General features: G+C 35.6%; 3 protein-coding genes and 1 long non-coding RNA gene across 8 annotated transcripts; 1 reads left to right on the top strand and 3 right to left on the bottom strand.

The window, feature by feature from the left end:
• The first annotated feature begins 41860 nt into the window (after positions 1–41860).
• LOC108459574 (LOB domain-containing protein 36-like) lies at positions 41861–43787 on the top strand. 2 transcript variants are annotated; one of them, XM_053022068.1, is made up of 3 exons: positions 41861–41951; positions 42143–42333; positions 42600–43787. In XM_053022068.1, the coding sequence occupies exon 3, from the start codon at positions 42624–42626 to the stop codon at positions 43545–43547; it is 924 nt and encodes a 307-aa protein (XP_052878028.1). In that variant the 5' UTR covers positions 41861–41951; positions 42143–42333; positions 42600–42623; the 3' UTR covers positions 43548–43787. The 2 variants fall into 2 exon arrangements, with proteins under 2 accessions (XP_052878028.1, XP_017614453.1); XM_017758964.2 differs by having other exon boundaries at positions 41899–42333.
• Positions 43788–45173: 1386 nt separating this feature from the next.
• Positions 45174–49804, bottom strand: LOC108457896 (uncharacterized). Its single transcript, XM_017757097.2, has 10 exons — positions 49690–49804; positions 49497–49582; positions 49290–49391; positions 49038–49083; positions 48819–48894; positions 47846–48209; positions 47326–47575; positions 46757–46999; positions 46514–46633; positions 45174–46117 (listed from the first exon to the last, which is right to left on the bottom strand). The coding sequence occupies exons 2-10, from the start codon at positions 49566–49568 to the stop codon at positions 45669–45671; spliced, it is 1722 nt and encodes a 573-aa protein (XP_017612586.1). The 5' UTR covers positions 49569–49582; positions 49690–49804; the 3' UTR covers positions 45174–45668.
• A 9314-nt stretch (positions 49805–59118) lies between these two features.
• On the bottom strand, positions 59119–63806 carry LOC108457915 (protein TRI1-like). 4 transcript variants are annotated; one of them, XM_017757124.2, is made up of 8 exons: positions 63662–63806; positions 63217–63557; positions 61298–61412; positions 61015–61189; positions 60625–60672; positions 60306–60353; positions 59642–59805; positions 59119–59482 (listed from the first exon to the last, which is right to left on the bottom strand). In XM_017757124.2, the coding sequence occupies exons 2-8, from the start codon at positions 63540–63542 to the stop codon at positions 59363–59365; spliced, it is 996 nt and encodes a 331-aa protein (XP_017612613.1). In that variant the 5' UTR covers positions 63543–63557; positions 63662–63806; the 3' UTR covers positions 59119–59362. The 4 variants fall into 4 exon arrangements, with proteins under 4 accessions (XP_017612613.1, XP_052877932.1, XP_052877931.1 ...); XM_053021972.1 differs by having other exon boundaries at positions 59119–59475; XM_053021971.1 differs by having other exon boundaries at positions 63217–63767.
• Positions 63807–64540: 734 nt separating this feature from the next.
• LOC128284234 (uncharacterized) lies at positions 64541–67345 on the bottom strand. The gene is made up of 2 exons (XR_008274612.1): positions 66810–67345; positions 64541–65036 (listed from the first exon to the last, which is right to left on the bottom strand). It is a non-coding gene; the product is annotated as an uncharacterized LOC128284234 (long non-coding RNA).
• Between the last annotated feature and the right edge of the window lie 4744 nt (positions 67346–72089).

The following is a 72089-nucleotide window of genomic DNA, read 5'->3' as shown; positions in this document are numbered from 1 at the left end:
ATCGTGCCATTACGACACATGTCAGATAATGTGCAGCCAAGCGGCCAGAATATAGGTGATGATCGCCGTATAGAATACTTCCTCATCATATACAAAACCCACCCCATAATCATATACAGAACCAGATACAGAATAACATACTAGACATGCTCAACATACTTATATACAAATATCAAAATAATCAGACATGCATTATCATACTCAGAACAAAATATCAGACTATCAGATCTACAATTTTAGGATTTAGTTAGCCCCTACCGACCTAGTGGTAGGCCCACTATTGATCAGAACGAGCTGTACAACCCTAGGGAAATTTTCAGAAGTATGGGCCCACATGCCCGTGTGGGCCCATACAGCCTGGCCCAAAAAACCACACGCCTGTGTGGACTTTTCGTGTGGGCCTACATGTCCAACTTGGCCTAGCCCGTGTGCCCACACGGCCATACTCTAGCCACCACAAGGCCATGTCTTGCGCATGGCCATGCCTTCGTCGACCACACAGCCGTGTCTCGTACACAGCCAGGCACATGCTTGTGTGACGTCGACAGTGGGGTTACTTGGCTTTCGTCGAAGCTCATTTTTCTACGTTCTGTGTACACACCTGGTAACATTTTGATGCTATCGCAAACACGAACCCTCCAAAACCTATAGATCGACACAACAAACCCCCAAAATCAGTCTAAAACCAAGGTTAATCCATAACCACAAAACCAACAAAAGTTTTAGTACGACCGCTCATCACTTACCTCCAAACTCCGCACGGTTCCAACTACAAACCAGCACAAGGATAGCCCCGCTCTATACAATTCTATGCTGCCAAAATAGAAAATATAAACCTCCAATCGGTAATTCGGAAATCAAAATTGCAATTCACTTTAAGCCACTCACCAACAATTGACAAAAATGGAAAACGAATTTTAGACAAGCAACAAACGAATGAAACAGATTCAAAGGAAGCAGTAATTAAGATCGAAAGAGCAAAAGGGAAAGAAAAGGAAAAACTGACGTCGGTTTCTTTCTGGAAAGAAGGGAAAATTTTAAAAAAATAAAAAATAAGAAAAACAAATATTAACTCCCCAAATCCTTCAAATCTCTCCCTACTAACCCACTAACAACTAACCTTCTTAGAAACCCAATTCCACCAAAACTCTCACTTTCAACTAAGTAAAAAAATCAGCCTTGCTTGCGCAGGGATTCAAACACAAGACTTCCAACTCACCAACTCCCTTACCACTCAAACTAGCAGGCTCATTCTGATATAAATTAACAGAAAATTATAAATATGCTCGCTCAACAAGGGTGAGGCTTGGATCTAAAAATAACCAAAATTTGCTAAAGGTAGGGCTTGAACTTGGAACCTCTCACACACACCCAAAACAGTTAACCACTGAAGCAAACATATATTTGTGTCAGATATTATAGAAGCAAAAACAAATTATTTAGGGCGTTACAACGACCAATTTGGAAAAGGGAGGAAATCAGAGGTAGTTAAATGGGTAATGGCCCAATTTTGAAAATTTTGGTGCCTATTTAACAACCCCTACATTTTCTTCTTCCCTTCCATTCTTTATCTTCTTAAAACAATTTCCAAACAAAAAATCAAAGTTTTTATTCTGAAATTAGTTCATCCTTTTTTATTCCTAAGCTCTCTAAACACAATATCTTTTTTCAATTTTGAAGAACACTATGTTTTCATCCTTAAAATCCTCAAGAGATCTTCACACGTTTTAGCTCGAATTAGCTTCATAGCTTGTCTATATTGCAAAATTTAGGTGAGATTCTAACTTTTATGATTAAACTAAGTGAGTTGTTATTTCAATTCGAGATTTAAATTATTTAATTAAGATCTCAATATATTACTTGATTTTAAGTTGATTTTTGGCTTGAAAATGGTAGATCTCATATTTCTTGGCTAAGCTTTGGTTTTAAATTGATTTCGATCTAATTAAAAGGTATTTTATCTTAATTTAACAAATCCTTAATGAATTTAAGCAAATTAAATCTTTTGCCCTTTTTAAATGATCACATAAGCTTAATTTTTTTGGAAAAATTAAATCAATGAATTTGCATAAAATTGATGGTTTAGATTTGTAATTAGATGATATTTAGGATGTATGAAGTCTAAATCTAAGCTTAGAAGTGAGATTTGAGTGGTTAAACACCTATTTCAATAGAACTGGTTAAATTTTCAAAATAGAGGTTAAAAGGCTTTGATCTAGGATTTTGGAATGATTTAATGGTGTTTGTTGATGTTAGTAATGCCTTTATAATGTGTTTGATATGTATGAAAAGTTTCAATTCATTTGGGAGTCTCTACAACCATGGACAAACGCAAATAGAAACTTACTTGAGCATGGAAGTTGAAGCGATGGTTGCTAAGGTGAGTGGTTTGATATACTACATTTAAACTCCAGTAAACAGGCTAAGGTAACATATGTGAATCCCTTGCTTAATTAGTATGCGAACCTTGGTTTCTCTTAGTGCAAACCATTGCAATTTTGTTGAGTGTTGGGTATGCATGTTGTGTGATTTTAATGGTACAAAATGCATGAACTTATAATATATATTCATGGGCTTTATTTTATATATAGAATATATGTTAATGGGTCTTGGTAATATACATATATATAAGCGAGTGGGTTGTATATATATTATATGCATGGGTTTTATAATATATTATATATAGGTTTATAGGTTTTGTTTTATCTAGTATATATAAATGTATATGAGACTTTTAATGTATGCTAAAATTTGACGTGACAAAGGTCACTAAATAGGTATGTATATAAATGTAATATATATTCGTATATAGTTATGTAATGCTTGCAAACGAATATAAAAATAAATATTATAATATGGATTTGTATACATATGAATTCTATTGATAATACAAATTTACGCGTGCACGAACCCGTAAGTGAACTATGAGTTTTATGATATTGTGAGCTTTAATTAGTGAAAAATTATATTATTGTGAAATACTAAGTGCAAGCTCAACTGTAGTGTGAGCCAATTATATTTTTGTAATGTGTTATATTGTGAACCATGTTAACTTGGTGAATTATATTATTATGGCGAATTGTGTTAATTTTTTGATTTGTATTAATATGACAAACTGTATTATTCTGCTAAATTGTGTATTGTGAGATTTTGAGTTGTATTATATGTAATCTAAGTTATTGTGTGCCCTATGTTAAATAAAATATGCGAACAATGATTTATGTAAGCTATGTCATGAATGATATGTGAACTGTGTTAAGCGTGCAATATATGTTGCATGAAAGTGATATTATTCCATGATTAATTGTATTTTTATTATGTTTTTGTTAAATATTCCATGATTAATTATGTGGTGTGATTGGTCGGTTGGTGTGTTTTGTGGTGGTTTAAACAGAGAGTCACTTCGGTGGCTAATGTGAAGTTCGAAATTCGGGTCAGATCGTCCCCGCCGAGTTTAGGGTGCCACATATTAAGTGCTTCCAATCACTACAAATATGTCGTGCTTGAGTTGTGATAGAGCCAATTTGAAACACCCTGAACCCGGCCCAGACGTTATGGCTGAATCTGATGTGCCACATTGAAGTTAAAAACCCATGTTTCGATTTAGTGCTTTAAAAACTGACTTTTTGTTAAGCTAACAAAGTGAATGGGAGCTGGGCACCGGTAGGAACTGTAATAGAGGAGGTGAGCCATGAAGGTCGCTAAGTACCAAGCTCTTCTAATGGATCCAATCCTAGACATGCCCACAACCATTGCCACACTTGGTTAAATCGAGTTGTAATTTATTTAAGTTGAAATCTTTGATAAATCGGATAATCGTGGCGTGGTGTTATTTTGAAAACAATTATCATTTTGAAAACACGCCCTAAGTCTAGCCCATTTATTAACAAATGATTAAAGTTATTAAAAATAAAATAATCCCGTAAAAATAATTAAAATGGCCTTATTACAACCCAAAACCAAACAATAATATTAATAAGATAAAACTTATAAAGAAATAAATCGGCTACTTATTGCAATTAAAAGAAACGAAACAGAGTGTGACCATCTCCGAGTCCTCGCAGCTCCAAACCATCTAAGCTTAGGGATTACCTTGCACAGTTAGAAACGGGTGAGTTTACGAAAACTCGCAGTGTAATCCCAATAACAAATAAACAAAGAAAACACAAGATCAAGACAACTGGTCAAAGCCCTATTTAGTCTTGACATACACTGGGCCGAAGCCTTTCGTTTAACAATTACTGGGCCAAAGTCTTTTCATAAATCATATCACTGGGCCAAAGCCTTTTCATAAATCATTTCACTGGGCCGAAGCCTTTACTGTAAACGGTATGGCCCATTGGCCCATTTCAATATCACATGTAATGTCAATGGATGTATGCAAGCCCATTTCAATATCACATGAAATACCAATGAATGTATGCAAGCCCATTTGGGGAGACTACTCAACCCACCATCCGCTACTCTCCACCCGTACCAACCAACACACCATGTGGGGAATAACTCAACCCACCCAACCAACACACCACTGGCAGCATAGCTGCTTTATCATATATCTAGAGGCCTAGCCTCTTTAATAACTGGGGCAAAGCCCTTTTGGGTAACCTAGGGCATAAGCCCTTTTCAATAAACTGGGGCATAAGCCCTTTTCGGTAAACTGGGGCATAAGCCCTTTTCAATAAACTGGGGCATAAGCCCTTTTCGGTAAATTAGGGCATAAGCCCTTTTGCACTTCCTCCATCCATATAAAAACCCAACCCAATGCAACATGTCATGTATGCAGAATGTCATGCCCATATTTGAATTAAACAATCACAGTCAAGTCATTCATATCACCAACATATATTCACAATCAAATCCACAACCACACAAATTAAGTCACCACTTGCCCACAAGGGCACAACACTCATTTTTCACATTATAAGGGTATTGTCGTAATTTTACCAAATATCAGGGTTTTCCATGTTCATTACAATTATTAATATTTTCGAGTGTTTAAACAATGATCTTTAACCTACTTTATCAAATTCGGGCTTTTGGGCCCAAAACCCCTAATGGGCCCTACGAATGCTGATTTAGCCTACTTAACCCAAATTTTACAACAATACTAAACGTGTTAACGTGCAACTTTTCCAAATTCCATTTTCTATCAATTCTACCCAAATGGGTCCGAAAGCCCATTGGGCCCAATTTCAGCCCATTGAGGCCCAACTTACCATCGTGCACAAAATTGAGTTCTTACCTGTTCCATTGATCCAAACACCGATCTTATCGTATTTATCGCATCTATACCCAAACGCAACATTACAAGTTCTCAAATACCCAGATTTTAGCATTTCGCTTCTCAAAAATATTAATCTAAGCTATTACGAGGGTTAGTACACACCATTACGGGTTGAAGTTGAAACGCTTCCAAAATCAATCGCCACGATAACCACCACCATCACTCAAACTTAACTAATCCAATATCAATATATGTAAATCCTAAGTACATCACCATACGGAACATAAGGGCATATTCGTCATTTTACCATACAGGGTATTACGGTCACTTTACCCTATAGGGGCTTTACGGTCACTTTACCCTACTGTGGGCTTTACTGTCTTTTTACCTAATAGGGTATTTTAGTTATTTCATCCTACAAGGGTGTTTTGGTAAATCTACAAACCAAGGGTATTTCAGTAATTTTGTAAACCAATGGTATTTCTATAATTTTTAGAAAGTCAAGGGTATTTCTGTAACTTTGTAAATTAGGGGTATTTTGGTAATTTTACGAATTGAGGGTATTTCGGTAATTTCACAAACCAAGGGTATTTTGGTAATTTTACAAACTAGGGGTATTTTGGTAATTTTACAAACCAAGGGTATTTTAGTAAGTTTGTAAATCGAGGGTAAAACAGTAATTCTATAAATCAAGGGTAAAAACAGTAATTCTATAAATCGAGGGTAAAACGGTAATTCTGTAAATCGAGGGTAAAACGGTAATTCTGTAAGTCAAGGGTAAAACGATAATTATGTAAATCGGGGGTAAAACGGTAATTATGTAAATCGGGGGTAAAACGATAATTCTGTAAATCGATGGTACTTTGGTAATTTTACAAGTCGATGGTATTTCAGTAATTTTACAAATCAAGGGTATTTCAGTATTTTTACAAACTAAGGGTATTTCGGTAATTTTAGTAAACTAAAGTATTCTAAACAGGGATAACAATACGAATGGGCCTAAAGCCTATTCCCGGCCCAAATGGGCCCACACGCTCATGTGGCCCTTTTAGCCCAAATCTAGCCACATATATGAGATTCACCTAGCCTAGTCTAATATTTACTACACAATCAAACAACTTATCCAATTGGGCTCGTAGGCCCATTGGGCCCACTGGCCCGAAGTAGCCATCCTACAGCTAGAGTAGTGAGAAATACACACCTGATAGGAGACTGGAGTTAATCCACACTCCGAGCACTCTTAGCCGACGTCCAACCCAACGAGCACGCCATACAGCGAAAGGGATCAGCCAAGAAAGGTACCTTTACTCTCCTCATGGTTCCCTCTATTTAAAGCCAGCTTTGTATCCACTCTTTTGTTAGCTTCCCAATGTGGGATCCCTCCAACATCAGAGTTTAAATTCAACACCAACTCTTGCCGCCCCCTGTTAGCAAAATAAATGCTCCTTGCTTGCCATGGGATTCGAACCCATGCCTCCCCTCAGATGCTCCACACGCTACTTGCCACTAAGCCACAAAGCTTTTTGTGTCATATTTTATCCCCAATTAATTATAAGGTCTAAAGGCCAAAGTCCAGGTTCCCTTAAAAAAAACAAAATAAATTGCAAGAGCCAAGACTTGAACCCAGACTCCCATACAACCTTAATGACGCCACAACCACTAGACTACATGCTTCCTTGTGTCATTTATTTACCACAATAATTTAAAAGGCCCTCATCCAAGCATCCAGGTTTTTTTCACTTAATACCAAAATTTTTGCTAAAGCCCAAGTTTGAACCCAAGATTTCTCCAACACTTCTCAAAGCCATTAACCACTAGCAAACATTTAATTGTTTCATTTCATTGCACAATTAAATACCTATATACAACCTCCTTACGGACCCCCACTCAAGGCCCAATACTTCTAGGCCCAAATTCGGGGTGTTACAATTCTACTCCCTTAAAGGAATTTCGTCCTCGAAATTTTCCACTCTCAGACTACACCACCACATTTCCACAAGACTCGATACTAATAATACTAACATACACCCAAAACATTTATCCATCGGAGCGGATAGATTTCACATGCAAACAATTTCTACATTTCCAGAACACACACCAAATAAATACTAAATCTAAATTCAAGCGTTACAGTTTACTCTTAACTAGTGAGTTTCAGTATAGTGCTACTATCTATAGTGGTTTCTCAATATAGCATTTCAATCTATAACAGTAAACAGAGTTAGAGAACTTACAGGTTTGGTGCCAGAGACTCGGTGTGCCACACCTCCTGTAACATCTTTTCAGAAACAAGTCAAGTTTCGTTGAGAGATTTCAAAACAAAATTTTAGAAAAACCCTTTTGAAACCCCAATTTCGGAAAAAGAAAAGAAAAAAAATAACAATAATTTTCTGCTACCCATACCACAGTCCAGTTTTGCAACCTGGCTCTGATACCATTAAATCTAACACCCCGAACCCGGCCCAGACGTTATGGCCGAATCTGATGTGCCACATTGAAGTTAAAAACCCATGTTTCGTTTTAGTACTTTAAAAATTGACTTTTGTTAAGCTAACAAAGTGTATGGGAGCTGGGCACCAGGTAGGAATCCGTAACAGAGGAGGTAAGCCATGAAGGCTGCTTAAGTACCAAGCTCTTCTAATGGATCCAATCCTAGACATGCCCACAACCATTGCCACACTTGGTTATATCGAGTTATAATTTATTTAAGTTGAAATCTTTGATAAATCGGATAATCGTGGCGTGGTGTTATTTTGAAAACAATTATCATTTTGAAAACACGTCCTAAGTCCAGCCTATTTATTAACAAACAGATTAAAGTTATTAAAAATAAAATAATCCCAGAAAAATAATTAAAATGGCCTTATTACAACCCAAAACCAATCAATAATATTAATAAGATAAAACTTATAAAGAAATAAATCGACTACTTATTGTAATTAAAAGAAACAGAAACAGTAGTGTGGCCATCTCCGAGTCCCTCGCAACTCCAAACCATCTAAGCTTAGGGATTACCTGCACAGTTAGAAACGGGGTGAGTTTAAGAAAACTCAGTGTAATCCCAATAACAAACAAACAAAGTGAAAACACAAGATCAAGACAATCTGGTCAAAGCCCTATTTAGTCTTGACATATACTGGGCCGAAGCCTTTCGTTTAATGATTACTAGGCCGAAGCCTTTTCATAAATCATATCACTGGGCCAAAGCCTTTTCATAAATCATTTCACTGGGCCGAAGCCTTTACTATAAACGGTATGGCCTATAGGCCCATTTCAATATCACATGTAATATCAATGGATGTATGCAAGCCCATTTCAATATCACATGAAATACCAATGAATGTATGCAAGCCCATTTGGGGAGACTACTCAACCCACCATCCGCTACTCTCCACCCGTACCAACCAACACACCATGTGGGGAATAACTCAACCCACCCAACCAACACACCATTGGCAGCATAGCTGCTTTATCATATATCTAGAGGCCTAGCCTCTTTAATAACTGGGGAAAAGCCCTTTTCGGTAACCTGGAGCATAAGCCCTTTTCAATAAACTGGGGCATAAGCCCTTTTTGGTAAACTGGGGCATAAGCCCTTTTCATGAACCGGGCATAAGCCCTTTTGAAACCGGGCATAAGCCCTTTTGCACTTCCTCCATCCATATAAAAACCCAACCCAATGCAACATGTCATGTATGCAGAATGTCATACCCATATTTGAATTAAACAATCACAGTCAAGTCATTCTTATCACCAATATATATTCACAATCAAATCCATCAACCACACAGTCCAAGTCAGTCACTTGCCCACAAGGGCACAACAGTCATTTTTCACATTATAAGGGTATTGTCGTAATTTTACCAAATATCAGGGTTTTCCATGTTCATTACAATTATTAATATTTTCGAGTGTTTAAACAATGATCTTTAACCCACTTTATCAAATTCGGGCTTTTGGGCCCAAAACCCCTAATGGGCCCTACGAATGCTGATTTAGCCTACTTAACCCAAATTTTACAACAATACTAACCTTGTTAACGTGTAACTTTTCCAAATTCCATTTTCTATCAATTCTACCCAAATGGGTCTGAAAGCCCATTGGGCCCAATTTCACCCATTGAGGCCCAACTTACCATCGTGCACAAAATTGAGTTCTTACTGCTCCATCGATCCAAACACCGATCTTATCGTATTTATCGATCTATACCCAAACGCAACATTACAAGTTCCCAAATACCGGTATTTTAGCATTTACTTCTCAAAGAAATATTAATCTAAGCTATTACGAGGTTAGTACACACATTACGGGTTGAAGTTGAAACGTTTCCAAAATCAATCGCCTCGATAACCACCACCGTCACTCAAACTTAACTAATCCAATATCAATATATGTAAATCCTAAGTACATCACCATACGGAACATAAGGGCATATTCGTCATTTTACCATACAGGGGTATTACGGTCACTTTACCCTATAGGGGCTTTACGGTCACTTTACCCTACAGGGGCTTTACGGTCTTTTTACCTAATAGGGGTATTTTAGTTATTTCATCCTACAAGGGTGTTTTGGTAAATCTACAAACCAAGGGTATTTCAGTAATTTTGTAAACCAATGGTATTTCTATAATTTTTAGAAAGTCAAGGGTATTTCTGTAACTTTGTAAATCAAGGGTATTTTGGTAACTTTACGAATTGAGGGTATTTCGGTAATTTCACAAACTAAGGGTATTTTAGTAATTTTGTAAATTGAGGGTAAAACAGTAATTCTGTAAATCAAGGGTAAAACAGTAATTCTATAAATCGAGGGTAAAACGATAATTCTGTAAATCGAGGGTAAAATGGTAATTCTGTAAATCAAGGGTAAAACGATAATTATGTAAATTCGGGGTTAAACGGTAATTATGTAAATCGGGGGTAAAACGGTAATTCTGTAAATCGGGGGTACTTTGGTAATTTTACAAGTCGAAGGTATTTCAGTAATTTTACAAATCGAGGGTATTTCAGTATTTTTACAAACTAAGGGTATTTCGGTAATTTTAGTAAACTAAAGTATTCTAAACAGGGATAACAATACGAATGGGCCTAAAGCCTATTCCCGGCCCAAATGGGCCCACACGCTCATGTGGCCCTTTTAGCCCAAATCTAGCCACATATATGAGATTCACCTAGCCTAGTCTAATATTTACTACACAATCAAACAACTTATCCAATTGGGCCCGTAGGCCCATTGGGCCCACTGGCCCGAAGTAGCCATCCTACAGCTAGAGTAGTGAGAAATACACACCTGATAGGAGACTGGAGTTAATCCATGCTCCGAGCACTCTTAGCTGACGTCCAACCCAACGAGCACGCCATACAGCGAAAGGGATCAGCCAAGAAAGGTACCTTTACTCTCCTCATGGTTCCCTCTATTTAAAGCCAGCTTTGTATCCACTCTTATGTTAGCTTCCGATGTGGGATCCTCCAACATCGAGTTTAAATTCAACACCAACTCTTGCCACCTCGTTAGCAAAATAAATGCTCCTTGCTTGCCATGGGATTCGAACCCATGCCTCCCCTCAGATGCTCCACACGCTACTTGCCACTAAGACACAAGGCTTTTTGTGTCATATTTTATCCCCAATTAATTATAAGGTCTAAAGGCCAAAGTCCAGGTTCCCTTAAAAAAAACAAAATAAATTGCAATAGCCAAGACTTGAATCCAGACTCCCATACAACCTTAATGACGCCACAACCACTAGACTACATGCTTCCTTGTGTCATTTATTTACCACAATAATTTACAAGGCCCTCACCAAGCATCCAGGTTTTTTTCACTTAATACCAAAATTTTTGCTAAAGCCCAAGTTTGAACCCAAGATTTCTCTAACACTTCTCAAAGCCATTAACCACTAAAGCAAACATTTAATTGTTTCATTTCATTGCACAATTAAATACCTATATACAACCTCCTTACGGACCCCCACTCAAGGCCCAATACTTCTAGGCCCAAATTCGGGGTGTTACACAATTGTTAATGTGGCATAATTTTCTATTGATGCTAATATTGAAGCATCTGTTGTATTGATGGAGCTTTTCCTTCACTACCTACGATGAGTATTTGTTGTTTTTCCCCCTGAATTATATGGTCACATTCATGGAATGAACTAATCAATTTTCCTTTAAAAAATAAATAATATTTTAATATTTTTTTATCATTTTTACTACAATGAAATTTTCACTTTAGGCTTTTTACTATTTTTTCTATCACTTTGTTCATTTTACTTTCGATCCATGTGTCACTTTAGCCTATTGACCATTTCTATTAAAAATCTCGCATGATTGTTTACGCCAATCAAATGCGAAGAAAAGAAAATTAGTAAAAAAGCCAAAGAGAGATGAAATGAACAAAATGAAAGAAAAAGGACAAAATTATCGAAATATAATAAAACGGAAAAAGTGAAAATTTCATGCAAAACATATATTAAGCCAAAAAGAAATATTTTAAGTAAAACACAATGATAACTGTGAGATAAAATATACAAAGTGAGAATCCAGTTTATATTGTAACAAATTTTATTAGATAAAATAATAAAAGGAAAAAGTCTTCAATTTAACCTAATCTTAAATAACAAAGATATCTTACAGGACAAATATTAAAACTATACATAAATTTTGATTCAATTTGCATTTTTATACATAAAATTTGGTTTCGTAAGATTTTATACATGAAATTTTAATTTGATTTAATTTTCATAAATCATTAACATTATTGAAATTAGCACCATTTTACATTCATATATTGCATACACAAACCATGTTATCTCCAAGGTTCGAACCCTATTTTTTCTTTGAGAGTACAATGTGTCTTGCCATAACATCTGATGCTTGTTAGTAAAAGCATCTAATTTTTAACACTTAAGTTATAGTGTAACACCCCTTACCCATACCCGAGACTGGAACCAGGTACGAGGTGTTACCAGACATGTACTCGAACATTTTCGGGTAATACAGGTTATAAAATTTTGTTCCAATTTGAAACCATTCAAACAACATCTTAGTGTCCCTATTATGAGCCTACGAGGCCCAAATCATACATTGAAAAGGGTCCAAGACTAGACCGAGAACTTGAAAAAGTTCTTAGAAAATTTTCTAGGTTAAGCCTCATACACCCGTGTGGAGGCAATGCACACGCCCATGTGCTTTGGGACACGCCCGTGTCCTACACCCGTGTTGAATCTCTAAAAATTATTTTCCATTTCGAACCTATAGAGGTTTTCACATGGCCAAGACATGCCCGTGTAGTCGCCCGTGTCCAAAAACTTGAGCATTCTGTTTATGACGTCAGCATGCATTTAGGGGCACACGGCCAAGCCACACGCCCATGTGCTAGGTCGTGCCCTCCACACGGTTGAGACACATGGCCGTGTCTCTACCCGTGTGTTTACTACCATGCATTCTGACTTAAAATTTTTAGGTACAGGGGACACAAAGCCATACCACACGCCCATGGAGCGATCCGTGTGTCACACACGGCCTAGACACACGCCCGTGTGTCTACCCGTGTAGACCTTGTTAGGCTATTTTCCAAGCCTTTGGTGACCCTCTATCAACCCTATACTCTTATAGGTTCCCATAATACATAACAAGGCCTAATTATACATCTTGAATGACCTTGATAAACCTCATTGCATGTAAACCTCATCTCATCGATTTTACACATGCTAGGTTATTCCCCTTGTATTAAAGATTTCTGTGCCTTAAAGTACTTTTAAGATTGGCTCATTATTATTACTCATTGCCAATTATGACCTAGTCATCCCATGTGATTTGGTCACATTACATGTATGGAAATGTGGTAGGCCATATTTCATCCTCACTAGCACAATTGAACATAAACATGCACAAATTTGTAAGTCAAAACCTACATCAAAATGAGCCAATTCCCATGGCCATATACAAGGGAACATGTATACCTTTACAAGCCTTCATATTGGCAAATCAAATGACATATATAACAAAATAAACAAAAGCCCTATACATGCCATTGATCAAAATAAAAGTATCTATATACCAAAGTTGGACAAGATGATAGTGTGTTGAATCTCCAACTGTTTTCCAATCTTTATGAGTCCTCGAGCTCTGTAAGACAGGGGAAAGAGAGGGGTAAGCATTTACATGCTTAGTAAGCCCGAATAACTAGAAAGTAAACTTACCGATTAATTAGCATGCCACCATATTAGGCAATAAGACCAACAAGCCCCGAATGGTTTCCCTATCACATGCACTCAATCAACAAGATAGTCACATAACAATGCACCATGTAACTTGTCTAAGATGAGCTCATCATTCAACGTTTTCATTTTTATATCTCATGTTAATCCCGTTGAGTTTCCTGGAAATCTCGATGGATTACCCATTTACAGTCAAGTCATAAGAGCGATCATCTCATGTACGTACTCCCGCGAACCTTGCATCTTATGGCGGGATTACCAGTCTAGGCTAAATCCCCCGTAATATCAACTCATAAGGTGATGTTGGGATTACCAGTCCAGGCTAAATCCCTTATAGAGACAAACACCCTTAATGAGCACAGATCTAAATTACCAGTCCAGGCTAAATTCAGACTCTAATCGGATTACCCATCCGGGCGAAATCCACAATGCACACATATTCTTCAGGAGGCTCGATCACTCAAGGAACACCCGTTGGGCTAGATCCTTTCTATATTTGAGATCAACGGATTACCTGTCTGGGCTAAATCATTTCTGCAACACATGAAGGATCTGAAGTCACATGTAAATCATGGTTTACTCATCGGACTTCTTTTTTAACCTCAACCGGGACATTTATCATAATGTCATTATTAATAACACATTTCATAGATTTTCATGCCATCATCAAATACAATATTCATACATTCATAAAACATGCAATTAGGTATATTATGAGTTTATTTTAAGTTATTCGAACTTACCTGGTATTCGTCTCGGTTTTGTGTTTCGGTTATTCTGAAACCTTTCGTTTTCCTCGATCGACCTCCGAAATTTGTTCCTCGGGGTCTATAACAATAAAAATGAATCATTAATACCTCATATTATTCCTTTCGAGTCTAAATTTCACCCCAGAAAAAATGATCGTTTTGCCCCTAACCTTTCACATTTTTACGATTTAGTCCCTAGGCTCGTATAATGAAATGCATGCAATTTCTACCTTAACCAAGCCTAGCCGAATGTTTTTCCCTCTTATGGAAGCCAAAATTTTTCCATTATTTCACATTTCTACCACATATTTTACATCTTTTGCAAAAAGGTCCATTTAGGGGTTTTTCATGAAAATCACCTAGGAAAAGATGTTTAACACACATCCAACTTTCATATTCCTCCATAAAACATCAAAGAATAAACATGTCACACATAGGTCACTTTGCAAACATGAAACCTAACTTAAAATATGGGTAGAAATGGAGAGAGTAAGCTACCGGGATTTCAAAAATACAAAGAACATTAAAAATGAGGCTTGCGAGCACTTACATTTGAGCTTGAAAATGTTGAAAACCCTAGCTATGTAGGGCTTGAGAATTTAGGCTGGATGAGGGAGAAGAATGGCTGATTTTTTCCTTCATTTTCCCATTTTATTTCATTAATTAGCCAAATGACCAAAATGCCCTTAAGCCTTTTCTTTAAAATTTCATCCATACATGCACATTTTTGTCCAAAAAATTAAAAATTTCAAAAATTTCTCTTTAAGACCTTATAATTAATAATCTAAATCAATTTCATACAAATTTCTTCTAGAATCCAAGTTTTACAATTTATTCAATTTGGTCCTTATTTTCCAACTGGACACCTTACTCATAAAATTTCTTCATGAAACTTTAACACATGCATATTCTCATATTCTAGACCTCATAATAATCATAAAATAAATATTTCAATGTCAAATTTTTTATCCCAAAATCACTATTCCGACTAGGCCCTATTTCAAGATGTTACATATAGTACACTGATAGTTCAAAAAATATGCTTATATGTTGTCCCATCATGTGAGATTGCCAACAAGTGAAGTTAGAAATTTCAATTAGGAGCGAGATAAAACTATAGAATTTTAAAGACGCCAAAGCTAAAAAAATTTTCCAAAAAAAGTTAAAATAAAAATTATTAATCTTTTATAAGAAAAATGCAATTGTTCCATTCAATGAAAGGGAACAAAAAAGACATAAATTTAATGTTTTAATTTATGGGAAGAGCTAAAAATTAATTCTCCAATCTACTGGGGCCAAAGCCCCTACCTGCCCCCTTAGGCTACTTCTCTAACTGTCTTTGAAATTTTAGTTTCATCATACATAGTTATTATTGATGGATTTTGTTTGAATTATATTTTGATTCTTCATCCATTTATGCTATATATTACTTTTATTCTACTTTATAGTTGTTCAAACATATATTTACAATGGTTTAATACATAATTTTGTACCTGAGTTTAACACTTTTTAATGTAGTACCTATGTTTTTTAGGTTAAATGTGGTACTTGTAGCTGAAAAAGTTATACATTTTGGTACTTAAAGGTATTAGTGTTAACTTTTTAGTGTTTAATTCAAGTTTTAGAGTTAATTTGGTGAAAATTCAAAATTAGCTATTAATATTATCAATTAACTTTCATCAAATCAACCCTAAAACATAAATTAAATCACATTCATCGGACTGTATTTGATACATTAAATGCAAAATTTAAAAAAAATCAAATTTAACACTAAATTTATTCTATTAACAAAATCATGAAAATTTTAATGTGACACCCCGAATGTGACCCTAGTCGGAGAGTGGTTTCGGGACCACGAAACCGAGTCACAAGAATAATTAAGTGTTATATTCCGTACTTATTGTATGTGGAATTGGTATGCGTAAATATTTCGTGTCTCGATTTTTATTAATTAGGTGCTAAATTATAAGAAAGGACTTAGTAGTGAACTTTGAAAGTACGATAGGGAAATAGGTGATGACTAATTAAAGCATGCATGCAAAATAATGGACTTGCATGTCAAATTCCCCTTTCTACAAGTAATGGCCGCCATGACAAAGAATATGGGTCAAACATGTCATGAAACATGTTTTGTTGGGCATTAGGGAGAAATAGTAAACAAATAAGCATGGGTAAGAAAAGAATGAAAAAAAAAATGTGTGTGAGAGAGTGGCATACCCCATTGCCGTGAGTTGTAGAGAAGGAAAGAAAAAATTTTGTTCATCCTTTCTTTGAGCCAAAACTAAGGAAGAAGGAGGATTTTGCTTCATGCTTGGTTTGGAAGAGATCTAGAAGGAGATTTGGCTAAGTTTGCATCAAGATTAAGGTATGTATGAGGTTGTGTTGGGAGTTTCATGCATGTTTTGGTTGCTAACTTGATGTGCATGTTAGCCATGGCTCAAATCTTTGGTATGCCATGGAAATGGTATTTGGCCAAAGTTGTTATAGTGATAAAGCCATTGCATGCTAAGTGTGAAGCTTGATGATGATGCATGCAATGATGGATTTTCTACTCATGAGTAAGATTTTGAGTTTTCTCTTTGTTTTATCATGATTAAAGTTGAAAAGGAGCATGATTGTCATACTTGGCCATGATGCATTCTTGAGCATGATTCATGCTTCTTGCATGTTAGTTAAAAGTTTGTGTTTTGGATGGCTATGGACACCTTGAAAATTCGCCATGCTCATATATGCATATATATGATTGCACATTATGTTTGGTTATGAACTAAGTGATGAATATATTGATTTAAAGAAGAAAATGTGGAAGAATGCTTGTGAAATTGCAAGCACAATTCGCCTAGCACACATATAAGTGCTTGATGCTATATTATAAGTTTTGGGCCACAATGTGCAAAGCATAAATTAGTAGATTGCATGCTGTTTTTGTGAGGTATTAAGTGCAAAATTGACCTCAACATGTACATGAATATTCGCCTTGGGTAGCCTATTGAAGGCCTTAGCATTTCCTTGATGCTCAAATAAATTGTATTGAATTGCTTGATGTAGTATAAAATGTGCATGACCATTGTGTATTCAAGCTAAAGAGTGGCCATATGACCATTTAAAATCCTTGTCATATTCGCCATAAGCAAGCACAATGAGGTTTTAATAAATTGAATTTGTTTGAATTAGCTCAAGAGCTAAGAGGGCCACAATTGGACAAGGGAAGGAAAAGGTGATCGAATAGCCGAAAAAGCCGTTCGACAACATCCGAGGTAAGTCCTCAAGAAGTGACCTTACTTGAATTATGTGAGATGAAATATGGATGTGTATGATTATTGATTATGTGTGTATGAGTATTTGAATTCCACCCGGCTAAGTCCCGGGCGAATATGCTAATGATATTAATTGTGTTTGAGCCTTAGTAACGAAAATGAAATATGTATGTCCAATGATTATTGATGTATGTGTGCATGAGAAATTGAATGATATCGGGCTAAGCCCAAGACAATTATGCTGAAATTATATCCGGTTAAGACCAAGGCAATTGTGCTAGTGGTTATATCCGGCTAAGGCCAAGGCATTCGTATGAAGTTATTCTATCCGGCTAAGACCAAGGCATTTGTGCACGTGATTATATCCGGTTATATTCAAGAATCTTGGGCTGGAGGTGAGTGTTGGTTGCTGAAATGAATTTAATTAGTACACTCGGACAGCCCAAAGGATAAGGTACGTTATATGTGCATTGGAAAGTCGACGTGTTTGAGCAACATTCGCTCAATCGACTAATGAATTTCAGTTATTGAATTGATTGATGCTTTGCGAACTTATACAATGATGAAGTATGAAGTAAGAATGTGTATTAATGAAATGATGCATTTGGCTATGTGAATGTATTGCTGTAAATTATAGTTCATTATATTCCTTGAGACTTACTAAGCATAAAAATGCTTACCCGTTGCTTTGGCTCTTAGTTTTCTAGATTTCGCTCGAGGCAATCGGATTTGGGATCGTTGAAGTCGAAGTCATCCACACTATCAAGCCTCCATTTTGGTATAAATTTTGGTTGAACTTGAGATGGCATGTATAGGACTACCTCTTGTTTGTTAAATACGTTGTAATGTAAGTATGTATGGCCATGCTAAAATGGCTCAAAAGGGAGCATGAACTTAGACTTATTGTGGGTTGTATGTATATATATTTGGGGTCATGATGTGGCTATGGTTTGGAAATGGGAATGTTGGTCATATGATCAGCCATTGGCATGGTTAAAATGATCATATATGAACCTATGTATGGCAAGATTAGTTGAATCATGGAGACTACCAAATAGGTAAGTCCTACCTTAAAACAGATGCTGCCAGCTGCAGTGGCGTGAATGTGAAAAATCACCATAATTCATAGGAATGGAATCAAATAGTGAATAAGCTATGTAAATGAACCTTGATGAGTCTATTTTCATATGGAAGAAACGAAACGGTCATAGGAGTTACAGGTTAAGAGATATTAAAGCTATTGTGAGACAGGGCCAGAATGGTTTCTGGGTTCCCTGTCGCAACTTTAAAATTCACTATAAATTATCCAAAAGAATTAGGAGATATACCTTATATGTACAGATTCCATTTTGAGTCTAGTTTCATTAGAAACAAACGACACCAGCATTAAAGCCCTGTGCAGAGAGATATTCAAGTTATACCGCGCAAAGGTCAGAGCAGTCGATCCCTGTAACTTGGGTAACTTTAACTAATAAACTGTACCAATTGGCCCGACCAAAATCCTAGAAATAAATCCATGGATGTATATATGAGTCTAAATTCAGGAAAATTTATGAAACCAGTTTCCGAGTTTTGAAACTCGAGATATGATTTTAAGGCGACAGTGACGCAGTTTTCCAGCCTGACTGGAAATGTCAAATTGGTGGGCAAAAACATGTGAACTTGGTTTGTTAACCCTCGGGTCCGACAATCGGCGATGGTCTCGGGTTTGGGGTGTTACAATTTTATTGGTATCAGAGCCACGGTTTAGTCGATTCTAGGACTACCGTGATGTGTTTGGGGTCTAGCTATACATGCCATTAAATGATGAATCGATAGTGTGATGAATTCGACAATTTGACTTCATGTTTGTTTATAGCAATGGATCCCGATCCCAACCGAAAGCGATAGCTGATGATGTGGAGAGTGTGGCGCTGCTCCGCGCAAGGGACAGCGCCGGCGGACTCTCAACCTATGGCCAGCAATCCTAATGACGAGGCTAAGCAAGCCTTTTATAGTGTGATGAACGAATGGTTTAATCAATACATTCGAACCAACACGGTGTTCCACCCCTCCATTCCCGACGAATGCAACCCCGCACCTACAATACCTCCGTGATCGACCCAATAAGGTCGTAAGCCCCATCGATAGGATTCAAAACATGGGGCCACTGAATTTAAGGCTACGGATGATGATGATGCCGAGCGAGCTGAATTATGGTTAGATAACACTATCCGGTGCTTGATGAGCTATCCTGTACACCCGATGAGTGCTTAAAGTGTACCATCTCCTTGCTACGCGAGTCCGCCTACTATTGGTGGAGTACTCGACTTCGTGGTGCCTAGAGAGCAAGTGACTTGGGAATTCTTTCTAACCGAGTTCAAAAAAGTATATCGACGAGATTCATCGACCAAAAGCGGAGGGAGTTCCTTGATCTTAAGCAAGGTTCTATGTCCGCTATCGACTACTGAACGAAAGTTTGTGAGGCTTAGCCAGACGCGAGAATGCATTTCGTCCGGCTATTATGTGCAAACGCTTCGAGGATGGGCTGAACGATGATATAAGGATGTTTGTTGGCATTCTCGAGATACGAGAGTTCGTAGTACTTGTTGAGCGAGCTTGTAAAGTCAAGAGCTTAGAAAGGAGAAACAAAAAGCTGATGTGGGATTGGAGAATTCGAAGAGGTCCTCGGAAAGTCTCTTCAACAAGCATCAAGAGATTTCGAGATGATGCGAGCCGGTCTAGAGGCGTTTGGGATTTTCTAGACGAGGACGCGATCGACCCCGTGACCACACGAGTCACCTCGATTGCCGTGGCGGAAATGATCGCCGAGAGAGGACGGAGTGTCCACATTGTGGCAAATGGCATTCGGGAGCTGTTGGTTTCGTGATCGCTCCTGCTATAAGTGTGGATCGGCCGACCATTTTATGAAGGATTGCCCGAGGATGCATGAATGTAATGCAAGTCGAGTGCAAACCCGGTGCTACCATCGCCGAGGTAGGCCACCTAGAAATATGGGCAATGTCGTTGGCGGTCGAGAGGATCTAGAGATGCTACCATCGATCTCGAGGCTCGTGCTCTGCTAGGACTTATGCCATACGCCAGCACGCCGAGGATGCTGCCTCTCCGATGTTATTACCAGTACTTTCACTCTTTTCAATACAAATGTAATTGCTTTGATTGACCCGGTTCTACTCATTCTTATATATGTGAAACCTTAGCATCCAAGAAGACTTTGCCCATTGAGTCTCTCGAGTTTGTAATTCGGTGTCAAACCCTTGGGTCATTACGTGCTTGTTAACAAAGTGTGCAAGAAAAGTCCCCTAGTGTTCCGAGGTTCTTGTTTTCCGCGGACTTAATGCTTTTGCCATTCGATGAGTTCGATGTTATTCTTGGTTTGGATTGGTTGACCATGCACGATGCGGTTGTAAATTGCAAGAGCAAGACTATCGATTTGAGGTGCGCGAATAATGAAATAATTCGGGTTGAGTCCACGGACTTAAAGGGTTGCCACCGTAATATCGTGATGTTGGCCCGTAAATATGTAAGAAAAGGGTGCGAAGCGTACCTTGCGTCGACGCACTGATGACAAGGAATCGAGAAGAAACCCGAATCTGCGCCCGTGGTTTGTGAATACCGGATGTTTTCCCAAGAATTGCCGGGTTTACCACTGCTCGAGAAATAGAATTTGGCATCGAATTGGTACCGGTACCACCCCAATTTCGATAGCTCCGTGATCGTATGGCACCAACGGAATTGAAGGAGTTGAAAACTTCGCTTGCAAGAATTGGTGGATAGAGGTTTTGCTCGCCCGAGTTTTTCGCCTTGGGGTGCGCCGGTGCTGTTCGTGAAGAAGAAGGATGGAACCATGCGACTATGCATCGACTATCGTCAGCTTAACAAAGCGACGATAAAGAACAAATATCCGTTGCCACGTATTGATGACTTGTTCGATCAACTGAAGGGAGCCTCGGTGTTCTCGAAAATAGATTTGAGATCGGGCTACTATCAATTGCGAATCCGAGATTCAGACGTGCCCAAGACTGCCTTCAGAACGAGATATGGTCACTATGAGTTCTTGGTGATGCCGTTTGGGCTCACTAATGCCCCTGCGGTATTTATGGATTTAATGAATCGAATCTTTAGACCATATTTGGATCGATTCGTAGTCGTGTTCATTGATGACATCTTGGTCTATTCAAGAAATGAGACCGAACATGCTGAACACCTGCGGTTAGTGCTGCAAATTTTACGGGACAAGCAATTATATGCTAAGTTCAACAAGTGTGAGTTCTGGTTAAGAGAGGTAAGCTTCTTGGGTCATGTGGTATCTCATCGGTATTCGAGTCGACCAGAATAAAATTTCAGCCATACTAAATTGGAAGCCTCCTAGAAATATTACTGAGGTTCGAAGCTTTTTGGGGCTTGCCGGTTACTACCGACGATTTGTAAAAGGCTTCTCAACGATAGCCACGCCGATGACGGCTTACTCCAAAAGGATGTTAAGTTCGAATGGACGGAGAAATGCCAAAAAGCTTCGATCAATGAAAACTTATTTGATGAAGCCCCAATTCTAGTGCAACCCGAGTCCGCAAGGAGTTTGTCATCTATAGCGACGCCTCTACTTGGGTTAGGTTGCGTATTAATGCAAGAAGGTCGAGTTGTGGCCTATGCGTCGAGGCAATTAAAGCCACATGAGAAAAATTATCCGACTCATGATCTCGAATTGGCCGCCATCGTATTCGCCTTAAAGATTTGGCGACATTACTTATTTGGTGAAAGGTGCCATGTATACTCGGATCACAAAAGTCTCAGTATTTGATGACCCAACGAGACTTAAATCTGCGACAAAGACGTTGGCTCGAGCTGTTAAAGGATTATGAGTGATCATTGACTATCACCCGGAAAGGCGAATGTAGTTGCGGATGCCTTGAGTCGTAAATCGTTATTCTCTTTACGAGCGATGAATGTGCACTTGTCTATCCGATCCGACAAAGTGTTAGTGGCTGAAATGAAAGCCAAACCATTATTGACACACCAAATTCGAGAAGCTCGAAAGTCGATGACGAGTTGGTTGCAAAACGGGCTGCGTGTGTTCAACAAGGACTCGGAGTTTCAAATCGACGATGACGATTGTTTGAGGTTCAAAAGTCGTCTGTGTGTCCCAAAGAATTCGAACTCATTTCGATAATTCAATGAAGCCCATTGTAGCCGAATGGCAATCCACCCGGGAGTACGAAGATGTACAATGATTTGAAACGTCGATTTTGGTGGCATGGTATGAAGCGAGACATCTCCGACTTTGTTTCAAGATGTTTAATATGTCAACAAGTGAAAGCGGAACATCGGTGCCTTCGAGATTACTTCACCAATCACGATACCCGAGTGGAAATGGGATCGAGTCACAATGGACTTTGTATCCGGACCGCCATTGTCGCAAGTAAGAAGGATGCGGTTTGGGTCGTGGTAGATCGATTGACTAAGTCGGCCCACTTTGTCCCCGTCGACGCACGGATTTTTCAATGGACAAATTAGCGGAATTGTACGCTTCTCGATTGTGAAATTACACGGGTGCCTATTTCTATCGTGTCGGATAGAGATCCGAGATTTACCTCGCGGTTTTGGAAAAAGTTGCAAGAAGCTTTGGGTACCAAGTTGCATTTCAAAGATCGCCTTCCACCCCCAAACCGATGGTCAATCCGGCGGGTAATTCGGATACTTGAGGATATGTTAAGATGTTGCGTCCTCGAGTTTAGTGGTTCATGGGAACGGTATTTGCCGTTGATTGAATTCGCTTACAACAACAACTTTCAATCGAGTATTAAGATGGCACCTTACGAGGCTTTGTACGGGCGTAAATGCCGTACACCACTGCTTTTGACCGAGCTTGGTGAAAGCAAGATTTTCGGGTGGATTTGATTAGGGATGCCGAATGAAAGTGAAAGTAATCCGTGAAAGTTTGAAGATAGCCTTCGATCGTCGAAGTCGTGACGCGGATATGAAGCGTAAGGATATCGAGTATCGTGGGTGATAAAGTGTTCCTCAAGGTATCGCCTTGGAAAAAATACTCGTGTTCTACCGTAAGGGCAAGTTGAGCCCGAGGTTCATTGGGCCATATGAGATATCGAGCGAGTCGGTCCAAGGCATATCGTTTGATTTTGCCCCGAACTCAAAAGGTTCACGATGTCTTCCACGCTTCGATGCTTGACGTTATAGATCCGATCCATCGCACGTGATTAGTCCATCGAAATTGAAATTCAAGCTAATATGAGTTATGAGGAAGAACCAATTCGTATCCTATCACGAGAAGTGAAAGAGTTATGAAACAAGCGGGTTCCGCTAGTAAAAGTGTTATGGCTCAAGCACGGGATAGAAGAAGCTACTTGGGAGACCGAGAACTCAATGAGAGAGCGATATCCGAACCTATTTACCGGTAAGCTTTTCGGGACGAAAATCTCTTGAGTGGGGAGAGTTGTGACACCGAATGTGACCCTAGTCGGAGAGTGGTTTCGGGACCACGAAACCGAGTCACAAGAATAATTAAGTGTTATATTCCGTACTTATTGTATGTGGAATTGGTATGCGTAAATATTTCGTGTCTCGATTTTTATTAATTAGGTGCTAAATTATAAGAAAGGACTTAGTAGTGAACTTTGAAAGTACGATAGGGAAATAGGTGATGACTAATTAAAGCATGCATGCAAAATAATGGACTTGCATGTCAAATTCCCCTTTCTACAAGTAATGGCCGCCATGACAAAGAATATGGGTCAAACATGTCATGAAACATGTTTTGTTGGGCATTAGGGAGAAATAGTAAACAAATAAGCATGGGTAAGAAAAGAATGAAAAAAAAAAATGTGTGAGAGTGGCATACCCCATTGCCGTGAGTTGTAGAGAAGGAAAGAAAAAAATTTTGTTCATCCTTTCTTTGAGCCAAAACTAAGGAAGAAGGAGGATTTTTGCTTCATGCTTGGTTTGGAAGAGATCTAGAAGGAGATTTGGCTAAGTTTGCATCAAGATTAAGGTATGTATGAGGTTGTGTTGGGAGTTTCATGCATGTTTTGGTTGCTAACTTGATGTGCATGTTAGCCATGGCTCAAATCTTTGGTATGCCATGGAAATGGTATTTGGCCAAAGTTGTTATAGTGATAAAGCCATTGCATGCTAAGTGTGAAGCTTGATGATGATGCATGCAATGATGGATTTTCTACTCATGAGTAAGATTTTGAGTTTTCTCTTTGTTTTATCATGATTAAAGTTGAAAAGGAGCATGATTGTCATACTTGGCCATGATGCATTCTTGAGCATGATTCATGCTTCTTGCATGTTAGTTAAAAGTTTGTGTTTTGGATGGCTATGGACACCTTGAAAATTCGCCATGCTCATATATGCATATATATGATTGCACATTATGTTTGGTTATGAACTAAGTGATGAATATATTGATTTAAAGAAGAAAATGTGGAAGAATGCTTGTGAAATTGCAAGCACAATTCGCCTAGCACACATATAAGTGCTTGATGCTATATTATAAGTTTTGGGCCACAATGTGCAAAGCATAAATTAGTAGATTGCATGCTGTTTTTGTGAGGTATTAAGTGCAAAATTGACCTCAACATGTACATGAATATTCGGCCTTGGGTAGCCTATTGAAGGCCTTAGCATTTCCTTGATGCTCAAATAAATTGTATTGAATTGCTTGATGTAGTATAAAATGTGCATGACCATTGTGTATTCAAGCTAAAGAGTGGCCATATGACCATTTAAAATCCTTGTCATATTCGCCATAAGCAAGCACAATGAGGTTTTAATAAATTGAATTTGTTTGAATTAGCTCAAGAGCTAAGAGGGCCACAATTGGACAAGGGAAGGAAAAGGTGATCGAATAGCCGAAAAAGCCGTTCGACAACATCCGAGGTAAGTCCTCAAGAAGTGACCTTACTTGAATTATGTGAGATGAAATATGGATGTGTATGATTATTGATTATGTGTGTATGAGTATTTGAATTCCACCCGGGCTAAGTCCCGGCGAATATGCTAATGATATTAATTGTGTTTGAGCCTTAGTAACGAAAATGAAATATGTATGTCCAATGATTATTGATGTATGTGTGCATGAGAAATTGAATGATATCGGGCTAAGCCGAAGACAATTATGCTGAAATTATATCCGGGTTAAGACCAAAGGCAATTGTGCTAGTGGTTATATCCGGCTAAGGCCGAAGGCATTCGTGCGAGTTATTCTATCCGGCTAAGACCAAGGCATTTGTGCACGTGATTATATCCGGTTATATTCAAGAATCTTGGGCTGGAGGTGAGTGTTGGTTGCTGAAATGAATTTAATTAGTACACTCGGACAGCCCAAAGGATAAGGTACGTTATATGTGCATTGGAAAGTCGACGTGTTTGAGCAACATTCGCTCAATCGACTAATGAATTTCAGTTATTGAATTGATTGATGCTTTGCGAACTTATACAATGATGAAGTATGAAGTAAGAATGTGTATTAATGAAATGATGCATTTGGCTATGTGAATGTATTGCTGTAAATTATAGTTCATTATATTCCTTGAGACTTACTAAGCATAAAAATGCTTACCCGTTGCTTTGGCTCTTAGTTTTCTAGATTTCGCCGAGGCAATCGGATTTGGGATCGTTGAAGTCGAAGTCATCCACACTATCAAGCCTCCATTTTGGTATAAATTTTGGTTGAACTTGAGATGGCATGTATAGGACTACCTCTTGTTTGTTAAATACGTTGTAATGTAAGTATGTATGGCCATGCGAAAATGGCTCGAAAAGGGAGCATGAACTTAGACTTATTGTGGGTTGTATGTATATATATTTGGGGTCATGATGTGGCTATGGTTTGGAAATGGGAATGTTGGTCATATGATCAGCCATTGGCATGGTTAAAATGATCATATATGAACCTATGTATGGCAAGATTAGTTGAATCATGGAGACTACCAAATAGGTAAGTCCTACCTTAAAACAGATGCTGCCAGCTGCAGTGGCGTGAATGTGAAAAATCACCATAATTCATAGGAATGGAATCAAATAGTGAATAAGCTATGTAAATGAACCTTGATGAGTCTATTTTCATATGGAAGAAACGAAACGGTCATAGGAGTTACAGGTTAAGAGATATTAAAGCTATTGTGAGACAGGGCCAGAATGGTTTCTGGGTTCCCTGTCGCAACTTTAAAAATTCACTATAAATTATCCAAAAGAATTAGGAGATATACCTTATATGTACAGATTCCATTTTGAGTCTAGTTTCATTAGAAACAAACGACACCAGCATTAAAGCCCTGTGCAGAGAGATATTCAAGTTATACCGCGCGAAGGTCAGAGCAGTCGATCCCTGTAACTTGGGTAACTTTAACTAATAAACTGTACCAATTGGCCCGACCAAAAATCCTAGAAATAAATCCATGGATGTATATATGAGTCTAAATTCAGGGAAAATTTATGAAACCAGTTTCCGAGTTTTGAAACTCGAGATATGATTTTTAAGGCGACAGTGACGCAGTTTTCCAGCCTGACTGGAAATGTCAAATTGGTGGGCAAAAACATGTGAACTTGGTTTGTTAACCCTCGGGTCCGACACCGGCGATGGTCTCGGGTTTGGGGTGTTACATTTAAATATAATAATAGTATATCAACTTTCATCAAATCAACCTTAAAACTCAAATTAAAAACTAAAAGGTTAAAACCTTTACCTTTGCGTACTAAAATATATAACTTTTGGCAAAAACATGTACCGAATTGAACAAAAAATAACACAGGTATCATATCATAAAAAGTGTCAAACTCGAGTACTCGACTTTTTTCGGTTTCGAAACCTTATTTACATAAATCAAGTTTGTATGAATAAAATAGGAAGATGTACAAAGTTGGTATGAAAATATATTGAAGATCGATTAAGTAATTTAATTGAGAAAATTTTTAATTAAAGCTTAACGACTAAATTCTAAAAGTCTAATTGCTATTGAGTTTTAATTCAGGAAATGCTTGAAAACCTATTTATCAATTATTCAAAGGGCCAAATTTATTATTAAACCATTATTTTTCATATTCACTATTTATAATTTAATTAAATATAAAATGCCTTAATAATTAATTAACCATACTTAATTAAACTAATTAATCTACTAATCATGAAAAAATAAGAAGATGAAAATATTATCATCTTCTTCTCAACCCGTAGCCATTAAAAGACAAATAAAATCTTAAGTTGGTTCAAGCATTCAGCCACAAATTAGCAAAGGTAACCAAGCCTTTCTTCCTCTATTTTTTTAAATTTTTATAGATTCTTGATCATAGGAGCTTGATCATAGGTTAATTTGATCAATTATTAGATGTTTAAAAAGTTGTCATTAGAGAGAAATTGATGAATTAGGCTTAAATTAGGAGAGATTTTAGATAACGAACTTAGATTATGCCATCGACTAAGTTAGAAGTTAGGTTAAACTTGCTAGATAATTTTGTGACATTAGGGACTAAATTGATTAAATTAAAACTGTCATGAAATTATGTTATAGGTAGAAAGTAAGGTCCCTAATGAAAGAATGTGAAATTGGATTTTAATCTGATGTTAGATATTGAAAAATATGTGTATCCCGAGTATAGGGACTAAACGGAATAAAATGAAAAAAAATATTGACTATGAATTTTAATATGATTTGGATGTAATCTGATATTGTTCTTATTATTGAATTATCTAACGTAGCTAAAGACAACATCAAGCTATCGCAAGAGAAAGGAAAGATGAGAGTCGTAGACGAGTGATTGTGTAATACCCCTTACCCGTACCCGAGATTGAGACAAGGTACGAGGCATTACTGTACATAGACAGGGCATTTTCAAACACATGGGTCATCAAATTTCATTCCAAATTAAAACCAATCAAACAAAATCATATTGTCCTTATTATGGACCTACGAGGTCCAAAACATCATTAAAAACAATCCGGGACTAATCCGAGAACTTAAGAGAATTCTAAGAAAAATTTCTAGGGTTGAGCCTCATACGCCAGTATGGAGGCAATGCACATGCTCGTGTGCTTTGGGACACGCTGGTGTCCCTTACCCGTGTGGGATTTCTAAAAATTATTTTTCATTTTCAACTACAGGGATTTTTACATGGCCGAGCACACGCCTGTGTCCCTCACACGGCCTAGACACACCCGTGTCCTCGTCCGTGTCCAAAAACCTGGACATTCTATTTATGATGTCATCACTTTTTTAGGGGCACACGGCCATGGCACACGCCCGCGTTCTAGGTCATGTCCTTCACACGATTGAGACACACGGCCGTGTCTTTACTACCATGTAAATTGACTTAGAAATTTTAGGTGTAGGGGACACACGGCTGAGCATCACGCCCAAGGGGCTGGCCATGTGTCACACACGGCCTAGACACTTGCCCTTTGTGTCTACCCTTGTGGACCTTTTTTGAAGGCTATTTTCCAAGCCATTGGTCACCCTCAATCACTCATATATTCAAACGCACTTTACAACATGCAACATGACATATTTATACACTCAAACATTCCACACCATGGCACTCTCACATCTTCATAATGTCATCCTATTGCACCTTCATTTGTTACACCATTTAGAGGCATTCCACACCCATTTCATGCATTATTAAACTTGTTACCATAACCTCAAATTGTCTACTCATGCACATAGTCATTTTAAGTCATTAGGTCATCCTTTAACCTTTAGCACTTAATCCACTTTTTACCAGACATTCATCAATTAACAACATACCACATCATTATCATGCATTCACCAAGCAATAACATATCTTACCATCAAGACACTAACACATACATGCATGGGTAATTAGATTACAACCCAAATGATCAAATATGAGCCATATCACATGGCCATTACAAAAGAATCATCATCATCATAGGCCTTCACAAATTGGCCAAATAACATGACATATATCACAAAATGACCAAGTTCCTATACATGCCATACTCAAAAAAATAATTTCACTATACCTAATAGTTTTTTTGATAGTGTGATCGAATACTCCGGCAGCTTCCGATCCCCGAGCTAGCTTAGCAGAACTACAAAGGATGGAAAGAGAGGGGAGTAAGCATCAAAGCTTAGTAAGTCCATATACAAATAATATGTAAAAGTAATAAACAATCAACATGTAAAAACATGGTAACATATACATAAAGATTTTTCTCCATTCAAACCTTTTTGCTTACTCATCATATGCTCATAACTACTTGCTCATCTTAAATTGATCTTTATCAAAGCATTACTTATAGGTTTAGCGTATGTACCTGTACACATCGTAGAGTATCGATAACCATACCTCTTTCATATGCCCTCTTCGGGACTTTCATTACAATCGTTACCTTACCCGTTGAACACTCGAAATACTATTGGATACACGGAAACCATACTGTAATCTCATACGGTCCTATAAAACGAGGACTTAACTTGCCTTTTCTACCGAATCTCAAAACCTTCTTCCATGGTGATACTTTCAAGAATACTTTGTCGCCAACTTGAACTCAATTTCTTTTCTTTTCAAATCCGCATACGACTTTTATCTATCTGATGTCGCTTTCAAACTATCACGAATTATTTTCACCTTTTTCTCGGTCTCCTTAATCAAATCTACTCCATGAATCTTATTCTCCTTAAGCTCAGTCCAATACAACGGTGTACGACATTTACATCCATACAATGCTTCATAATATGTCATCTTCAAACTCGTCTGATAGCTATTGTTATAGGCAAATTCAACCAAAGGTAGGTACTTTTCCCAACTACCTTGGAATTCAAGAACACAACATCTAAGAATATATTTAAGTGTCTAAATTACTCTCTCGGATTGTCCATCAGTCTGTGGATGAAAAGCGGTACTAAAATTCAGCTTTGTACCCAAAGCTTCTTGTAACTTCTTCCAAAACTGCAAAGTAAATCTCGGATCGCTATCCGAAATAATCGATAAAGGCACTCCATGAAGTCTCACAATCTCAGAAATATAAAGTTCAACTAACTTATCAAGTGAATAATCAACGTGTACCGGTATAAAATGAGCCAACTTAGTCAGTCTGTCAACCACTACCCATACGGCATCTTTGTTTCTCGGTGTTAGCGGTAAGCCTGTCACAAAGTCTATAGTAATTCTGTCTCATTTCCACTCGGGAACTAAGATAGGCTAAAGTAAACCTGAAGGTACCTGGTGTTCGGCCTTTACTTGTTGGAAAATCAAGCATCTCGATACAAATTCGGATATATCTCTTTTCATGGCATTCCATCAATACATTTTCTTTAAATCATTATACATTTTTGTGCTACCCGGGTGAACTAACATACCTCCGTTATGGGCCTCATGCAAAATATTCTGAATCAACTCAGCATCCTTCAGAACACAAATCCTTCCACAGGATCTCAGACAACCATTAGGATCTCTTTGAAAATCTGATTCACTGCCAGACTCACACTGAGCTTTCATGGCTTGTAACTCTTTATCAGCCTCCTGAGCGTCACAAATTTGTTGAAGAAAAGTCGGTCTAGCTTTTAACTCTACTAGAGTAGCACCATTATGAGATAGGGCTAACTGTGCGTTCATAGCTCTCAAAGAAAATGAAGACTTTCTGCTTAAGGTATCGGCAACTACATTGGCCTTACCAAGGTGATAATCTATCACAAGTTCTCAATCTTTTAACAATTCAAGCCATCTTCGTTGCCTCAAGTTCAAGTCCTTTTGAGTCAGCAGATATTTAAGACTTTTATGGTCTGAATAGATATGGCATCTCTACCCGAATAGGTAATGCCGCCAAATATTCAAAGCAAATACAATAGCGGCTAACTCTAAATCATGTGTAGGATATTTCTTCTCATGGGGCTTTAATTGCCTCAAAGCATAAGCTACCACCTTTCTTTCTTGCATAAGTACACAAACTAGTCCATTCAAGGACGTATCACTGTAAATCAAAAATTATTTCCCTGATTTCGATTGTACTAACACTGGTGCCTCGGTTAACAATGCTTTCAATTTCTCAAAACTCCGCTGGCATTTCTCTGTCCATTCGAACTTAGCATCCTTCCACATCAATCTCATTATTGGGGTGGCTATCATCAAAAATCCTTTCACAAACCATCTATAATAACTAGCTAGACCCAAAAAGCTCATAACTTTAGTTACGTTCCTCGGTGGCTTCCATTCGAAAATAGTAGAAATCTTACTGGGACCAACTCGTATACCATCCCCGGAAAAAATGTGGCCTAAAAACCCAACCTCTCGAAGCCAAAACTAGCTTTTGCTAAACTTGGCATATAAATGTTTATCCCTCAGAGTCTGTAAAACAGTTCTCAAGTGCTCGGCATGCTCTGCCTCATCTCTAGAATAAATCAGAATATCATTGATAAACACCACAACAAACTTATATAAATATGGCCGAAAAATTCTGTTCATTAAATCCATAAACAAGGCAGGAGCATTCGTTAACCCAAATGGCATAACAAGAAACTCGTAGTGGTTATACCTCATTCTAAAGGCAGTCTTAGGCACATCAGACTCTTTCACTCGTAACTGGTAGTATCCGAACCTCAAGTCTATCTTAGAGAACCACGTCACTCCCTTCAGTTGATCAAAAAAGTCATCAATCCTTGGAAGAGGCTACTTATTTTTTATTGTCACCATATTGAGTTACCGGTAGTCAATGCATAATCTCATGGAGTCATCTTTCTTTTTCACGAACAATACAGGAGCACCCCACGGCGAAAAGCTTGGTCTCGCAAAACCTTTTCCGGTCAGCTTTTGCAACTGTGACTTCAATTCTTTCAATTCAGTTGGGGCCATCCTATATGGAGCAATAGATATAGGTTCCGTTCCTGGCATTAAATCAATATCGAATTCCACTTCTCTAACTGGAGGCAAACCCAGCAATTCCTCCTGAAATACATCCGTAAACTCGCACACAGCCGGCACTAATTCAATTTTTAATTAGGATTATTTTGTATTCAATATATATGCCAAATAAGCTTTATACCCCTTTCTTAAGTATCTCTGAGCAATCATTGAAGAAATCATCATTGACGACTTATCTGTATCATCTGATTCAACCCGAAGAATTTCACCGTTTTCACATTTCAATTCCATAACTTTCAATCTACAATGCACTATAGCCTCATGTAGTGTCAACCAATCCATACCCAATATGACATCAAATTCATCAAACGGAAACAACATCAAGTCGGCCAAAAAACAATGATCTTTAACCATCAAAGGACATTTCTTACATACTTTATCAACTATCACATGCTTTCCTAATGGGTAGACACCTTAATTACAAATTTTGTAGACTCAACAGGTATATTTATACTAGATGCCAATTTCATAGACACATATGAATGAGTGGAGCACAGGGTCTATCAAAGCAATAATATTAGTATCATAAAGAGAAAATTTACCAGTGATCACATCAGGAGAAGTTGTATCTTTGTGTGCACGTATGACATAGGCTCTAGCTAGAGCCCTAGCTTCAGACCTCACTGTTGTATCTCGCGTCACATTCTTACTACCAGACTCATTCTTGGTGTTTCTTGAGGGTCTTCCCCTAGGTCTTGTACTCTGAATTCTTTCTTTCTCTATCCTCTCAGGATAATCCTTAATAAAGTGGTCTACAGAACCACATTTAAAATAAGATCATTCACTCGCTCTACAGTTTCCAAAATGACACCTGCCATACTGTGGACATTTAGTCTTGGAAGGTTTAACATTACCCACACTTGCCACAGACATAGCCTGAGATCTGAAACCTGAATTCTGCTTCTTACGCTTCCTATATAAATGTCCGGCTGACACATGCGAACGAGAATACATCTCTCTAAATTTTTTAGACTGGGATGGTAATGACTTACTCATGTACCTCTTCCTTGTATCTCTAGCATCAGACTTGACCTTCTTCCTCTTTTTAACCAAGTCTTTAGCTTTACAAGCCCGTTCAACAAGTACCACAAATTCTTTCAACTCAAGAATACCCACTAATGTATTAATATCCTCATTGAGCCCATCTTCAAATCTTCTAAACATCTTAGCTTCGGAGGGTACACACTCCTGAGCATATTTACTAAGCCTGACAAATTCTCTCTCATATTCGCTAACTGTCATATGACCCTATTTCAATTCCAAGAATTCCTTAAGTTTCTGTTCGATGAACCATTCACTAATATATTTCTTTCGAAATTCCTCTTGAAAGAATTCCCAAGTAACCCTCTTTGGCGGTACTACAGATATCAGCATTCTCCACCGGTGATACGTTTCATCTCTCAACAGGGATATGGCACATTTCAAGCACTCCTCAGGTGTACATGACAATTCTTCAAATACCCGTATCGAGTTCTCTAACCAGAACTCTGCTTTTTTAGGGTCATCATTGGCATTTGCCCTAAATTCCTCAGCACCTTGTTTCCGAATTCTATCAACAGGTGTTCTAGCAAATCTCATGAAATCCATATGTTGAGGCATCGCAGGTGGGGGTTAAGGATTTGGGAGAGGTGGGGGAGGTTGAGCATTCGGGATCATTCGAACGAACTCCGTGTACCATGCGTTCATCATGTGGAGAAAGGCCTCTCTGTCTCCTTATCCTCTACTAACAGTTTCGGGCTTACTTTCAGATGGCACCGCTTCTTCCGCTGGAGCAGGCGCATTACTTTCTACGTCATCTGCCACTACTCTGTCGGGATCCATTTACTATATGAAAACACATTTTAATATTGTCAGGAGTTGCCACATTATCATTACTTATATATATATATATATATATATATATATATATATATACGTATGGCATGTATAGCTAGACTCAAATACGCTAGGCTAGACCGAGAATTGACTAAACCATAGCTCTGATACCACTAAATGTAACACCCCTTACCCGTACATAGACAGGGCATTTTCAAAACACATGGGTCATCAAATTTCATTGCAAATTAAAACCAATCAAACAAAACCATATTGTCCTTATTATGGACCTACGAGGTCCAAAACATATATTAAAAACAACCCGGAACCAATCCAAGAACTTAAGAGAATTCTAAGAAAAATTTCTAGGGTTGAGCCTCACACACCCGTTTGGAGGCAATGCACAAGCCCGTGTGCTTTGGGACACACCCGTGTCCCTTACCCGTGTGGGATTTCTAAAAATTATTTTTTATTTCGAACCTACAGGGGTTTTCACACGACCGAGCACAATCCCGTGTCCTTGGCCTGTGTTCCTCACACAGCCTAGACACGCCCGTGTACAAAAACCCAGACATTTTGTTATGACGTCATCACTTATTTAGGGGCACACGGCCATGGAACACACCAGTGTGTTAGACGTGTCTTTCACACAGTTGAGACACACGGTCGCGTCTCTTCCCGTGTGTTTACTACCATGCAAACTGGCTTAGAAATTTTAGTTGCTGGGGACATACGGCTGAGCATCATGCCCAAGGGACTGGCCGTGTGTAAGACACATGCCCGTGTGTCTACCCGTGTAGACCTTTTTAGAGGCTATTTTCCAAGCCATTGGTCACCCTCAATCACTCATACATTCAAACACACTTTACAACATGCAACATGACATATTTATACACTCAAACATTCCACACCATGGCACTCTCACATCTTCATAATGTTATCCTACTGCACCCTCATTTGTTACACCATTTAGAGGCATTCCACACCCATTTCATGCATTATTAAACTTGTTACTATAACCTCAAATTATGTATTCATGCACATAGTCATTTTAAGTCATTAGGTCATCCTTTAACCTTTAGCACTTAATCCACTCTTTACCACACATTCATCAATTAACAACATACCACACTATTATCATGCATTCACCAAGCAATAACATATCCTACCATCAAGACACTAACACATGCATGCATGGGTAAATAGATTACAACCCAAATGATCAAATATGAGCCATATCACATGGCCATTACAAAAGAATCATCATCATCATAGGCCTTCACAAATTTTTCAAATAACATGACACATATCACAACATGACCCAGTTCCTATACATTCCATACTCAAAATAATAATTTCACTATACCCAATAGTCTTTTGATAGTGTGATTGAATACTCCGACAGCTTCCGATCCCCGAGCTAGCTTGGCGGAACTACAAAGGATGCAAAAAGAGGGGAGTAAGCATTAAAACTTAGTAAGTCCATATACAAATAATATGTAAAATTAATAAACAATCAACATGTAAAAACATGGTAACATATACATAAAGATTTTTCTCCATTCAAACCTTGTAAAAACATGGTAACATATACATAAAGATTTTTCTCCATTCAAACCTTTTTTCTTACTCATCATATGCTCATACCTACTTGCTCATCTTAAATCGATATTTATCAAAGCATTACTCATAGGTTTAGCGTACGTACCTATACTTATCGTAGAGTATCGATAACCATACTTCTTTCTTATGCCCTCCTTGGGACTTTCATTACAATCGTTACCTTACCCGTTAAACACTCAGAATACTATTGGATACGCAAAAACCTTGCACATAAGTGCTACATATACAAACATAGCCAAAGCTACCACATAACATGTAACACATCCATAATGAACTCAGACCTCTCAACGAGCTCGGATGTTACATAAATCGCATCCATCATGAACTCAGACCTCTCAACGAGTTCGGATGCTCGCAACCATAATGAACTCGAACCTCTCAATGAGCTCGAATGCTACATACCTGACGAACCCGGACCACTCAACGAGTTCGGACTTCTTAGTTCCTAGTGACATGTCACTTGTATCCTAAACTGTTCCTAAGGTTCAAATGGGATTTTCCGCACTTGCATATAGTATCTCCATCGTACTTGCTCATAACGTCGTGGTTAACGACCACGATAACATTAATGTTTTCATAACAATCAATAGGCATATAACTCATAATTAAAATAAAACATTTATTACATCATATTAAAGCATTAAAACATACTACAATACCACATTATTTGCACATGTACTTACCTCGGTACAAAACGATGATAATTGAGCTTAGTCATCGTATACTTTATTCTTTCCTCGATCAAGTCCCAATTCACGTTTTTCTTCATCTATAATGTCAAATTTAACTTATTTATTGTTCAAATTATTCAAACGGATCCATAAATCATACTCTTGAAAATTTACATTTTGACCCCTAAACTTTCACATATTTACAATTTAGTCCCTAGGCTCGTAAAATGAAATGCATGCATATTCTTGATTACCCAAGCTTGGCCGAACCTTTTCTATGCTCATATCAGTCCATATTTTCTTTTATTTCACATGATTACTACTCACTTTTACACTTTTACAAACCAATCCCTTGTTTAGGTGTTTTCACTAAAAATCACCTAATAAAAGATGTTCACCATGCATAAAACATTCATATTTCTCCATAAATCATCAAAATACAAGCATTTCATGCATGGGTCAATTTCCATACATGAACCCTAGCTCAAAATATAGCTAGAAGTGGGTAGATCATGTTACCAGGACTTCAAAAATGCAAAGAACAAGGGAACACTTATTATTGAGCTTGGAAATGTTGAACAAAACCCTAGCTATGGTGTCTTTTGATTTTCGGCAGCCAAGGAGGAAGATGGACACAGTTTGGTTTGATTTATCCCTTTTTATTCTTTTAATTACCTAATGACCAAAATGCCCTTAGGGTTTCTCTTTTCAATTTTTTTCTATGCATGTCCATTTTTGCCTAAAATTTTATAAATTTGTAAAATTGCTAATTAGGACCTTCTAATTCATAATCTAATGCAATTTCATGCTTAAAGCTTCTAGAATGCAAGCTTTGTGCTTTATTCAATTTGGTCCCTAAAATGTAATTAGACATTTTATGCATAGAATTTCTTCATGAAACTTTCATAAAAGCATGCATTCATAACATAAATCTCATAATAATCATAAAATAATTATTTCTATCTCAGATTTATGGTCTCAAAACCACTGTTCCGGCTAGGCCCTAATTCGAGATGTTACAGATTGTTGCATATGAATATGAAATGTGAATTGTGAGTGAGATCGTCTCCACAAAGATTGGATAGGTTTAAATTGTTTAAGTTATTATAGTAAAGCGAGATTAATGTTAAGGCAAAAGCAGTAATAAAAATGTAGTGGTAATTAGGAGAATAATAATGTATAAAATGTACAGAACAATCAAGTAAACAATTAGAGCTGTGAAAATAAAGATGCTATGGCAAAGGTTAAAATATCTACGATGTTGATTCGAAAAGATAGGATTACTAAGATGCTACCCTTATTACCCAATAATGTCTCGGCAATATCAATCTTATTCTACTGCTCGGAATAATCCTACAGTAGTTTGCTTCTTTTGAGAGCTAAACCTCGAGGTGCCACACCTAGGGCACTATATGTCTATAGCCTTTAAGTCTGGTTCCTACCTCTATTCTTCTTCTTCCATATGAAATGCTATGTACAGAATTTGCTACAAGTATTTGATCAAACACTCGCTCATATCATTCAATTTCGATCTAACTAACCTAACCTTATCGGTATTAGATTAATTTCATAAACAAGCTGCACATTCATCTATGTCTAGAGATTATACGCATGTAATTCATAAATACCATTGAATGAAACAGTAAATTAAAACTAATCTAAGCTTTAGCCATTAAAGGAAATAAAGGTTTCATCAAGTAATTCCAACCCTATGAGATTAACTCATAGGCTGGAAAATAACATCCAAATTCAGAATAAAATTCAACATCATTCTTTCTCGATTCAATTCACAAAGCAATAAATAAAGAAGTAAAATAAGAACTTTAGTAAAATAGCTATCGCTATCCAGCTTACAGCTCCGGCGTTGCAATACCTAATAATTGCCAAGAGGGATTGCCTGCTTCTTTTCCCTTTTGATTCTGCCTTGTTCTTAACCATTATCCTCTATTCTCGTCCAATGATCTTCTTTTTTTCCAATTGTCTCTCTAATTGTACACTAAAAAGATCCCCTTTTCTCAGTTTTTATTTTGGGGTTTTATATCTCCTACTTTAGGGCAGACCCATTATCCCATGATCCCATAATCTTTTTCCTCTTTTTTAGGTTGATTTTTCCAGTACACGTACAGTAGGGCTGATAACAGTTAAGTGTTGACTAGGTCTCTTCCTGGCATTACCACGACATTCGTGTTGGCAAACTGTCCAACCTTTTACCATGACAAGTCTTCACTTATTTACTTCTTTTCCTTATTTTGCACCTGCCACTTAACAAACAAATCATTCTCGCAAACAATTAGAAGTAACATGTAATAACATTTAAGCACAATCCAAACCTTTTAATGCAATTTCCTAAAAATACTAATGGAAAATCCTAAAATTGCAACTAAACTTACCTAAATACCGGCAATTAACCAAGTCTAAAGGCATGAAATGTAACTATTTTCAAGAGTTATCAGTGACAGATTCGGTTTGTACTTTTATGATTCGAGTTCAATATATATAAACTTTTATACATACATGTTTGTACAAAGCTAACTATCGAGGTAAGCCTATACTTATCATATGAATTTATTAGTATTTTATTATAATATGTCGAGAATTGGACTAAACTGAATATAGTATAAATAAGCATGATATAAACTGATAAATGATATATTATGTGAATTGATGATGAAAATGTATGAGATTATGATATGTGAATTGGTTTATAACATGTAATTAGAATATTGGTACCATATTAACTGATCGGGTAGAGTCGGATATAGTTAGCAGTCATAAGATTAGATTGTGTACAAGTTTATACTTCGGTTTATCAAATGATGCACTATGTATGCTAGTATATTTACTTTGGTTTATCCAATGATGCACTATGTGTGCTAGTATATTTACTTTGGCTTATCCAATAATGCATTGAGGTGTCAAATTGGTGTGTTCGTTGGAAGATCCGTATATTTGTCTTGAGCCTGAGTTTGGTTAATAGATTTTATAATATATGAACTTGATAAATGAAATTGAACTGAAATGATGATATGAAATGGTACCGAATGTACATATATGTGAAACGCGACTAAAGATAGCATGTGAAAGATCATACGAACTAATTATTATGAGCCATAAGGGCCGATATGAAAATGGAACGAATCAATAGATTCGAGAATGAAATGTGTAATTGGCATATTATAGAATAAAAGCAAATATACCTTATTATTAGATAGCATGATATGATATGTTTATATGCAAATGAAAAATGAATTGGTATATAAAGTTGTTATATGAACTAGAGTTTGAATGTGTATGCATAAGTGATATGTTAATTGAATTTTTTGGCATAGATCATAGTATATGAATCATAATACACTAGTTGATGATGTTGGTAGTTAATGGTATAATGAACTAATGTTATGACATGTTAATTAGATTTCATTATTAACTTGAAACATGAAAGTATCGCTCAGCGTACGATTTGTTTATTCCATGTGTAGGTATTAGGAGATCTCGAGGACTCGAGGGGTGATTTAGCATTCGATCTACAACTCTCGACTCGGTAATGTTTGTATAGTTCCATTACGTTTTGATTAGGAGTGAGTATTTGATCGAGTCGAGTCGAATCGAGTAAAAAAATTTCAAGACAAATCGAGTCGAGTTAACGAATCTATTATTTATACTTAATATTGCATTTAGATGGACCGATTATTTAACTAGTAGACGAAGTACAAGATTATTTAACTACATAAACAATATAATGATTTTGCCTTTTAACTTAATGGATAAACATTTATCAAAACGACGTAGTTTTACCTTTTAACTTAATTATTTTGAATTTTAAGTTTTAAAAAAGTGAACATTTATCAAAATGACGTAGTTTTTTCTTTTCTTATTCGGATTTTCGGATAACTCGAATTGTGTAATTCATATTCGAGTTAAACTGAAAAACTTAATTTTTTATTCAAGTTGATCTGAATAACTTGATTAACTCAAATAATTCAAACTATTTAATTCAAAATTTGAATTTTTTATCGAGTTTTTCGAATCGAATCAGATTTTGCTCACCCCTAGTTTTGATATATGACATGTACCTAGGGTTTGGAGTCAGTTTTATAATGTAAATGATCATTTTGAAATCTTGAATTGGTAAATGTTAAATTAACCAAATGAATTGTTTGAGTAATTATATAGATGGTCTAATGTTCAAAATGGTTATGTCATACAAATGGACATATATGTGTTGAAATGTAACATATTGGCCTTTTAAGGACTTTGAATGATATTGTTGATTGAATATAAGTATGCGTATAAATGAAGCATGCATATAAATGAAGCATTTGGCACTATATGAACTTGGATAAGTTAACAAGTTTTACAAGCATGTTGTTGTGAACTTATGTTATTAGGTATTATAGAAATAGTGAGTGACGTCACAATAAGAAATTAGTGACATCGCGACCATGGACTTACAAAGTCGCGATGTCAATCCAATAGTTTTAATATTTTACAATTTAGTCTTCAATTGACCTTGAGTTATCAAAAGAGCTTTCATAAACTAGTTTAAACCCCATAAATGTTTATGTAACATGTCGTGATTACATATGGATCATGATAACATGTATAAATTGTTGAATTGTGTGGTATTGAGATCGTAGTTGCTCCAACAACGAATATGGCATCATTTAACTCAGACCTGACGACCGGGTCGGTATGGGGTGCTATAAAACCCCAAATTAAGTTGATATCACAGGTTAATCGAGTACCAACTGGGTTAAGAAATGACTAATATACCCTTTTATTAAATTACTATTGTTATTATTTTAATGGTTTTTTTTATCTTTCATACTTTTTTATAGTTTTAAAATAAAAGAACTAAAATTAGCATGTCTGGAGATTGAACCCATATTTAATGGATTTATAAACAAATTCTTTATCACTACACCAATAACAATTCTTAAGTAAATTATAAAAATTAACTATAAATATAAAATATTTTTTCTCACCAAAGTTGTGTGTAGGAACATCATGATAAACAATTGTAGTGAATTTAATATTGTTAATATGATGTATTTATGTATTTAAAATTCGTTTTACTCACAATTTAATCTATTTTTATTTTAATATCATATTGATTTCATGTGTTATTATGATCAATTCGTTATAAACTATACGTTTCATTAATTATTGTATATTATTCATTAAATATGTATTCTAAATTTGTGATTTTCAATAGGAATTCTAATTATATTTATATTTGTAAAATGTAAAAGAAAATTTACCTATAACTACTGCAGTTGAGATTGATCTATAAAATTAAATCATAACTAATTATTTTCCTCATCTGCTAATTAATTGTAATTTTCTCATAATAATGTTTCCATTTTAATTATCTATACAACTAAAACTACATGCAAGAAAAGGGTAATTTGGGAAATAAAGGCAGAGAAAGCAGGGACAAAGAGGTAACTCAGAGACGCATTTAATTTTTGCTCAGAGGAAGAAGCAACCTTTTTGAGGTGATACTGGTGATAATAAATTTATTCTCATTTACTTATTTATATTTATCAAAATTTTGGAACATACAAAAAATTAGAATCCTAAGATTTTGATTTTGAAAATGATTCTCTGTTTGCTCTAGTCTTTAGGATTAGGTTAAAGTTCTGTTTGACCATCTATTTTTGTTCTCTTTGATTTTCCAATGACACAGTGAGAGAAGAGAACCCGTTTGATCATTTTGGAGAAATGAAGATTTGCCCAGAAACCACCACATGATTTGCTTCTCGTTTTAAGGTTTTGATCTCCATGTTTTCGAAGATGAAGGATCGATCTTGCAAATATGCGATTTGTTCTTAGAAAACTGCCTGCCTACTTTTGTTGGTTTCTCTTGTTTACCAAAGGGTAAGCTTTTCCAATCATCCAAAAATAGGATTTTTTTTTTGGGGGGGGGGGTTTAATGTTCTTGATAGTATATAAAATTTATATATTATTTTACCTTGATTATGGAAATGAAGAAGCTTCCTTGACTCCAACTCTCATTTCAATACACTTTTAATACTTGTGTATTAAATCTCGTGTAGATGGCTTTTTTTATATTTGTGGGTGTTTTTTAAGATCTTGCGGAACGCCATGAATATTGATGATCTGAGTTCATTTGATGGTTTCAGTTGAAGAATAAGACAACAAAAAAGATGTCATCGTCAAACTCACCTTGCGCAGCGTGCAAGTTTCTTCGTAGAAAATGCACCCAAGAATGCGTCTTTGCGCCTTACTTCCCACCTGACAATCCCCAGAAATTCGCCAACGTCCACAAAGTGTTCGGTGCCAGCAATGTCGCCAAGCTTTTGAACGAACTCAACGCATCTCAACGCGAGGATGCTGTCAACTCCTTAGCCTACGAGGCCGAGGCTCGTCTCCGTGACCCCGTCTACGGCTGCGTCGGCCTCATCTCCATCTTGCAACACAAGCTCAAACAAATGCAACACGATCTTAACAACGCCAAGAAAGAACTCGCCACTTACATTGGCCCTCAAGCAATGCTCCCTATCTTACAACCGCATGTTTTTTTGCAACAACATGTTGGGAACGCTTCTTCAGCCGTGATGCAACACAATATGATGCCCATGATGGGGATTCCTACGGCCGCCGCTGCTTCGGGTTCCCATGGGGGACAGTTGGTGATTAGGGAGCCACCACAACAACAGGCTCAGATTTTCGAGGCTCAACAACAACTGGTGGCGGCGGTGGCGGCAAGGGAACAACAAGAAATGTTCAGGGGATATGAACATCAGCATCAGCATCAAAAGGGTGAGCAACAGCATGAGATTGTGAGGTTTAATAGAGGAGGGTTTGATGGGGGTGGTTCAGTTACTGCAACTGGTTTCAATCAGATAACACCCGGATCTTCCATGTCATCCTCTTTGGCTTTAGGGAGTTTTGATAACCCTTATCAGATTCAAACACAACCACAGCAACAACATGGAAGCCATTCACTTCAACCACACCTTCTGCTTCAAACACAAGAAGGTCAACCCCAAGAACATCCACAATCACAGCAAAATCAACCGCAAATGACGGGAAGCGAGGAGGGTAGGAGTATTGGTCCTTCTTGTTGAATAACAACCCCCCCCCCAAAAAAAAAAAAAACTCTTTTTGGTTTTTTGTTCTTTGTTTTACTTTTGCAGCTTGAGTGCCTGCCTTTCCGCGTTTTGATGAAACCAAAATTTGATTCAAGGTAAAGTATTTCCAATATAAATATTAATAGTTTTTTCATGTTTAATTTTTTTTTTTTTTACTGAAAACAAGATAAGCTTTGCATTAATGAAGGAAAGGGTGTTGGATAGTTTTTTGTGCAATGCATGTCGTAAATGGGGGAAATTGAGCTTGAATTACTCTTCTCGACTGTATAAAAAGAAATATATATGTCTGTTTATTCACAGTTGAGAGATAGGTATAATTTGATCAAAGTAGCAGAAGCCTCATATGATGGAATATTGAAAGAAAATTCTCATTTTTCTAAAATTTTATTTACTTCTCTACAAATATTGGATGAAATAATGAGGAAAATTCTGCTACCATGAAAACAGTCAAATGAGTGAACAGTTAGTTGTTAGCTTTTTGGCTTTGATTAAACTTTTAAAAAAGTAACACTAGATTTTTGTAATAATCATGCATGCATGAATGAATGAATTAGAGAAATTAAAGGAGGTAGATAGAGAGTTGGTTTTCTGGGAATTTGGTGCTGTTGGTAGATCAATACATTGACCTCTTTTCCTACTCCATTTTCATAAATATATATATATATGCACATAAAAATTAGAATGCAGTGGTACTTATTAGTAATGTTGCTAAAAGAGTTGTGTTTAGGTTCCATTATAGAACCGGTGGGTATGAGTTGAGTGGGGTTGAAATTTCCAACCCTAATAGGGCACCCATTGGGGTACATCTTGTTGTCTTATAATAAATTATCACAAATACAGTAGGAAATGTTTTGATGTAGTTTCTCTATGGCGGGCATGGAGCTTGTATTTTTTGTCTTTATTTGAAAGGAAAGGCCGCATTAGCAATAACAAAATGATGGAGTTCCCTGAGGGGAATTTGCACTAAACCAGGTCCTAGCCTATCTAGTTGATCTTATTGGTAACCTTATTAGCCGGCCTACTAATAACCTTGAAAGAACTTAAGAATTAAAAGTTCGAATACAAAATACGGGCAATTGACCATTGTTGCGTTTTCTTCCCACCGCACTCATATTCAGGGGTGGTTATTTTCTCAGCTTTAAGTTATATTAAACAACTTTTTTTTATGATTATTTACAAAATAAAAAAAAACTATAAACATTTAATAATTCATAATCAAATAAAACAAGTAATGCATGAGTAATATCTTAAATTGGTATTGGTATTTTATTTTAGAATGTGTAGTTATATATATTTTATAAAAACGAGAATATTTAAATTAACAGAGATGGAAAGGTATAAAATAGGAGAGAGTACCAGTGCCATAAAATTGACAGGTACAAGTGCGTATAGGTTAGCTTGGGTGTCTATGTTTGTTAGTTTAAGGAAAGTCGATATGCCAATGCCATCTGACGTCAACACAGACAGAAAGGTTCAAAACTGAAATAATAAAGACAAGAGGATCCTGCCTGCCCTTATAGACTTATAGCATGCTAAACCAAGCAGATATGGCCTGAGATGTGAAAGGTCATGTAAGTAGCCTCTTCATTTCGGACTTTACAATTGGGACAAAATGAAAGAATATTTCTTTTTATTAATTTCGGTTACCATTGAAAACAAAAATAAAATAAAATGACAATAAATGACGCTGATTTGAATATTTCTAAAAGTTTATATTAGAGGAAACATTTCTGAAGGTTACGGATATATTAATCCAGGGGGGAAAAATCAACTGCTGACATCTAGCAGCGAAAAGTATATGCTTCTCCGCCACTCAATTAGTAATCGGTGCATAAAATTACGTAGGCAGCAACCAATTGAAAATTTATGAACCAATACCATTTTTTTCTCTTAATTTTACTGGAAAGTTACAAGCAAATGATCTCCTTCATTACCACCCATACAAGTACCCCTTTTTCCATCACGGGCCCAGCAAAACTCTCTTTCCAGATTAATCACTTTGTGAGGAATAATTTTAACCCAAACACTATGCAGGTGAACTGATCAGAGACAACATAAAACAGGAAAATGTACGTTATCTTCTCATCCACGACGATCTTAGTCAGAATCAGATGATATATCGGAATGAGGGTCAACTGTCCTAACCATTTTAGACAATGTCTCACCCATATCTTCCAGTTCATCCTTTCCAAACCCCCAACTTCTAAGCAACTCTGTCCCGGGACATCCTCGCTCAATACCAAATTTATGAAGATTAGCCAATCTGTTCTCCAAAAATGGCATGATAGCACGGCTGGATCGCATTCTAGCAGCCATGGGGATAGAATGAACATCAAGTGACCCTCTTGATGAAGAACCTAAGATTGGGCTTCCCAGCAGCTCACCATGCTGGCCGACAAGATTACCAAAGATTGAAGGGAATGGCAAAGGAATTGGGAGAGGGCAACGAGCCGCTGATAGATGGCAGAACATTGGCCTTGTGGTTGCACATTCATATGCACCATGGATTGCATTCTTAACTTCAGAAACTGATAAGCGATGACCTCCTGCAATAATACAAATAATCTCAGTTATCAGAGTTGATAATGCCACATCAGAGGGAAATTTTCAGATAAAAATCAATATTTCATACACAGACATAACCCTCACCGCCAATGGTGCTTTTAATTTATTATCTATACCAAGAAATGATTTGTCACTAAAATACCTATCCTGCTAAGGTAATAAAAATATTTGCACCTTCTGGCTTCTGCAAGGTTTCCTTACCGTCAAATGTATAATAAGCTTAATTCAAGTGGAAAAGCATTTAATGAGCAAGAGTTTTCAAAAAGTTCGTGGTAATGTGCCTAATGCTTCTGAGCATATTAAGGAGACTTTAATAAGAGAATTATTTATAATTAAAATATCTTAATCTGAAAATATGCACAAATCCTAAATGGTACCTGACTCAATTGCTCCATGCACGATCATTGATTCCACAGCCTGCAGATCATCCACATCCTCTGCAACCTCGGGAGTCAATGGCTGCAAATTCCTAAGCAAGGATTGCTTGTCTTGTTTCCCTGGATTTCAGAATTTGGAACAATCAACTCAGTTTTCTTAAGCAATACCTAATTGATTTTACTAAAAAGGAGCAAGTGAAAAGCAATTCATATCATAGGTTGAGAGAGGCATTCACAACATGCCTGACAAACAGGGGCTTGGCATTGCAACATCCAGAATGGCCACCATATTCTGCCTAGATTGTCCAGCTAGCATTTGTACAAAGCCACTAACATCCACAGCACCAAACACATCAGATAAATCTGCGGTAGGACCAAGTGGCTCCATGCGGAATGGGAGACTTGTAGAGTGTAGCGCCGCAGCATACACAGCACTGCAGTGGTAAGGATTCTCATCTTTAATGTTGAGGAAAGTTGAAGTTTTACCTTCAAAATTAGGTGAGCAGAATCTTTAGTCCATATTGGTTAAGATCAGGGCCAGGATAATTTTATTGAAGTGTGTCATGCTATCAGCATAACCAAATTAACAAGTGACATTCGTGTTTTGACAGAATATGATTCAGCTGACAGCTGAACATTATAAGATATGCTATATGATCAGAAAGAAAACAATATGCACATATGTACTCAGAAAATCCTTGATATTTTATGAGGATCAAGGTTCTAAAGGACATTCAATTTGAGACCATGTACGACCATACGAAGCAAATACAAAAATGATAGAAGACAGCCAAAATCATAATTTGACTTACTCCTACTCAATGAGGGCAAACCAACAGGCACAATCATTTTACAGAAAGAAGATAATCTTGAGAAAGATACTGCATCATGAAGATCTCTTACAACTGTCTGCTTCCTGCTACTCAGGCTCATATGAGAACTAGGACCCCTAACAGCATATAACAACACTGGAGTGTTCGTATATTCATCAGAAACACTTTCCAGAAAATCAGCAGCTAAAGGGGAGAAACCTCCTGAGTCATCAACAATGAATTGAAAGCCCTGTAGACATCACCAATGATTGACAAAAAAATTAAACCAGCAACATTAAATCTGAATATAAATGATGTTTAAGAGGTGCACAAGGTTAAAATGAAAGGGAAATGATGAGGGCTTTCCAAACCATATTATCCTACGCATCGTTATGTTAAAACCTCTAGAAAAGTTCATTAACAAGACCTCGTCATCCATATTCAGTTGACAACAAAACGTCTTAAATGTTGTCCTGCAAAAGATTTCTGGAAAGAATCATACCATAGGTCAAAGTTTTACCTGGATATGATCACACTCTTCTACGAAGAAACGAAGCTTATCACATATTTCTTCTCCTCGTAAATTCTCCATGAAGACATCCCGCCCAATTCCATAATTGTCAAATTGTTTAACATCCATCCACAATCCATTTACTTCATACAAACTCTGAGGATGATAATGAACTTTTGAGAAGTCTGTCCAAAATTGGACTCCTTCATCTAAACAGCGGACTATATCTGTATCCTGAATTTCGTGTTGAGAATCCTTAGCCTCACCATTGTTACCATTTGTCAAAGCAACATCCTGCTCTTCCTGATACAGACTTTGCAAGAATAAATTCTTATTTTGTGGTTCAGATGCATGAGTAGAAACATGTCCTGCCCTGCATATTCTTTCAAAGAGGATCAAGTTAGTGCACTTAGAAATCTTATGCACTCAAAGCTCATACAAGGGCAAAGCACATAGTCCTGAAATTCAGAAGACATACAACTGTGAACTTTATGTAATTCATTACAAGCTTGTGATATAAAGTGCTACAATAAAACAGGAGCCGCTTCGGACTCATTACAACATATTTGTAAGAGTTCTACGACTTAAAGTCTTAATCATAAGCATTTCTCATAAGTAGTGAGTAATAGAAATCAGATGCAGTTCTTTTTATGATTAAAAGAGAACACTACTTATATTAGTAAAAATGAGGTCGAAACAACATTATGTTTGTTACATTGCAAGGAAAGCATTCTTCATAGAGAAAAACAGTAAATATTTTACTTAGAACAAGAATCGTCGATAAAAAACCAGCTTGTGCCAGATATTGAACTCTGACACTCAACCATCTACATGTCACTGAAAAAGGCAAAAGCAACATACTTATTACAGTTACTTTTGTATGCCATTTTTTTTAAGGGGTAATGCACAAAGGCCAACAGAAAACAAAATAAAAATGTACACCAAAAACACCGATGCAATTAGTTGAGAAGGAAGCTCTCACCAAGTAACAACTTCAGATGGTTCGTTAGAACCCTCGCTATACAACGTCCCCTTTGAACTCACTGATCCAAGGGATCCTACGATGTATTATAAAGCTCCCATCAGTAGAATATAAATTAAGGATATACAAATCGACATCACTGTTCATGCAATCTAGTTGAAAGAAAAGGAACCAGATATAGGATAGAAAAATCAACTTTGCTAGTTAAAAACTGAGCACCTTGGAAGTCGATAGAGAGAAGACGAGGAGTATAACTAGTAGTTCCCTGCATATATACAGCATCATAAATAACTATAACTCTAGAAATAGCAACAACCAATTAACTACTCCAAAGCATTCTAAAACTAAATTCATATAAGCCTTGCAATAATAAAACAAATTTTAAGACAAATATGGTTGAATCATTTACGGTATGAAAATAGATTTGTCTTAGGCAATAATAATATCAGAAGCAATTGGTCAAAGTTGCACCTGATGCGTTTCACCCGTACGGTAGATAACATCCATGTTTAGACTCTGAATTTTGAAGACTGGATCACCATAAGGATCCGCGGCTAAGCCAAGCATTTCATCCTTCATTTTTGGTTAAGGAAATAAAAAAGGAAAAAGCAATTCAACAAGCTGAAAAAGAAATATAATCAAATTAAAAGAAAGGAAATAAGTAAAGATAAATTGAACCTGGAAGTTCCAGAAGTGAGAACCGATGAAGTTAGCGAAACTTCCAACTTGGACAGTAACAATTTCTCTCATGATTATTTATTTACCTAAAAGAATGAAATTTTTATGTCGAGTGGGTACCTTAATTTGCTAGAAAGTCTTTTCAGAGATAAACAATTCGAATTAGAAAGAGGAGGGAATTTTAGATGCTTACCAGCGATCTAGGGTTTGAAGCAATGGAGAGAAAGAAAGAACGAGCTCGCTCGGAACACGTTTCGCGCCGTTTCAATAGTGCGGGCGTTTTAAGATACTAGCGAATTCTTATTCTAATTACTAAAGCCTTATTTATATACTTTTGGGATAATGACAAAAAATCCTAATTACTTTAACAAAATTTTTATTGTGGTATTTTTATTTTCAAAATATCCAATGTGATACTTGAATTTAATTTCTATCTACCAATCTAGTATCTCTTTCTAACGATGTCAATTACTGACAAGAGTTGCCATTAGACCTATCCATCCGAAGGCCTACTCGAAAAGTAGGGAGTTTGGGTAAAAATATAGGCTCAAAAAATGGGTTTGAGCAAAAAAAATGAGCTCGTTTAAAAAACAGGCAGGGCCTCAAGTAAGGTTGTTTTGGCCTGAGCCCAACCTGGCCCGAATATACAAAAAAAACTATAGCTTTTTTTTACTATTCTTGCTCTTTTTTTTTGCTATTTTTTTTCACTATTTTGCTATCATTTCACTACTATGTTGCTAAATTTTGTTGTTATTGTTTGGATAATGTATAACTTTTGTTTTATTGTTAATTTTGTTACTATTTTAGAGGCATTTGGTTATTAAGTTTCACCTATCTTAATGTTATTTTAAGTGTACATATTATTTTTAATTTATTTTCAATTTGTTAGGAAACATTTATTTTAATGTTTTTAGTATTTTGATGTATTATATTTTTTAAAAATTTATATAAAAATAATATAAAAATTAATATATATGAGTTGAGCCGGGTTTCAACATTTTTATCCGGTTGGACTTGGACAAAATTTTAAGCTTTTTTCAAGCCGGGCCTAGCAAACGGGCCTAAAATTTTAGTTGGTCTGGCTTGGTCCCACCCAATGACACCTCTAGTCGCCATGTGGATTAATTATATACAGCCACATGGTATTTTTTTCCAAAGAAAATCAACTATTAAAGTTAAGGGACTCTAAATCAATTAAACCATTTTCTTAAAAGTAAAAAAAAACACCTAAAAAAGCTGTAAACACCCTTTTTCTTTTACCCTAAAAAAACATTCTCAGCTTTCTCTCATTCAAAAGAAAACCCAGTAACTACAAATTTTATGTAAGTTCAATTGTCTCTAATCTTACTCGATAAATTCATACGATATAGTTATGTATATTTATGTAATGTTTGTGGTTGAACTGTGAAATTATAATATTTGAATGTATTTTAATTTGTTTACAAATTGGTACAGAATGTGGGAAAAAAAGGACTGAATTGTAAAGAGTAGTTTTGATATGTGTAGTGAGCCCAAATGAACATAGGATAGGATACAATTAGCATGCCAATAGGGTTATCCACGCACTATACGAGATTTTGTATGATATATGATATAGATGTATGGGAAATTCATTGATTGTATCAGAATCCAACATTTGTTACGGATTACCGAGTTTATCTCTATGGAGATTCGGTGTGTTTTTGGAGGGATGTGTAGCCTACGGGTTTGGCACTAGGTGCCCAGGTGTGCATATGGGTGATATAGCTTATTTGAGCAATCAAGTGTGTTTTGGGTGATTACTCGTGTATCTGTATTTGTTTATTATAGTTCATGAGGCTAAATGGTTAAAGTTAAAATAAACTAATTTATTTGATATTGTATATTGTGATTAGAATTGGAATTGGAATTGGAATTGGTTATTTGAAATGAGGCTAAATGGTTAAAGTTAAAATAAATTAATTTATTTGATATTGTATATTGTGATTGGAATTGGAATTGGTTATTTGAAATTGGAATGATGTAAATGTTGTTTTTGATAAAAGTTTTTGACGGAATAGTATTAATTTGGATTGAATTATATAAATTAAAAATGTCATATGACTGAAATAATGATATGTGTGTTTCGAATTGATATGTTATATGATGATTGAATAATGTAACTGAAGTATATAAATATTTGATGATACTGATTAAATGATTAAATGAAATTGAATTGAGTTGAATGGCACTATATAAATTGAATTGCTTTGAGACTTGCTTATGATGATCTCACCTTATTGTTGTTAAATGAGGAAACAGGAAAGTCGTATAGTAGATAATTTGTTATATTAATAGTAATTGAGGCGAGTTTACTATTTTAGTCCCTATGAATTTACTAAGTATTCATAATGCTTACATTATTTCATTTTTCTGTATTTGTTGTTGGCATTTTTGCGAAACGTGTCTGTCGGACCACTCCAAAGCTTACACTATCCAGCTTCAAACTCGGTAGACTTTTGGATTGTTCTTGAACTAGTTATGTGATATGTGTCTAGGTTTAAATGTGATTAAGTGTTTATTTTGGATAATGATGAAATGATCTATGTTTATAATGTTTGTTTTGAATCTTAACATGATATGAGTAAAATACTTGAATTATATGTGTATGTTTTTAGTGTGTTCATGAGTTTGAGCAAAGAATGATGTTGGGTTTGAATGCTTTTATATGAGGGTTTTTAATGTGTGCATAATGGTATTGGGGTAAGATGGTTTTGATACTAATAGGTGCTAGTAACATAAGTTTAAGTACATGTTTGAATGGCATGGAATGGTATCAACTTATTTGAGTGACAAGTAATGCCCTTATGACTATGCTATGTGTTGGTTCCATTTGAGGCATATTGGTATAATGCTTGAATGTGTTTAGAATGTGATAAATTGGTATGTTTTCTATTAAGTTTATGTTGGTTTTGAGTTGGTTTAAATGTGCATTGGGTCATCAAATAGGCTATTGATTTAGTTTGGTATGAAGTAAGAATTAATGACATATTTTGCACAACACGGCCTGTCCACACAGCCGTGTGTCTACTAGTTAATAGGAAGAATTAGAAGCACAAGATTCCCAATTGCCACACGGGTTGGCCACACGCCCGTGTGAGTGCTATAGATTTAGGTCATTTAGATTTCACATGGTCACAATTTGTTACACGACCATGTAACTTTTGAAGCAATTTTTGCAATTTGATCCACAAAGCTTTAAAGAGTTACACGGCCGTGTGGCCCCTGTTTTACATGAATGCCTTTATCTTTTGAAATTGTTGCAATTTGATTCTTGTTTATTTCTGGGTAAATTTTTGAGCTTTTATAAGCTTGAATTAAACCCAGCTTTGTTTGTGATGCATGATATGTGTAATAATTACATGTTTATTTGAAATTTTGAATTAAGATTTGTATGTAATTGTTCTGATGACTATCATAACATCCTATAACTCAGGTCTGGCGACCGAATTGGGTGAGGGGTGTTACATGCATGAACCTATTTAATTCCATTTTTAAATTCCCTTTAAGTTTTACATTTGATTCAATTTAGTCTTTGAAACTGAAATAACAATATCTTCCACTTTTGAGCTTCGCTTTGAAAAAAGATCTTAATCACATCCCTTAGGGACCTTGTAACACCCTTAACTCGTATCCATCATCGGAACAGAGTTACGAAGCATTACCGAAATTTACAGAACAAATACAGTTATTTCATATTATTTAATTTTCATGTCAGAAATTATTTATAAAGTCCCTTATATGAGCCCTCAAGACCCAAAACATCTATTAGAAACAAGTCGGGACTAAACCGGGTACTCGTAAAAAATTTTGCAAAATTTTTAAAATTTAATCAAGGTGTAAGGGACACACGCCTGTGTGGTTAGGCCATGTGGGCATTCAAAATAGAGCACACGGCCGTGTCCGAGCCCATGTTCGTATCCGTGTAACTCTCTGACTTGGGTCACACGGCCAAGTCATATGCCCGTGTGCCAGGCTATGTGAAAACTCCTGAGCATTCTATTTTGCAATTTAAAGGATGTAAGGGACACACGGCTGAGATACACACCGTATCTCTACCCGTGTTGACGAAATAGGGCTATTTTCAAGCCATATTTCTCACCCAAATTTACCTTCCACCTACATTAACACTTTAACACATTCACAAGCCAATCCAAGACATTTAAACCAAGCCAAATTCAAGTCTTATGCATTATATAATACCTCAAATAACCAAGTATACAAACTTACTTACCTACCTATTTGATCAAATATTCATATGCATAATCCATTCTCACTTCTACTTCAATCATTTTACGATACACATTAACTAGATAAAGATACTCATAAATACATCAAAATATATCAAAATATATCAATCACTAGCCATTTCAAATGGCTAGTTACAACCAAACATGTATGTGCCAACATTGGCTAATTAACCTATACATGCCATTATAACCAAATTTAATTTACTAAATATACCGAATTGAGCTGACGGATAGTGTGATGATATCTCTGCCAAGCTTCCAACCCAACGAGCTTCCAAATTACTATAGAACAGAGGAAAATAAAACAAAATAATCATTTAATGCTTAAGCCAATTTGGCCATTTTCCTAAACACATATCCTCATCAAGCATGTTAGTCATGTAATTCACATAAAAACCAAGAAACATGAATGAGCTTATCAATATTCAATTTCCACATACATGTATTTATCACTCCAATTGTCCATGAACATGTACATAGCATAACTTTTTATTTCAAGTATTTCTCATAATATTTCATCTTGAATTCATATAATCTCATATCGGAACTTTACCTGTTGAATCATTTAAAATATCAATGGATACAAGGGTGGTACACATAAAGTGTACGAATCTGAAATCCGTCAATTCATATTCGGGGGTGCTCATTAGAGCACATAATCGGGAAGCCCTTTTTCGAGCCATATAACAGGAAGCTTATGTGAGCCATGTAATGGGAAGCTTATTCGGGCTATATAACGGGAAGCTCATAAGAGCCATAATCGGGAAGCTCTTACAAGCCAATAACGGGTAGTTCCGAAGAGCTATTAACGGGAAGCTCCAGATAACCATATCTTGAGAAGTTCAAGCGAGCCATATCGGGAAGCTCCGAAGAGCCATGGATCAGGAAGCTCACAAAGAGCCTTTAATCGAGACGCTCACAAGAGCTGTGGTGTGTCTACAACAAATACAGAATCACAACCAATCGGGATGCTCCGAAGAACTATTAACGAAAAGCTCACAAGAACCATATAACGGGAAGCTCGAGAGGGCCATAATAGGGATGCTCATGATAGCTAATAACGGGACGCTCTTTCGAGCTATGGTGTGTCCGAAACACATGCAGGACCACAACCAATTCGAGAACCCTGGATCCATCGAATTTTATTTATTCAAACTGGATTTAATACTTGTCAAACATTTTCGAATATGTGACTGAATCTCATACATGTCAAAAACACAATCACATACACAACATTCAATTCAAACATATAATTATAAAATTTAGTTACACGAACTTACCTCGACAATGTTCGTGTTCGTAGACTATTATTCTGATACTTTTTGTTTTCCCCAATCCAATTTCAAACTAGGTCTATCGGATTTATACGAGTTAATTTAACTCAATTTAATAAAATTCACATTCAACTCAATCTAATTCACATCTTAGGCAAAATTACCATTTTGCCCCTATACTTTTATTTAATTATGATTTCGTCTCTAGGCTTGGAAAATGAAATTCATGCAATTTAATCCTTATTCCAGACCTAACCAGTTTTTACATGTAACATTTACAACCCAAGTAAGTCATAAAATTCAGAATTTTTCCATAAATTTTACATCTTTACAATTTAGTCCATAAATCACAATTTCATCAAAATTCACTTTACAAAAGTTGTTTATTTATCAACAACCTTTTATTTTCTACCATAAATTTCATAATTCATGCATATTCATCCATGGAAAAACTTTAATACTTTGATAACTTTACAAATTAATCCCGAGATTACTAGATTAAGCTATTACGATATCGGAAATATAAAAGTTACTAAAAACGGGACAATAATCCATACCTAATTTAGCCAAAACAACTTGCTTGAACTCAACACCGAAAAACTAGGGGTTCCATGTCTTTGAATTGGGAAAGATGATATAAAATGATGATATTAGATATTTATTTTATTTATTATCTTTTATTTATTTACTTTCTAATTTAGTCCTTTTCTTTTCTTAAATTTCATGGATGAATCATCATACTTATCTACTAACCCCTCTTAATGGTCTATTTGCCAAATAAGAGCCTCAAATTTTGAATTCCATAGCTGTTTAATACTTATAGCTATTAGAACTCAACTTTTGCATTTTATGCAATTTGGTCATTTATCAAATTAGACATGTAATCGGTAAAATTTTCTTAACGAAATTTTTATATGACATTCCTATCATAATGCAGATCATGCAATTATATTAAAATAATTTTCCTTACGGACTCGGATTTGTGGTCCCAAAACTACTGTTCCGATTTCACTATAGACCGTCTAATATCTATTATTACATAAATTTCACATAAATTTCATAATTTATTCACTTTAATCGTTATGTATAAAAACTAACAATTAATCCTTACAATTTAGTCATTTTTCATATTTAAGCTTAAAATCTATCAATTTAACACAAAAATCTTTAAGAAATCAACAATGACAACTTTCAAAAACTTCAACAGTTTTACAAATTGGTACATGGGCTAGCTAAATCAAGCTCCCATGACTTTAAAAACATAAAAATTACAAGAAAATGACTTAATTACAATACCTAATTAGTTCCTGAAAGTTGAAACAATTGAAGCTTCATATTTCTTTCATGGTAGGTGGTTTGAAGGAAGAAGAAGAAGAGAATTCTCTCTTTCTTTCCACCGAAAATGGCTTTTATACCATAATTAATAATTTGTTTTATTTTAATTAATCTTAATTTTTAACTTGGTAATCACATTTTAATATTCTAATCCACCAACATCCACTAACATATATTAGAAACTAGTTTAATTGCTATTTTGGACCTTTGGCTAATTATAAGTCCCTAAGTCTTTGGCCAATTTAAAACTTATAGCGATAAAGACTATTACAATTTAGTCTCACACCTTAATTAAGCAATTAATAAACAAAATTGAAGGACTAAACTTTGATAAACTTTTATACCAACACTGTAAATATTTATATTTAATATTTATGGACCCGATTTACGGAAATGAGGTTCCAAAATCGTAGGTGCAACTCGAGGCAAAGAAAGGCATATGTCGAAATTGGACTTATCTGTTGTTGAAACCACAAAATCGAAATTTGAAGAACCTAAAAATTTGGGATTTTTGGGAAAGTTTTGAGGTTGCTTTTGAAAAATCAAGTTGCATAAGAAGAAGAGGAGAGTTTGGGCTATTTGTCCGAGGTTTCTGTAATCCGACAACAAACGGTAACAGTAAACAAAAAATTTAATCACGTTCTATAAAAACAAAATAAAAGAGGAAGAGAAAAGATACAAATGAGTTTTTTTTTTTAAATTTAAGTTAAAAGTGTAAAATTAATTAATTAATTTTTTAATATATGTATTTTTTTATGTTTATTTAATATTTTTTCCTTGAAAAAAAGAAAATTAAATGTAGGTCCCTCTTTCATGCTCATTGAACTTTTTCCTCTTATCATATTGACACATGACACTCCCTAAATAGTCTACATGGCAATTTTTGTAAGTACTTAACACTGTTAGAGGAAGGTACTAAATTGGTGGATAGAAATTAAGTTCAAATATCATATTAAACATTTTAAGAGTAAAGATACACATGTTAAAACTTTTTTTGTTATTCATTATCCCTTTATTTTAAATAATGTTAATAATTTTCATTTTCCCTTAAATATGAAACCACGAAGTTTGGCAAACATCCTTCACCTAAAAGAAAGGGCAATGGTTATTGAAGTGTGTATAATGGTAGCTAACAGAGGATACAAGCAGGAACCTACCTGCCTTAAGGAATTGTTCCCACTAGCTGATTATTTTTTCATGTTTACGGTATTGTATGCATTAAGAATTTAGTTAAAATTCAAACATTATAAAATTATATCAACTTTTTTTTGAATAATTCAGTGATTAAATTGTATTTTTTAAATTTATGAATCAAAATAAAAATTTTACTTATAATTTAATGACTAATGATGTAATTTATTCTAAAATTTAAAATAAGATGAAATGGTGTTGGGTAAAAGGGAGGGAAGGTTTTATGTAGAAAGTGAAGGGAAGGGAGTGAGATTTGAAGCCTGGGAATATGAGAGAAAAAGCTAGAGATGACAACGAAATGATATAGGACGATTTTTTTCTCACCCTGGCCTGACTCTTTATAATGGAACCATACGTTGAAATCGATCCAATCTCGACTAAAATATAAATGCTATGCCCCGATTCAATATGACATGATTTTCAAATTATATATATTGTTAGATAAGTAATGATATAATTCAATAAACATCAATTTTTAAAAATTCAAAAAATTATACTTAATCTACTAATAAGTGGTTGGATGTAATAGTAAAGCACATTGCACTTTTTAAGTGGAAGATTTAAGTTCAAACCTTGAATATGATATTATTGAGAGGAGTAGCCACGAACCCTGAACATTGTAAAATGAACATAAAAAATATAAAAAAAATTGCACTAAAGCTTCTTCTCTCATTCTCTACTTTGGCAGCCTCGTCCATTGTTATTTGACTGATATTGTTGGAATAGAATTTTATGGTTTCAATTCGATTTGATTTGTTTGGGTTAAATTTTATTTTATTTTTGAAAATTTAGGTTAAGGTGGGTCGAGCCAAGTGAAATTAGGAAAATTAGTTGGGTTGAGGTGGGTTTGAGGTAAATTCACCTCTTCTCAGTATATTTATAAAAATACTTTTAATATATGTATATATTAAGTTTTTGTTTTCAATAAATAAATATTTTAAAATAAAAATAAAAAGTTAAAAAAATGTAATCTTATTTGCTTCAAAATAAAAATAAAAATAAAACAATTAAAGTAGATTAAGGAAGGGTTGGATTTGATCGGGTCTTCTATTAAATTTCTAGTTAAAGTTTAGGACAAATATTTTTTATTAAGAGTCAATGTCGAGGCATGGTTGAAACGATTTAATTTGAAACGATTTAATTAAGTTTTGAATTTGAAGTTTAAAATATTTGATTATTTTAAAAGAATCAATAATACTTAGATGCATCATATTATCCAAATTAATATGAAATACAAACAAATAATTTACTCAAGAAATACTTTAATCCTCATGCAAAATTATAACTCAAATCACCTAAACTTATCCAAGATCATTGCTTTTAATAAAATTAGTTTTCAAAAAATATTTCCATCCAAACCCTCTAATAATAAAATTTCAAAGAGTGAGCAAATGTAATAGTCGTACGCAATGATAATTCTCTTGCTGATATTAATATATGAGTTAATTTGAGCTCCAAATCTAAAATTATTCGTATTTTTATTATTTATTTGATGCTCTAAACAAAATGAACTTATCAGTTTATTTCCCTATTTAAATTTGAAGCAAGTTAATCTTATAAAACTTGAGCTCTAAACAAATTGAATTTGATAGTTTATTTTTCTGTTGGAACTTTGAAACAAGTTATAAGAACTTCAGCTGTAGCTACTGATCGGTTGTATGTTTGTCAACCAAACAACTCTGTACCTTAAATTAATAAAACGCAAGGCCTCAACTAATAAAACAATTAATGGAATCCCTTGTTTCTCTTACAATTACAAAAACCCCGCTCTGGTCTGGTCTGGTCTGGTCTGGTCAGCTCAACTCTTGAGAAAATGAGCAGCCAAGAGTTTTGTAACTGTGAACCCATGGAAGGTTTCAACCTCGAACAGCTCTTTCAGCTTCTCGTCACATATTACTTTCCTCTTGTCAGCTGGATCCTTCATTAAACCAATGCTATGTTTAGAATATAAATTTTCTTGTTATTTTACAAACCTAGTATTTTAATGCGGTTAGGAATGATGACTAGAACATTGCTACTCACTACTGTGGTATATAAATATTGCTATATTATTTTGCAGGGTGGGCAAATGATATACCTGGAGGTTATTTGCTTTTATGTAATCCCACATTCTCTTGATCACGACAGCCCGTGTAAGCTCATTTTCTCCAGTACCAAGAAATTTTACCAGAGCATCTGAAAGCTGAAGAGGAGCAAGAAATCCCTTCTGTCGCTTTTCCTTTCCTTTTGCTTCATCTGGATCTGAAAAGACCAAAATGGACAGCAACGGAAACAGTAAGAACCAATAATTTTGAAAATAGTGAGATACGTGCATGCACAAGAATGAAATAAAGGTTAGAGGGATCATCACATTGCAGGGTTAAGGATTAGACAAAACATGTAATAATAAGTGGTGGAAACCTGATTCAAAACGTGTTTAGGACACATATAAAGAAATACGTGAACAAAAAGGGCATAAAGTGCAACATTCTGACTGTATCTAAATGGATGCGGCAAAGCCAGAATTAGCTGCAAAACAGTATCTCTGGCAACATCACTTAAAGAGAGCATTCTTTCGAGAAACAACAGTAAAAAGACCTTTTTATGAACCGTGCAATAGTGGGGAGCAAATGTTCAGGTGAAAGGTATTGCTAATGGTACAATGGTAGACAAGATGCGAGCATAAGGCATTCTAGCTCCTCGTATCAATGCAAAACAAGTCCTGTATAGAGGACATTAATTTAGTCATTTACTATCCATACCTTCTTCTCTCTCATGCTTTCTTGGCTTTTCCTTCTCCGTTGACTTGACTGGAACAACAATAACATGAAAGCCGATATAGGTTAATTTAGCACATATATTAGATATTAGGTAGGTTCAAGTTATAGCAGCATATTGCACAAGAAACAAAACTATTTTTCCTCAATTTAATTAAGAAAAAGCAAATCCTGAGGTGCAAGGTATTGCTAATAGTACAATGGTAGACAAGCTGTGAGCGTGAGACATACTCCTCACATATCAAATTATCAATGCAAAATAAGTTCTTGAGAAGACCTTAATTTAATCATTTACTATCCATACCTTCTTCTCTCTCATGCTTTCTTGGTTTTTCCCTCTCCATTGACTTGACTGAAACAAATTCAGCACATCATATTAGATAAAAGATAGGTTTGAGTTACAAGACATTTGCAGCATGTGGCTCAAGAAGCAAAAGTATTCTTCCTTTATTTACTTATTCAAGGCCCCGGTTTCCTGAGAAAGAGAGAGAGTAACATTAAAAATTTACAATTAATAATTGCTTTTTCTGATTTCCAAGACAATTCCCAGTTACTAGCCAATTCTGTAGGAGTCAGCAGTTTTACTTACAAGTTTCGAAAGAGTATAGTTTGAGCCCAAAATCTAATATAACTGACATTATCTAAAATAGCTTAACAAAAGCAAAATGGTAGAAGGGACAGATAGGTTATTTACCTTCGTCTGAATCCAAGGGCAAGATGTGCTTTGACAGGGCTTTGTTCATTTGAAACATGTCAATGGATTCAACACCAAAAAGTGCATGCAATGGCTCGTCACAAATTATATTTTTCTTGTTAACTGGGTCTTGCAAATTTTTCTCTCTAATATAAACCCACATTTGCTTGACTACCTAGCACCATTATAAAACAGAAAGTTTAGAACAAAGCAGCTCCTTGACTTAATCATGAAATTAACAAAGAAGAAAATGAAATGAAATTTCAAGATATTTTTAAGTTACCTCAGTCCTCGCCATTTCAGGGACTCCTAAAAGTTCCTGAAGTTGTGGGGAAAGTTTGCTTACTTTGTTAAAACCACCTCCTCTTCTCTTACCTTCACTATTGACTCCTTTTGACCTATATTATAGAATGAAATAACAATAAATTCATAAACTAACAACTATAGATTGATGGCAATTGCAATCACTGATTAAGTGTCCTACTAAACTCCAAAGCTTGCAAGACAGCGTAAAACAGAAAGTCTTAGTGTAGGTATATTCTACGGAAGCTCTAAGCAAAATCTGAGAAAGACTCTAAGCTGCTGGTGCAATATCAACAATTCACGCAAAACTCACATTAAAATATGCTCACCGTTCCACATGAAATGAAAATGTTTAAGCTTTATCAAAAGCCACTCATTGAGTCCTGCCACTCGGGTGGTAGAGCAGCAATTGTTGTTAGCTAATATTACAAAACAATATATTATTGGTTCAAAAGTGAAGCAAGAAGTCTGTCCAACATGTAAGACTTAATGCAACTTAGATAAGAAATCATTGAAAGCAACCTGGAAGACATCCTTAGGAAAAACTAATCTTATCCTGTTAGAAAGGAGAATATGGAGTCAGCATTTATTACAAGTTCAAGTTCACCTATTTCCTTCTTCCCAGCCCCAAAACATCATGAGAACATGAAAATTTAGATTGTCGAGAATCTTCAATAATTAAACAGATTAAGTCACGAAAAAGAAGGAAGGAACAAACATACTGCAACTTATGGGCATAATATTTGTATAACATAACCTGAGCTTAAATACACATACCACTAAGCAGAAAGGGACCCATATTTCTTGTTCTAGAGGCCAGATTTAAACCACAATGAGAGAACATATAGTAGCTTGCACTTGTTTTAAAGCATTGCAGTCAACACAACACAACTTTCTTCTTTAAAATTTATGTAGCAGCACCACAAATTGAAAGGGATTGTTTCCAGGTGAAGAGCAAATATCTTACTATAACTTATAAGACAAAGGGGGACAAGAGGAAAAAAATGTTTCCATAAGATCAATTGCGTCAAAGGACAAACAAGAACACATGAACTTGGAAATCAAATTGCCTGGTGAGATCATATTTAAAGCATTTTCAAACAATTTCATTGTTAAGCAATTCATTACAGTTGGTCAAAGCTCCAAAACTTTTTTTGGAGAGTTTAGAAGTACAAATAGAGTACATATCGTACAACAAATACATACCGAGCAACTATAAAGTAAAATTAAATCAACACAAAGCACAAACGGAAAAGAACTAGTATATAACCAGACAAAACCCACACATGGCAACGGTACATGGTGGGACGGGAGACTCAAACTTAGGTACTCAAGGACCCAACACCTCAGCCTTTGCCAACAAGGCCTCATTGGCAAAATATATTTGCTTAAGCTTTTTCCAAATCAAAATTGGGGAAATTTTAAGAAATATCATGTTTCTAAAAGTAAAAATAGAATCCGAGACACATATGTCTCCTTCACTTTTATGAGACATAAAAAGGAAAAGAAAAAGAAATCGCATCATTATCGTTATTATTTTTCTTTTATTTACAGAACTATGATTAATCAACCTTGTAAGATGACTTCCACGGCAATGACTCACTGAGTTGGATTTAAATTAAAAACCTGTTCAGATTAAATACAAACAGCCTCTGTCAAATTTCTCCATTCAAAACATTTTCTCCGATTAAACATGCATTGTTAAAAAATCTAAAAAAAAAAAAAACATAGCACACCGTTAAAGCTAAAGCATAACCATAAGCAACGTAACCTCACAATTAACTTCTAAACAAAGCATTCTCTAAATCTTTTCAAAAAGAAAAAACAGTAACGTGCATTCCCTTTAATTACTATTGAGTAAAATTTAGTATAATTACTAAATCATTAATAATAACTGACCGTTTCTTTGAGGTAGCCTTTTTGTTCTTCGCTCTTTCCTGCTCCTCCTCTTCGTCGTCCGAATCAGAGCCGTCGGTTTCCTCTGATTTAATCTTATCCGTCTGATCATCTTCATTTTGTTCTTGTTGTTGTTGTTCTTCGGCATTTTCGAACTGGTTTTGGAGATATAAATCGACCTGTTCCCTAATAAACTTCTTCCTGTCCGTCAAATCAATACCGAAATCTTCCTCCAATCTCCGCCGCACGATTGCTGTAGTTGTGGTGTTGAGGTCCGATTCACCTAAGAACTCCCAGAGTCGGGCGATTAGCTCCGAGTCCAAGACCATTTCGGTTATTGTTTCCTTTACTCAGTGGGTCAGGTGGCGTAGAAGAATTTGTATCATTTAAGAGCGGAAATCGAAGAGCAAGAAATAAATGAGATAAAAAGAAAAAAAGGTTGGCTCACCCGTTACTCGTTTGGACTTTGGAGCGAACTGAAAGTTGAGGTGTGAGGGGCGTCCTCCCAAGGATCTTTCTATTCTTACTGATTTGCCATTTTAATTTTTTCTACAAAAATGGCCACATTGTACACGCATCACGTGGGCTGGGCCTACAACGTCAACCGCAATATTAAGATAACTAGAATTCTTATATTTTTAGACAGCGTTATTTATCCATTATATATTTTATATTTCCAAAAAATATTTGTAATTGATGGTCATGAAATTAATTAAAAATTTGACTAAGTCAAGTGTATTTATCAATTAATATTATTGTTACAATGAGTAAATATATTGTTTTCACGAATATTACAAGTACTAGTAATTACTGTTTTTCTATTATTTAATCGAATAATTTAAATGATCGATTAAAACTAATATTAACTAATTTAATTAACTAACAAACGCGACAAAGAACAAAATGAGAAAAAAATTGAATAACAACCAAGAAACGAAACAATATCCAAGAAAGAATCTGCCTAGATTTCATTTGTCACTATTAATCTAAATTACACAATTTCCTTACTTAGCACTTTAATTCATAGAAATTTCTAAGTTATGTTAATATCTCTTTTGAGCATCAGAGCAACTCATTCTAGATTGATTAATTGAAATTTCTTTCTAATTTAAACCCCTATTATTACACTAACTTGTGCTATGGATTCCCCTATTAGATTTGACTCTAATTCGGTAGATTTATGTTGTCCTATTTCTGAGATTGTATGCAATTCCACTCAATTACGCAAGATATAATCTTAAACAGGTTTTCTTCAACCACCGATTTAAGCACATCGAACATGGCTTAATACTCTAGAAATATCAAACCAAGAATTAAGCACACATAATTGAGAACAAGAAACTAAGTATTTATTGTGTAAAATAGAAATAAAACTACATAATTCATTGTAGGGTTTATCTCCCATATGTATTTAGAAAATTAGTTCATGCTCGAAAAGAGAAAAATCAAATATACAGTATAACTGAAAGAATAAAAGAAACTCATAATAACTTCCTAAGAAATCAACTAGGAATCTTCAATCTTGATGGAAATCTGCTTCAAAGTCGACCTCAATGGTATTTTTCGAGTTGTTTTCTTGAGTTTATTTGACGCCCCTCTCATATCTTTTATTTTTGTCATATATATATATATATTAGACTGCCTGAAAAACCTAAAAATCGTGATTTTCTACTGTTCAATGTGCAATCCTGTGAAATCAACACGGTCTATCACACACCCGTGTGGTTTAACCGTATGAAAAGGTATAGCTTGCGTGGCTCCTTCAACTTGCTTCGACGCTCCAGTTTTCGATTATTTTTTCGCTTCTTTTGCTCTCAAGCGCTCTATTAAGCATTGAAACATGAATTTAAAGGATTAGGCGTATAAAATTCACAATTAACATCAGATAATAACCCAAAACGCGTTAAGAATGAGGTTAAAACATGTTACTTTTAGCACTTATCAAATATCCCAAAACTTAAATGTTTACTTGTCCTTAAGCAAAATTCTCAACCCATATTCATGTTAACTTCCCTTAATTTATTATTTTCATCGACAATGTCTTAGGGTAACCTGCAAATAATTATGCATTAAAAATTTAAACTAAAATGACACTATAAAGCACAAGCAATCCAAGTAGAAAATTTTAAGGCTTAAAAATATAGGCGTCTCTCTTTTCTCAATATTTACCTGAAATTCAAACTCAACAAGAATTAACACCCTCACTAAGGTTCACTCAAAGCACTCAAGGTGTTTAAAGTTCAATTAATGTGCACTCAATGGTCAAACAAGAAGTGTTATTATCATAGGCTCGCTTAAAAATCAAATCTCCACAATTATAGAAATAAGATGACACACCAATCAAGAGGTCTTTACGAGGTCGTAACGGGGCTTACGTTAAGGGTACGAAAAAGGTCATAAAAGGTGTTTACAATCGTGAGTCGAATTGATAGGTTACTAAACCAAAAGAATCAACTACTGAATTAAAAGAATTTAAATCAATTTGAAATAAAGAGCAGATTTTAGCTTTTATACAAAAGGTGAGAGTAACGATTCAAGCAACTAACCAAATTGAATCTTGACAAAAAGGGAGTCAATAAAAAGGGTGATTTACAAAATTAATGTGGTTTTCAGGTTCACATAAATGAGCGATAAGTAAAAAAAATGGATTAGAGTCAATGAGGCTTACTAGAGGATAATACAATAGGTAAACTATTTTAAGGTTAAACCCTAAGTGCCTCTATCATCTCAGCATATTAAATCGATAATGTGGTCTCGATATGTATAACTGAAACAAGTTCTAGAATAACAAATCTAATTGATATACTCACAACCAAAATAAAATGAGCATGAAAAAGTATATGCTTTATAGGCTAAAAAGCTCACAAAAAAATTATGGTTTTGATGTCAAACTTAGAAATTTAAAATTTAAGATAATGCTTCAGTTCAGAGAGACAACCTAAAATAATAGTTTTCTAAAAATGACTTATCATGCTTGACTCTCTTGTGTCTTAAATTATAAATAACACCAAGCATAAAAATCCATAAATTAATCCCAAACAGAACAATAAAAACTCCAAATTTAGAAAAATTAACTCTAATATAAGACTTAAGGAAATTATTTAAACACAAACCACAATTCAATGACTATATCACATAACATATAAAATTCTCCCTACACTTAAGATGCATATTGCCCTCAATATACAAACAAAATTAATCACAATAAGCAAAGCATTATAAGAAAGGGAGGAAGAGAATTGGAACTGCCATAAATTTGGATGAATGGGCTGAGATAGTGAAATCTAAAAACATAGGAGATCCTAAATTAATTACATGAGTCCATGCATAGTAATAAGAAAATAGACAAAAGTAAAATAAGATAAAAAGGTAACAGAATAAACAAAAAAAAAACAATTGAAATAGCAACAACAATAAAGTGCATAAAAAATATAGCAATTTGGAAAAGAAGAAGAAAAAATAACAATAAAAAAAGTACAAATAAAAAAAATGATAAATAAAAGATAAAACTAGGTAGAAGATAAAACTAGGTAGAATCACTAATCGACATCGCGAGGAATATCATGATCAAGAGGCTCTGGGTTAGTCGTGCGTACTGGTGATGAAAGATGAAAGTGTTGGCATAACTGCAGTAAATATGCCTTCATACGGTCCTGCTACTGCTGTAAGCAATTGACTTGCTTTGACTGCTGTTGCTGTGTGCAATATATGACCTCAAGCGTGACAGTATGTGCAGCTGTAGAATTACTAGGGGAGGAATAGGTCGAGATGGGTATGCTTGTCTAGGTGGGTTATCGTCTAGAAGCTCCTTATGCTTACCTTGTGGATCTAGACAAAGCAATGTAAACCAGTTTGGACTAAATTTGGCTGACGATGAATCATCCACATGTGGTTCATAATAATCAATCCCTGAGGGACCATCTATTCGACCAGACTCAAGGAGGAGGACTACTCCAGAGTATCGAAAAGTCTAAAATACCTCGCTAGATGAGTCACATAGGGACCCATACAGATTGGTCCCTTCATGTACCGATCCAAATTGTGACGACAACAGTGATTCAAAAAATATGCTACATCAATCGGGTGACGCTTATCCATGCTCCATAAAAAATATGTGTTTACGATACTTATGACCCCCGTGCTTTCTTTTCGTCTCGTCACTATGTATGCCAATATGACATGGATGTATCATAAAGCAAGGGGTAAGCTTGTTACCTTCGTCTAACTCAGGTTCTATGGCAAATCAATTTCGGCAATATCAAACCAACAGTGTGGAGCCAATCGATGGACTTGCCTGGAAAGTGTCATAAACTTGGGAGTACTCATAAACTTGTCGGAATATAATCCAAGTGTAGCTCCAAAACCTGGGATGCTAAAGTAATGTGTCGTACCCCCTAGTCGGAATAAAATAGTGCGAGGCTCGTCCCACCTTGATATAGTTGGTTGTAAAAAAAAAAAAGGTAAAGTAGAACTCTAGTGTGAGTTTTGCATAAGTAGGCTCCATAATGGTAAAGAACCGGTCTCATGGTGTTGTGTCGATCAATACACAGATTCGGGCAGAAAAATTGACTACCTAGAGAGTATCCTAATCAATGCATCAACCCACTCTGTAACAACCTGGTTTTAGATAAATCGAAACAGTGGTTTCAAAACCACAAATCTGATGTCAAAAAATTATTTTAATATTATTTTATGTGTTTACAGTATGATTGTATATATGTGTGAAAATTTCGTGAGCTAATTTTATCGTTTAATAGCTCAATTTGAGAAAAAGGTCTAAATCGCGTAAAATGCAAAAGTGGCATTCTATATGTTAATTGTGTTTAATTGCTATGGTTGATTAAATTTGAGGTCCTTATATGATAATTAGCCCAGTTTTGAGTTAGTGGATGATATTTGGTTTGACATTTGTGTAAATATGAATTTATTTTAATGGCAAATTAGTAAAATGTTAAATAATGTTTAATTAAATTAAACAAAAACCATTTTTTTATGCTATCATCTTTCTCCATAGCCGAACATCAAAAGAAAAAGATTAGTTTGGGAGCTTTGAGCATTCGGTTCATGTATGTTTCAATTGTAAGTCCATTTTGACTCGTTTTTGATGATTTTTATGTTTTTATGATCGTTGCAACTAGTACTAGCTAGCCCGTGTCTTTGATTTCAAAACTGTTAAAGATTTTGATAGTTGCCATTGATGAGCTTATGTGTTCTTTGATGTTTAATGGTGAAATATGAATATTTGATGTTAGATTTTCATATTTTATAAAGTGATTTTTGATGAAAATGCAAATTAGGGATTAAATTATAAAATATTAATATTATGTGGTTAAAAGTGTGATTATTTGGAAAATGTGGGCTACTATGGCAATAAGAAGAATTCGGCTAAGCATGGGTAGGATGAAATTGCATGAAATTTGTGATTTTATGTGATAAGGACTAAATTATAAAAATGTAAATGTGAATGATTGGATAAGAATGTAATTGATCCACACGAGCAAAGAAATAAATAAACTTGTGAAGTTTTGTTAATTATGTGATTGGAATTTTGGTATAAAGATGAAATCAAATGAATTTATATTATAGTATATGTAAATGCTTAATATGTGCTTATTCAATAAGATAAGTTTAATATCATACGAGCTTACTAAGTTTTATAGCTTACTTTGTGTTATTTTCTATGTTTTATAATGATTCAGACGTTCTCTCGGGTTGGAAGTCAGTGGAGATCGCATCACACTATCCGGTTTTTGATTTCGGTATTTATATACTTGTGACTTGGTTATATGGCATGTATAGGCTTAAGTTATGTGAAAATGTGTTTGGTAATGTTGAATGTGAGTTTGGATTGTATATGATGTAAATGTTGGTGTGTATTTGGCCATTTGAATTGGCTAGATTTATGAATTTGGTAAGTGATATGTGATGTATATAATGCCTTATGTTTTGGCAAGTTTAGCATGGCTTATGTATTGGCTAGATAGTTAATTGATTTGGCTAATTGTAAATGATGTGTCATGGTTGAAAAATGGCATGTTGTGAATTGGTTTTAAAGATGATGAAACGGTATGTTTTGTGGCATGAATTAGTTGATAATATGGTAAGAATTAGGGGTGAGTATTCGATCGAGTTGAGTCGAATCCAGTAAAAATTTTTTGAGCTAGTCTAGTTGACAAATCCTATTTTAGCAACCGAACTCAATTTGAATTTTTTTCGAATCGAATCAAATCGAGTCAAAAAATTTCGAGTCAAATCGAGTCGAGTTAACAAATCCTATTATTTAGACTTAATGTTGCATTTAGATGGACCGATTATTTAACTAGTAGATGAAGTACAAGATTATTTAACTACATGAACAATATAATGATTTAGTCTTTTAACTTAATAGGTAAATATTTATCAAAACGATGCAATTTTACCTTTTAAATTAATTATTTTGAATTTTTAGTTTGAAAAAAGTAAACATTTATCAAAACAACGTAGTTTTGTCTTTTTTTATTCGGATTTTTGGATAACTCGAACTATGTAATTAATATTCGAGTTAAACCAAAAAACTTAATTTTTTATTTGAGTTGATTCGAATAACTTGATTAACTCAAATAACTCGAACTATTTAATTCAAAATTTGAATTTTTTATCGAGTTTTTCGAATCGAATCGGATTTTGCTCACCCCTAGTGAGAATATGCATAAAGAAATTAGGTGAAAAATGTTGGTTATGACATATTGATGTGGTATGTTTTGGTTATGATTTTAGGGGTTGAATGAATGGTTTATAAATGGCATGAAATGTGTATGAAATAGCATGCTTTGGTTGCCTTTGAATGTATTGAAAAGGTATGAAATGATATGGTGTAGGTATGCTTGATGCAGGTGAGAAATGTGGCTTAAACCAAGCGTATATGTGTCCCGCACGGTTGAGCACTTGAGCGTGTGACTCGACCGTGTGTCTACTGTAACTTAGTTAAAACAAGTCAGTGAGTTACACGGTTTAGACACACGGGCGTGTCTACTGGCCTTGTATGGCACACGAGCTAGTGTATAGGCGTGTGGCCAGCCGTGAGACCCAAGTTTACACGACCACGGCACACATGCGTGTCTTGGCCGTGTGTTACAAGTCAGTATGTATGCCTTGTTTCCATACGGCCTGTGACACGGGCGTGTCTAATAGCCGTGTGAGGTACACGGCCTGTTCACACGGGCGTGTGATCCTTGTATGCTTGAAAATTTTATAAGTTTCTCAAAGTTTTCAAATGTTATCGATTTAGTCCCAAACCTCTTTCTAGCATGTTTTAAGGTCTCGTAGAGCCTTATAAAGGACAGTGTGATTATGTTTGATTAATGTTTATGTGATAATGGCTTTATGTTCGAGAAATGTATGTTGTATGTTGTGATTTGATCGGTATGCCTCATAACCCTATTTCGGTGACGGATACGAGTTAGAGGTGTTATACACTCCTAAGGGTCACTCCTTCAATTACTGGTATTGGTCCTCATATGGACCTAGACTGAATTGGAAAAATAAGTATTTGGTGGTCATGGTCTAAGCCAAAGACAAAGATGCACTTGCTGTTTTTCGCCTTTTAGAAGAGGGAACAAGTAACTTTGTCTTACTTATTGTATTTGTCATTATGTACCTGAAATAAAAATTGCCAATAAGATGTATCAAACTATTGAAATGCTAAATGGGTAGTAATTTTCAAGTTCGACGTATAGGAGTGATAGTGCAATGACTAGTGAAACAATAGCTAGAATTGGCAAGAAACGAAAGTCTGTAGCAGGAATATATATGCAACAAAAATTTTCATTTCAGCAATGACCACACAAGCATCATGATAAATAGTAAAAACAAAGAGTCGGAGCCAAAATTCATTTATTGCAAAAAACAATATTTATCAGACATAAAGCACTAGCATACAGAAAGTTAGAGCAACAATGTCATCAGGTAAACAAACTTATCAACAACACTAAAGTAAACCAAACTAGAACACAAAGTAGGGAACCAAGCAATATCGACAGAGCATAAAATATAAAGTAATAATTAGAATGATGCATAATATATATATACAATAGAAAATAATATAAAGAGAAAAGTAAACATAATAAATAAAATAAAATAAAATAAAAATATAGAGGATAATGGTAAAGAAAAAACGATGGTGGTTTGTTTGGACAACGACTGTACGAAAGGAGGAGTCGATGGAGGATGAAGTGGTGGTCATTGGGCAGTGCGATAGGGGTTTGGAGGGAGATCTACACTGTAAGTGAATGATGGTGGAAAGAAAGAAGGAGGAGGAAGAAAAAGGGAAGGAATTGGCGGTGTTAGGACAAGGGGACAAATGATGACAATAAAAAGACGGCGGGGAGTAGTAAATCAACGGCGAAGGTGTGGAGCGGTTTGGGAGGCATAAAATAGGGAAATGGGTGAGAATGGTTGAAAATAGAAGTTATGGTTTCAGAAAAGGATGGCATGATCGTGTATTTAGCTCATGTTAGGTCACATGGTCGTGTCATTCAATTGTGTATGTCATTGAGGTTGTGTGGCTCATAATAATCCAGTCCAATCATTACACGACCGTGTATATGGACACACATGGGCATGTCACCAAGCCGTGTGACTCTCTGAAGTCGTTGAAGTTATAAAATGTTTTTAAAAATTGCTCCAGTATTTACACAGTGTGTGATAAGCTCGTGTGTCTAGGCCATGTAGCACCCCTTACTCGTACCTAAGACCGGGACAAGGTACGAGGCGTTACCAGACACATACTCAGATATTTTTAGAAAATATGGGTTACAAAATTTCATTCTAATTTAAAACCAATCAAACAACATCATAGTGTCCCCATTTTGGACCTATGAGGTCCAAAACATACATTA

The sequence above is a fragment of the Gossypium arboreum genome, chromosome 11 (genome assembly GCF_025698485.1).
Source record: "Gossypium arboreum isolate Shixiya-1 chromosome 11, ASM2569848v2, whole genome shotgun sequence".
Taxonomy (NCBI): Eukaryota; Viridiplantae; Streptophyta; class Magnoliopsida; order Malvales; family Malvaceae; genus Gossypium; species Gossypium arboreum.
Note: the sequence above shows the minus strand (reverse complement) of the source record. Positions and strands in the feature narration are given on the sequence as shown.

What these genes read in the sequence shown, in the direction of transcription:
- LOC108459574 (XM_053022068.1), top strand. Translation starts at nt 42,624, where the DNA reads ATGTCATCGTCAAACTCACCTTGCGCAGCGTGCAAGTTTCTTCGTAGA.
- LOC108457896 (XM_017757097.2), bottom strand. Translation starts at nt 49,568, where the DNA reads ATGAGAGAAATTGTTACTGTCCAAGTTGGAAGTTTCGCTAACTTCATC. An exon ending in AAGAGTGTGATCATATCCAG is followed by an intron (nt 47,576 to 47,845) that starts GTAAAACTTTGA and finishes TGATGTCTACAG; the next exon opens with GGCTTTCAATTCATTGTTGA. An exon ending in GCATGGAGCAATTGAGTCAG is followed by an intron (nt 46,118 to 46,513) that starts GTACCATTTAGG and finishes GTATTATTGCAG; the next exon opens with GAGGTCATCGCTTATCAGTT.
- LOC108457915 (XM_017757124.2), bottom strand. Translation starts at nt 63,542, where the DNA reads ATGGTCTTGGACTCGGAGCTAATCGCCCGACTCTGGGAGTTCTTAGGT. An exon ending in CTGAAATGGCGAGGACTGAG is followed by an intron (nt 61,190 to 61,297) that starts GTAACTTAAAAA and finishes TAATGGTGCTAG; the next exon opens with GTAGTCAAGCAAATGTGGGT. An exon ending in TAAAAGCAAATAACCTCCAG is followed by an intron (nt 59,483 to 59,641) that starts GTATATCATTTG and finishes GGTTTAATGAAG; the next exon opens with GATCCAGCTGACAAGAGGAA.